General features: G+C 43.7%; 1 protein-coding gene across 1 annotated transcript; it reads left to right on the top strand.

Annotated features, from left to right (window-relative positions):
• The first annotated feature begins 21,342 nt into the window (after positions 1-21,342).
• On the top strand, positions 21,343-49,571 carry IGF2 (insulin like growth factor 2). Its single transcript, XM_038406085.2, has 4 exons — positions 21,343-21,679; positions 35,245-35,407; positions 46,831-46,997; positions 48,924-49,571. Exons 1-4 carry the CDS (start codon positions 21,581-21,583, stop codon positions 49,161-49,163), a joined length of 669 nt encoding a protein of 222 aa, XP_038262013.1. The 5' UTR covers positions 21,343-21,580; the 3' UTR covers positions 49,164-49,571.
• Positions 49,572-72,089: the final 22,518 nt, after the last annotated feature.

Below are 72,089 nucleotides of genomic sequence, written 5' to 3'. Positions count from 1 at the left end.
AAGTGTCTGAATTCTAGTGTCTTGTTCACGGTCCCAAATGCATGCCAGCACCTCCATTCTCTCCCAATCACTTGGGTCCGGAAGCAACACATAATCATGAGTGTCAATTTAAACACGTATGCAGTTTCATCATGGAAGTGGCTGAATGCTTTGGTGGATCGGGACTTTAGAATTTCATTTGTCTTCGTTGCTGCCAGCATTGCTATGTCTGTAAACTGATTAGCACCTACACAGCCTATTCTTTCATACCAGTGACCTTCATCTTGAAGTTCTAGGGATCAGGTGGAATTGTGCTGCTTCTGTACAAGAGAGCTAGGGAACGTGGGGGGTGGGAAGCATGAGATGGAAATTTTTTTTTCAATCGCATGATTTTGAGCTAATCTCATGATTTGTGTGAGTGTCTGACTCCTGAGGTCTGAATGTTTGGGATAGGCAACATTATGGGGGCTCTCCTTTTTCTAACGCAACTGTTCTTATGCTCTTTAAATGAATGGCTGGACTCTCCCCCACCACTCTGCTCAGGTTGGCTTAACAAAATAGCCTTTGATAAAAGATCTTTTTGATTTTCTCTTGGATAAGTGTTAAGAATTAGCCTTTGTGGTTGGGTGAGGGAGGGGGAAAGGGGCCTGTGGAGAAGGAAGGAGTTGGGGGATGGTGTGACAGAGATTGATAAGGGCTCATTCCACATAGGAAGGGGCAATGAACTGCCTTGTGCATGTGTGCATATGGGTGGGGGGGAGTATGACCCTCGTCCTTCGCCGCTGTGTATTATATTTTGCTTGTTCAGCATAAAGATTTTTCTAAATATTTTGGTTAAATGCAGCAGATTCAGGTATGAGAAAGGATTTGGTGTTTACAAAAACACAGGTATAACATTTTAAATGAAAGTGAGCCTGAGATTAATTTTTTTTTTAAGTTAGCAAATCAGCTTCTCATAAGATTTGAACTCAGTACCTTTGAAACATAAGACTGATGCTGTCTGGAGAAAACTCAAGTCTATAGAGAAGAAGCTAGGAATGTGTTATGTTGGCCAGCAGAGGGCACTCACATTGTTCCATCTACAGAACAGAACATACTGGGGACTCAGGAAGAAAATGAATTTTAAAAAAATGATCGTAAGAGTTAGAGACTTGGTACAAAGAACTCGAGCCTGCAACGACCTCTTTGCGGGTAGAGATTGTACCCGCATGGCGTTCCACTGAAATCCACAGGGGTCCATCCATGCAGAAGTCATTGCACAATCAGGGCCAATGTGTATTCCTGGTTCAAACCAGGCTTGATGTGTGTGGAATTCACAATTTAAGAATTCAGATTTAAAGTACTGTTAGGTTTTGTTCAGCTAGAAAGTAAAGGCCTTTTTAAAACTCCATGTGGTTCTACATTCCTCCTGTAAATGAAGCTCCTCTTACAACATCCCTCCATATATGAGGTTCAAGTGAGTTAGGAGTCCAAGCCCCCTCCCAATAAAGCCAAGGCTCCTAATGATTTCAGTGGAGGAGCACTGGGCCCCTAGAATAAAAGAATAAAGGTCCAAAACTTTTTATTGTGGCTGCAACCTAGCATAATTTCTTTGAAATTTGGCCTTGTTATAGGGCCTGATCAAAAATCCATTGAAGTGAATGGAAAGATTCCCATTAACTATAACTTCAGGATTAGGTCCTTATATTTGTTTTCTCAAGTGCCTTCAGGTCACTGTTGCAACTCAGCCATTCAGAGAAAATAACTCCCACATTACTGTTATTATTTCTATTAAAGCACTTCCTCCTAGTTATGTCCCCCATAGCACACAACACTGCCCAGTGAAATGGCCTTTCAAGCAGTATTTTAGTTCTTTTGCTTCTACTCTCAGCAGCAACCAAGAAGAACACTAAGATATTTTGGAATCTACACTAAGTTTAGTTCCAGTTTAAGTTAATTCTTGTCACCAGCCTTACATTTTAACTAGAGCTGTGTTCACGACAGAGAAAAATGAGCAACACAAACTTCTGAGAGTTTTTCTTTGCCCGTTAAGGGCACAACATCCAACATTAGTAATTTGCTCTTAACTTCACTCAGTATAAGGGTCTCATTTATTCTCCACAAAGTCTCGCTAGGTGGGTTGGCTTCTGTTCTCAGATACAATGATATAAGTGTAGAGAATCTTAATGACTTAAATTCTCAATTACTTAATTATCTTAATCATTTGTGGAGAATCTTAATTACTTCAATTCCCCAGGTTTTTAAATGAATGTTTTTCATGAACAAATGGGCAATTTTCAAATGTATTTCTATGCAGATCAGAAACTGGAAAGAGATTTAGGCCATGTCTACACTAGCACTTATGTCAGCAAAACTTTTGTCACTCAGGGGTGTGAAAAAACACACCCCTGAGTGACATAAGTTTTGCCATCATAAGCACTCATGTGCACAGCGCTATGTCGGTGGGAGATGCTCTCCCACCGACATAGCTACCACAGCTCGTTGAGCTGGTTTTATTATGTCGATGGGAGAACTCTCTCCCATTGGCTTAATGTGACTACAGGAGCATTCTTACAGCGTCACAGCTGTATCGGTACAGCTGTGCCACTATAAGCTTGGAAATGCAAACATGGCCCAATGTAACATGCATACATCTACATTGCAAATAAACACCTGAAGCAGCAAGTTTCAGAGCAATAAGTCTCAGAGCCCAAGTGGGAACATCTGTACTGCTATCTTCAGACCCATAGCGTGAGCCCGAGTCAGTTGATCCAGAGTCTGAAATTCCATGCTGTGGGGTTGGTTTTGCAGACAAAGGTATAACAAGATCCAGTGGCTGGAAACTGAAGCTAGATAACTTCAGCTTAGAAATAAGGTGCAAATTTGTAACAGTGAGGGTAACTAACCATTAGACAACCCACCCATCCCTAAATAAAATGTTCTATCACTTGCAGTCTTTAAATCAAGATTCGCAAAAAGAAAAGGAGTACTTGTGGCACCTTAGAGACTAACAAATTTATTTGAGCATAAGCTTTCGTGAGCTACAGAATGCATCCGATGAAGTGAGCTGTAGCTCACGAAAGCTTATGCTCAAATAAATTTGTTAGTCTCTAAGGTGCCACAAGCACTCCTTTTCTTTTTGCGAATACAGACTAACACAGTTGCTACTCTGAAATAAATCAAGATTGGCTCTTTCTGAACATTATGCAGTAGCTCAGCCAGAAATGATGATTTTGAGTCAAGAACCCCTGAGTGAAATTCTCTGACCCCTAAGTTATGCAGGAGGGTCAGACTAGATGTTCATAATGGTCCCTTCTGGCCATAAAATCGATTTAGGTACCAAAATAAGGGGCCAGATTTGCAGAAGAGCTTAACATGCTGGGTCTTGAGATTTTATGAAAATCTGGCTCCAATTCTGGGTGCTGAGCCCATGAAAATCTGGCCCTGAGCTCTTTGGAAATCTTCTTTTTCCATCCAGTTAGTAAATGTTTAACTCCTAAGATAGACTATCCATTCAAAGCATGCAACCTGTTCTCACGCCAAAGCTGGGCTACTGGCCTTTTAAAAATGGGCAAGAGTTAATTATAATCATTAGAATGGAAGCAGATGGAACAGTAAAAAAAAACAAAACAAAACCAAAGGAACTATAAGGTTAAAATATGACCATTAGTCTAATGTTGGGGCTTTTGAAAGTGAAATGCAGATAGCTGTAGTTACAGGTAGCACAACGAAGCTGCCACTGTCTGCTTTCTAGGCCTGGAAGGACCTCCAGGCTCCTGCACAGCTCTGTAAAATTCACTTCACTCTTCACCTATAATCCCCAACCTTGATCTTCTCTTCCACAAAGGGAAGGTTTCCACAAACCTCGCACAGCTGAATCTGAACTCCTTCCGGATGATCAGGCATAGGAAGAGTTCGGTCTGCCTGGTCATGAGATAGAATCATAGAATACCAGGGTTGGAAGGGACCTCAGGAGATCATCTAGTCCAACCCCCTGCTCAAAGCAGGACCAATCCCCAATTTTTGCCCCAGATCCCAAATGGCCCCCTCAAGGATTGAACTCATAACCCTGGGTTTAGCAGGGCAATGCTCAAACCACTAGTCAGAGAGGGCAGAGGTAAGACTTCATATTCCAATAGAGTTGTATGGTTCTATAACGACATACAAGCAAATAATTGTTGTCACCTTTACAGCACCTGCCAGCCAAATATCTCAAAGCGCTTCACACGCATGAGTGAGTTTATCCTCTATATAACTTATGAAGTAGGTATCATTTATTATGCATATGGAGAAATCGAGGCACAGAGCAGTTAGGTGACTTGGCCAAGATCACAGCGGGACTACACCGCGGTGACAGTATTAGCCAGGCTCCGGCTCTTGTGATGTAACTGTAAGACCATTTTTTTTCTCTCCATATACAACACCTAACTTGCCTATTTTGATTTTGCCGCTCAACAAAGTTCGGCAGACTATGGGGATTTGGGCTAGCAGAGCTGAGAAACCGTCCTTGTGAGGAGGCACTATGTGGCCAAATTGGCTTGATTTTAAGGCAAGGAGCAGCACATACTTTTGGATGAGAAAGCTCATTCTCCAGAGCTTCCTCTAGTAATAAACCCAGCCAACAGGCAGGTTAGGAAGCTGTTACCAAACCCAGGCACTCTGGGTAAATGTGTGACTATTACTTGCATTTCAAAGAGAAATCCTTGCATTCTAAACTAGTAGTCTAAAACTAGGGCCTATTGGGCTGAGACCTGGTGAAACAGAAAGAAGTGTTTGGACCCTGTGACCCATTGTGTGACATCTGACTGTGCTTATAGTAGCAATGTGAGATCTTGAAAAGTAGGGCAGTCCTGAGGGAGACATCTAAACGCCCCCGGGGCCTCAATTACCCATATATAAAATGGGAATAATAATCCTCCTTTTCTCCCACCCATTGTCCATCTTGTCTATTTATCCTGTAAATTCACACATAGGCAGGAACTGTCTCTTACCATGTATATGTACAGCACCTAATACAATGACTCAGATGGAGACCTCCAGGCATTACTGTAATACAAAGGATCAGTGTCATCCATGGTAGCAGGGACTACAAGAATAAATGACCCAGGGCCCTAGACTTTGTGTTTTCATCTGTACCTGTGAGTGAATAATATCTTCCATTTATACTACACGTGTCATTATCCACACCGATTCTCAGACACGAAGACAGTCTTCTGAAAGCACAACTTACCAGTGTGATGCCATGGCAACAAATATGGGTGAGTACCACTGAAGTTCATAACAGGTATTGTAAGAGGCATCCCTGTTTGGCTGACAGTCAGAGCGGGGTGGGTGTTAATGATGACAAGAAGGATGGTCCAATAGCTAAGGTGCAAGTCTGGGTCTTGAGAGGCCTGCATTCAATTCCACATTCTGCCACTGACTTCCTGTGTGACCTGGAGCAAGTCACTTGGGGTGGGAATCACAAAGTTTTTTAGGCACCTAACTCCCATTGAAGTCAGTGAGCTCATCTCACCCTTAGCCTCTCTGTGCGTCAGTTCCTTGTCCGTACAAGAGGGATAATAACCCTGTCCCACCTCCCAGAGGTGTTGTGAGGATAACCACATCAAAGTTTGTGAGGTGCTCAGATGCTACCGTGCCAGTGGCCATGTAATTACCTTAGATGAACTCAGGATCATAGAAGATTTAGTCTAACCCCCTGCTCAAAGCAGAACCAACACCAACTAAATCATCCCAGCCAGGGGTTTGTCAAGCCAGGCCTTAAAAACCTCTAAGCATGGAGATTTCACCACCTCCCTAGGTAACCCATTCCAGTGCTTCACCACCCTCCTAGTGAAATAGTGTTTCCTAATATCCAATCTAGACCTCCCCCACTGCAACTGAAGACCATTGCTCCTTGCTCTGTCATCTGCCACCACTGAGAACAGCCGAGCTCCATCCTCTTTGGAACCCCCCTTCAGGTAGTTGAAGGCTGCTATCAAATCCCCTCTCACTCTTCTCTTCTGCAGACTAAACAAGCCCTCAGCCTCTCCTCATAAGTCATGTGCCCCAGCCCCCTGATCATTTTCATTGCCCTCCACTGGACTCTCTCCAGTTTGTCCACCTCCCTTCTGTAGTGGGATGATACACTCTCTACCCATGCCTACTGCATTCACTGTGGGTCATTTCTCACTTTCTCAGTCAGATCACCATGGACTAGCTGCTGCCACTCTTATTCATACTAAAAAGCCCACCATACTCCGTTCAATGTCATGCTGTGTCTACACGGCAGGGATTAGACTGGCATAGCTACATTGATACTGCTATGTCAGCATAACCCCATAGTGTAGAGGCAACCTACAGCAAAGGCAGGGGTGTTTCCGGTGGTGTAGCACCAACAACTATTCTTCCATTGGGGTTGGGGGGGGTTAGGTTGGCATAGCTGTACCACTCTGCGGTGTGGGTTTCTCATACCCCTGAGCACCACAGCTGTGTCAGCCTTACATTTTAAGGCTGGCAGAATCAGCCCAGAAATATGCATTAGATTTACCGTCTTCCCAACATCCCAATCCATTTGTTTTCACTAAACAAAGGTTTTTAAAATCATTCTTCTTCTTCTTATAATAAATTCCACCCTTTTCCCCTTGTGTCCCCCACCCCAAACCCTCGAGGTCGCCTTGTAAACAGACAAAATCCAGGAAACTCAGACTTAACTCTGGTGTTCCTCCCCGTCCTGGTGCTGTGACCAGAATAGCGTCCTGGAAGTGCTGCAGTGAGTCAGCCTTTACCCTGAATTCCCTGACTGGGCTAGTACAGCTTCACTGCCAGTCCCCGTGGTACCAGAAGGGTGGAGGCGGGTGGGAGAAAGTAGGCTGTAAAACACGTATCATTCACTGAAGGGGCTGTGGGCCTCCTGATTATGTTTCTGTTGACAAGGGGAACCTTCCTGGCAAGCCCCTAGTGAGTAATACCCTGATCCTGCAAGCTGCTCCAAAGTCAGTGGGGCCCCATTTGGGGTCTATCAACTTGCTGAAGTGGAGCCTCAGTAGGAATTTAGGGTCCAATGAAAGAAGGTTGGTTGGGGACTTTTAAAGCACTGAAGTGATTTAGGAGCATATCCAATGGGATTTGTGCTCCTATATCACTTAGGCCCAAATCCTCAAAGGATCTGGGCCTTCGTGTCCCAGGGCATTGAGCACTGGACAGGGGCTCAGGAGACCCAGATTGTATTCCCACTATGCCACTCTCCTGCTGAGTGACCTTGAGCAAGTCATTTCCTCTGTCTGTCCCTCGGTTTCCCCATCTGTAAAATGGGAATAATAAGACTAATCTCCTTTGAGTTCCACAGTGGGAAAGCCTTTGAAAATCCCACCCTTTTTGGCTAGAGCTGGTCAAAGTATGGGGGGGAATTGTGAACATTTTCACAAAAACTCTAGCCCTATCTTTTGCTGAGAAATGTCAGACTTTAAAATTTTTCAACTAACTTTAGTGATAAGAGTTCTTTGAGAAGTGAGTGCTGAGATTGTCTACCAGGGGATTTTTAAAAATCCAGTCTCTCTGCCCATGTTTTACCATTTTTTTCCTCTACATATAAACTAATCTAAGTCAGTGTAATAAGGATTAATTTTTTAGAAATCATACCCCTCTTTTGAGTCAGACTTGTGGGAAAAAAATCTGAACTGGTTTGTCTTCAGTTTATTGCACTTGTATTGTTTCAAATGGGTCAGATCAGTAGGAATATATTTTATTTTATTTTAATTTATTTTTCTAATCAAATCAAAACCAACCCTAAATGATTTACTCTCAGGCAAAGATCTTGTGAACCAAAGTTTCACCTGGTAGATTTTTATGGCTGAGTAATAAACCAATTTGGAGGAAAAAAAGGAGTGTGGGGGGGGGCGCAGATTTGACAGACTGATACAATTTCCATTGCTATAATTACATACCTGTTAATCATTAATCACATTCATGTATTTGCATAGCTACAGAGGCTCAATGTGTTAACCTTTCATAGATGGAACTGTTCTACCCTGAAGACTTCACATCATTTAGGGCCTCATTCGGAGTCTACAGAAGTCAAGAGGATTCTTGCCATCGACTTCAATGGGCCTTGGATCAGGCTCTTAAAAGGGAGGAATCAGGAGGAAAATGGGGCAATTGACATCAGCGTAGATCCATGCAGCTTTGCAAAGCCTACAGGAGAATTTACCAGTTTAAGCAGAAAAATTTGCCCTCCCCATGATGATTGATAAATAAATAATGATGTTTTATACTCCAAAAAGAAAAATTCCCATCCAAGAAGGCAAGCCGACATTCGCAAGGTGGGTTAATTTTGCAGCTGAGCGAATACTTTGCAGTGAATACTTTACCAGGTGAACTTAGCTTCTGTTTGAGGAATGTCTGTGAGCAGATTTCAGATTCCCTCTTTCAATCACAGGTGTAAGTTTTTGTGGTTTTAGAGCGATGTAGGGTTTACATAGGCTGGGCTTCTTTGCTGCCCCTCCTGGACCATCTAAGGCCAGGAGAAGGGGAGTTCAAAGACATCGGTAAGCCACTGTTGCACACTCAAGATTCTGGGCTACTCTGCCTATGGGCTACTCTACAATTGGAAACAGCTCAGGATCCCTTCACTATTTTGCATTATGGCCCTGCACATTCCTGTCACTGGCTCTACCCCAGCGCTGCAAACCATGTAGCCGTGACTATGACATCCCAGGTCCTGCCTGCGGGCTGTTTACAACCCCTGCATACCAAAGTGGGGAGCACAAGCCCTCCCCTTGGGTGTTTGATATTCAAATTTCAATTGGCATTGGTTAGCTGTGATTGGTCACTTAAGCCACAAAGTATTGTTTCCTTTCCCTGATTGGATGAGTGTGGCTCTTGTAACAGGAGCAGGGCATGGCAAAGACATGGGCTTTGCTTCTGTAAGGGAGTGAGAGCCGATAAGGATATGTCTACATTGCAAGTAGATACTGTGGCCGGTCTGACTCGGGCTCGGGCTGTTGAGCTGTTCAATTGCGGTGTAGGCATTCCGGCTTGGGCTGAAGCCTGAGTTCTGGGACCCTCCCACCTCACAGAGTCCTAGATTCCGGGCTCCGTCCTGAGCCTGAATGTCTACACCACAATTAAACAGCTGCTTAGCCCACGTCTGAGTCAGCTGGCATGGGCCAGCTGCGGGTTTTTAATTGCAGTATAGACATACCGTCAGTGGGGTTAGGGAATTAAAATCAATCAATCAATAAAATACATCTTTTCGTATGTGGGCTAGGCAGGCCTCACCTACGGATCATTCCTAGGGGGAACAAATTGGCTGCTATCAGATTTATGGTTTCAAAGCACAGTCCAAGTCATGAAGGGTGTAGTCAGAGCCTTACCTGGCTCATGAAATGGCCTTTACACTGGGGTTCTGGCAAACCTTGTCCCTTTGTTGCGTCATGCAGCATCTCATCCCTGACCTGCAGTATGCCAGTTTTGTTCACTGGGCCTTCATTTCCAGCACATACCTTCTGACCTCGTCTTGGCCTTAAGCCAAGATTTTGTTTCTGCATAAATTACATTTTAGAAGGAAATCAGTTCTTCTGATGGGATTGTATTAATTTACACAGGTAAATGAACAAATTTACTACTACTGCTACTATGTTATTACATTAAGTTCATAGGACAACTCAGACCGTAGTCTTGTGAGAGGAAGAATGGTCGAGTTCAAATCACTATTCTGGCAGAGGCTTTCTGTGTGAACCTGAACAAGTCAGTTAGTTTCCTTGTCTCAGATCCGCATCTGTAAAATGGGGATAGCACTTCCTTACCTCAGCAGGGTATTGTGAGAACAAATACAATAAAGAGTGTGAGGTGCTCAGGTAATAGGTTAATGGGTACCACAGGTAGATTCCAAATCTAGAGGAAACTCACTTTCTGATGATATGTGGCATGACCTTCAGCGCTGAATTGTTTAAGTTGGAGATGTTAGACTGCTCATTTTTTTAAATTGCTTGAATTGTAATACTCCATCCATGATTAGCAATGGCCCAACTCATTCAACCAAGGATGGTTACCTTGGTTATTATTTTCCTACATAAAGCACAACAATGCTGTCCAGATTGTTCCCCAAACTATCACCCTCTTGCAATACACCATACTTCCACCAGAGGTGGCATGTTAAAAAGAGGACATAGTATCTTGGGAAATGTTGATTAGTTGACAGTGTAAGGTCAGCTTCAGAGTAATGTCTGAGAAGTACATTAAAGTTATGCAGAGGGGATGGCTTAATTACCTAAGCCTAAGGTATGAAATACTCAGACACTCTGGAGCCAGTGCCAGAGTCAACTCATTTCTTCATCCTTCTCAGTTAGATAAATTGAGTTCCTTGCACTTTACTGTGTGTATTTTTCTGATGAGACAATAAAACCTAGGTCTTGGCTTCTCTACATGGACAGCTAAGATTCCATGGAACATTTTGTAAAAAAAAGAGTAGGGCAAGGGGCACTGGCCAGTTTCCTTGGCCAAACTTTCCCTTCATCCACATGTGTGCTCAGGGGTTGCTGCTCTCCACTTCAGAGGTGACTGCATTTCAGTAGTGTACATGATGCATTCAGTTCTTTGGGATTCTTCTGGATGGAAGATACTGTCATCATTACTGCAACTGAAATGGTATTTTGAGGATGCCTAGTAGCACCCACCTTCATATCCAAAGCATCCTCATCTTGTGCATTGGATATATAAAATTGCACTGTGGATGCATTTGTTTATTTTAAAGCGGTGGTTTTCAACCTATGGTCCGTGGCCCCTCAGGTCTGCAGACGATGTCTAAGATTTCCAAAGGGGTTGGCGCCTCCATTTGAAATTTTTTAGGGGTCCTCAAGTGAAAAAAGGTTGAAAACCACTGTTTTAAAAATCCCCCTTTCATAACGCCAGCCACTCAGTGCAGGGTCTGCCTGTTTTCTTCCATTGTTGTTCTTGTACGGTTCTCAATACACTGAGCCACCTTCTCTGTTGAGAGGCTACACACTTGAATGCCCTAGTAATGGCAACACCTTGCACACCTTTTCCATGAACTCCTCAAGCCACCTGGAAATCTTTCATAGGTTGGAGTGTGTGTGTGTGCGGGGGAGGGGAAGGGGGTGACTCTTCTATGAACTGGATTAATGCCCGGCCCCAAGAAGATAAATTCCTCAGTAATTTACAGTGTTTTGAGACAAGTGTGGCCCAGACTGGGTGGAACACTATCTCTCCTGCTGGTCTGTTTCAACGAGTCTTTATTTCTATTATTATTTGTATTGTGGCAGCGCTTTGGACCCATTCACAGATCAGGATCTCACTGTGCCAGGCAGGCCCTGCCCCAAAGAGATTACAATAAGTAGTTGTTGTTAGCTCCTCTCCATTGTTCCTTCTTTTGTTTTGATGTAACGTTGGGGCTAAACCTCAGCCTTGAGATCCTTGCAGTTTATTTTTCTAGAACCCCATTTTCCCCTCCATGATGCATTGATGCTGTGTCAAATGGAACTCCCCATTCTCTCATGACTCTTAGGATTTTCCAGTATCACAACAATGCAACTTTTGTTTGCTTGTATCACGCTATTACTACTGGGAGTGTTAGTGGATTGCTTCCTAGGACCTGGTCTAAAGCCCATTGGAGTCCACAAGCTTTGGATCACAACCCCAGTGATCGATTGTTCATATCAACAACCACCACTTCCCCTCTGCATGAAACACTACATTGGGCATGTTTGCAGGCTCACCGTAAGCTCGAAGGAGTGAGTGGCCAACCCAGACCATGTCACAGAGGCAGCCACCCAGTCCATGTCAGGGTTGAGGCACAGGGATGGGTAAAGCTGATCAAGGAAAGTAATGAGATGTTGTAAAACATTTCCACCGACTGAAGTGGGTTTCCATTTCATGGGTTTCTAATCACTTTCCAGGGTTCTTTTTAAAAATAATTTTCCCCATAAAATGTTTTTATCAAAAACATTATTAAAATCTTTTGTTTGCCAAAACCTAGCTTTGTTCTAAACACAACTTTTTGATATCCATTGCAACATCGATAGAAAATGTTGTGGAAATCAAAACATTTCTTTAGGAGTTGACAGCTGTTACCAATATTTTTGGGGGGGGTTTTAGAGGGCAATTTTTCAATCCAAAAATGTTTTTCATGCCCCTCACAAAAATTTTCTTGACTGGATCTTCGATGATGTAAAGTGGAAAGGTGAAGCAGCTGCTACCTGTGCTGTACCTGTCCTGTGGCTAGTGAGGACTCCCCATTCCCCACAGGTGTTGATGCAGCAAATTTTACCAACAGAAAAAACACTAAAAATTAGAAAATGAGCATTATGGGAGGTAGATCATAGTGCATGCAGGTTACATATGGAGAGGTTTGTGGGGTTTCTTAATTCAGTCTTCTTTGTACTTTGATTTAGTGGTATCTTTTATATTACATTTCACTTTTATTTAAACTGTTGGGATATTGGATAAGGTGAGGAATTCCACAATTCTTAGCTTTTCAAATAACATGTCTATGATATTACCTTGTCGGCCCCACCACTGCCCCACCTGCCTTGGGAATCCATTTAACCCTCTTATTATCAATGCAACCAATCACAGAGCTTGGAGAGAACTTTATAAAAGCACACATGGGCGTCGCCTGGAATGTTTTAGCCACATATGTGCTTTGTTTGCCATGGCACTTAAAAATGTCTCACCAGTGGCATGTGAGATGAAAGCAACACTTTAAATCCAGGCACAGAAATCTCCCTGTCACTAACATTTAAAGTCGGTGCCTATAAATCAAGGGGCAGGAACTGGGTATGTGGAAACAGGCCATCTGTTTGTAATCCTGGGTCAATGCAGTTATGTTATAAAGGATAAAAACATATAAGGGATAGAAATTCTCAGGCTTTGGGGCATAAGCTTCTCACTCACTGTTGATTTAGGAAGGAACTTCTATGGACAGGTTATTCCATAACAAAATTTTGCTGCTGATGTAGGAGCATGTGATGGGCATTTGGCCAGACCTCCATGTTGCTTGGAAATAATGCCTTCTCCAGGAGCTTTATGGGATACATCGCCAGGGAATCAGGAGATTTTCCCACGGAGTTATGGGTGCTTGATCCCACCTCTCAAAAATTCCTCTGAGAACACACAAAATATTCCACAAAGCCTTGTAGTATCTCCCAGAATACACAGCTGCTAGGAGCTGATGGAAACTCTGGGATATTTACCCAGAAGGCACTGCAGCTGAACTGAGTGGAGCCTTAGTGTGGATGGAGGGCAGAACTTCAAGCAGATTAAGCACCATTAGTCACATCTGGAATCTTCACCCTGAAGATCTGAGTTACTATAGAAAATTCCTTCCTGGGTATCTGGCTGGTGAATCTTGCCCATATGCTCAGGGTTTAGCTGATTGCCATATTTGGGGTTGGGAAGGAATTTTCCTCCAGGGCAGATTGGAGAGGCCCTGGAGGTTTTTCGCCTTCCTCTGTAGCATGGGGCATGGTTGACTTGAGGGAGGCTTCTCTGCTCCTTGAAGTCTTTGAACCATGATTTAAGGACTTCAATAGCTCAGACATGGGTGAGGTTTTTCATAGGAGTGGGTGGGTGAGATTCTGTGGCCTGCGCTGTGCAGGAGGTCGGACTAGATGATCAGAATGGTCCCTTCTGACCTTAGTATCTATGAATCTATGAATCTATGAATCCACTTGTGTAATAAGCAGGGCAAAACGATGTATAGAATTACAAAGAAGGTGGCACTCTAGCCTAGGCCAGACCTTTAGGGTCAGCTGGTATGACACAGCATGGCAATTCCTAAATGCGAAGGGTCAGGTCTTCACCTGATGTATAAGAATGACTTTAATGAAGCCACGACAATATACATCAGTGGCTTCTAATCGGTTAAACTGCTGAGGCAGAAATTAATGAAAAGAAAGTCAAGGCAGTGGAGATATGTGGGGCGGGGAGGGGATAGAAGAGAAGAGATGGGAGGTTGAGCTGCTAAATGAAGTTGAGGGATTAACCACATTAGCAGCCTCTTAAAGGGTGGGTCCCAGTCCTCCCTGCTCCCTCCCCTCTTCCTCCCTTACTGTGCTCCCTGGTCACCATAGGGGAGGGAGCTGGTCCTCTAACAGGCTTGTTAATGATATTGCTGTACATTTTCAAAAGGCTGTTAAATGATGTCATTAAAAAGTGGTTCCTCCCCCCACAGCTCTCCAGTATTTTCCTCTGGCTGGCAGTCGGAGGCTGGGTGGGGGAAGCTATTCTTCATAAGTCTATCAATGGGATGTCTGCTGTCCATTGAAATATAGGTAACAGCTTTCTTCACAAGTCTTTCAACCAAGTAGCACCAACTCCACCCACCCAACCACCAGCCATTGTCCGGTCCTAGCATGATCTGACATTGGTTATTTTTTGACGATGCTCCTTAGGGTCAAAGTGTAATATCTGTTCTGTAGTTCCTAGATTGGGCAGATTCTGTCCTGGCTGGCAGGGGAAAGGACTAGATGACATAACCTGTCTCCTGTGTGTAGCACGGAGATTGCTCATCTGCCATATCCCAAGCAGCATGATAACATTAGTACTCTCTACCTCTATATTATCTTTCCTCTTCGGATCACCAGTGCATTAGCATTATAACATACAACAACCACCCAGTGAAGGTTTGACTGATATGGAAACTAAGGAGGCAGAGAGATTATTTGAGAGGCCTAAAGTTTCACAGCTAATCGATGGAAGAATCGGACATGGCATCTAGATCGCCTGTCCCCTTGCTCTAACCACTAAACAATGCTCGGCCAAGCACAAAAACACATGCTCGCGTGACAATATTCTGAATGTGCGCTCATGGTTTTAAAGGGCTACTGGCATTTTTTGAGGATCCAGAAAAGTGATTTTAGTTTGTTTTCTAGCATGTTAGCAGTTCAGAGGGTCCCAGTCCTCCTGGCATCTCTGCCAGGTGGCCTTCAATTGCAGAGATGCCAGGGAACCTAAGAGATCCATTGCCTCAGCTTCCCCATTTCATTCCTCAGTGTAGGGGCAGTACAAGGACCTTAACATAAAAGTTGTCAGTATCACAATTAAAGAAACCTGATTATTTGCATTATGAAAGTGCTTTGAGGTCCCTGCTGAGATTTGGGGCCGCATTGTGCCGGGGCTGAACATACTCCTAGTAAAAGACAGTCCCTGCCCTTAAGAGTTTATAGTCTATGCAGACAAGACAGACAAAGAGAGTGTTATTATTTCCATTGTACAGATGGGAAACTGAGGCACAGAGCTACTAAAGGCCAGGCTTTCAGGTGTGCACAGTCCCCAGCACCTCCCCATGGAAGCTGTTAGATAGTGGTTCTCAAACTTTTTGTATTGGCAACTCCTTTCACACAGCAAGCCTCTGAGTGCAACCCCCCAACCCCCACTCCCAGGTGGCTGGGGCTGGGGCTGTCAGCCATATGCAGGATTGACAGCCCCAGCCCTGGTACCCGGGGGCTGACAGCTTGCGACTCCCACAAAACCACCTTGCAACTCTCCGAGGGGGCGCAACCCCCAGTTTGAGAACTCCTGTGCTAGATGCTAAGCTCTTCTGGAAACCTAGCCAAGGTCGCACAGGAAGTCTGTGGCAGAGCTGGGAACTGAGCCCAGATCTCCTGAATCCTAGGCTAGCGCATTAATCACACAGTCGTCCTTCCTCTTTCTTATGTACACAGCAGTCCTGCAAGTAATAACCCCTGGCGGTGGTGTGCTGTCAGGGGCTCTCCTCGACAGAGTCATCTCACACCCAACTAAAGAGAGGCATGTTCACTCCCTCCTCCTTGATGCTGCCAAACCATCCCTGCTGCGGCTGCCTCACATAAATCCTGCTGCAGAGCGCATTATGGGCCTTGGGAATGGACCAGGGTGCAGCAAGTGGCAGGTATTTTAGAAATCGTGCTTCTGTCGGGGAGGAGAATGTCCTCAGGGCCCCCTGCAAGGTCCTCACCTCACCCCATTACAAATTACACAAGCGGAGCACCATGCTGTCCTGTCAATGTGCTCAGCGGATTTCTCAGCAGCAGAATATAAACATTTCCAGCAAAGTGCACTTAGTGTACATTCGTTTGCCAAGTGCTGTTGCCTCCCTTCCTTGGTTATGCTTATGAGAACGTGTTTTGTTTAAATGATAAAACAAATCATTCACCTCTCCCCCTCCGTTTGTGAGCGCACACCTCCCTGGTAGAGCGGGCCTATCCCAGGCAGAAGGGGAACATTTTTGTAAGGACCTCCTCATTTCTAACACTGGCAATTCACCACCAATTTCATAGCAGAGCTTCCGGATCGAACCCATCCCAGTGTGCATCAGGAATAGGAATGAAAGCAGAGTATAAGCAATTTCACTGACTCCAAAAACAACATCATCGTTGATAGTACCATAGCATCTAGAGACCTCAATGCAGTTCGGGGCTGTATGTACAGCCACAAGGGGCAGTCTCTGACCTGAAGAGCTTACTTTTTAAATGGACAAGATGAAGATTGAGAGAGAGAGAGAGAAGGTAGGAAAGGTAATATCCTTTATTGGTGGAAGGTACAAGCTTTCCATGCACAGTAGTTGGTCCTTCACCTACCTTGTCTCTCTCCTATCTTGGGACCAGCCCGATTACAATAATACAGCAACCAAAGGTGGAGAAAGGAGGCATTATCACCTCCATTTTACGGATGGGGTACTGAGGCACAGAGAGATTAGATAACTTGACCCAGGTTGCACAGGGAAACCAGAAACTGACCCCAACTCTTTTGAGTTCTAGCCTAGTACCTTCACCCAGGACCATTGTCTTTCTCTTGAAAGAGCCTGACCAAAGAACCACTCTGTTGTGGAAAGCTAAAGAACTAGCAGTCCAAAAAGTGAGTCAGAAGAGGAGGTAGAAACAGACAATAAAATGCCCTGTTTCTTCTCTCCTCAGGTTTTTGCTGCGCTGAGGCTGCAAAATTCAGGTCAGAATTCCCAACACTGTTTGTTGGATCTAAGAGTCCAGCTCATTTTAAATGCTCCTGGAGCTTCAGAGCGGGAGTGGCGGGGCTGAGTAATGAAAGACAGCAAAGGTGAGGTTCTCTGATAAGGTGGGAAGTGGCTTCTGGAGAACACTTAAGAATCACATCCAAAGATCATCCTGAAGACAATGAGGACTAGACACAAGGACCCTCTGACTGAAGTGCAGCAGCAAGAGAAAAAACAGTCAAAGACATGCCTGAAAGATACATAGCTGGGATTCCAGAATTCCTCAGAGGTATTTTGTCTTAGCCAACATACGGTGCTGTTTTAAAGCAATTAATTACTCACCAGACATATCTCCACCATTCCACCCTGCTTAGAATCTCTATGGCAAATCAAGATCTAGTATATAGTTCAGAAAATGTATCATGTGTACATTAATTGTAACAAGATGTATCAGACAAATTTAAAATATTACCCAATTTATGATATTTCCTGCCTAAGGCAGGACCAGGTATACCTATTATACGTGAAGATCTTCTGGATTTTCTATGAAGAGAAAGAGACCCATAGACAGAAATAGAGTCAACCTGAAGGCAACTGTAGAATACATCAGGAGCAGAGGGGATCTTGGACCATGTCCACACATATAAGTTGCACCAATTTAACCAAAATTTATTTGAACCCCTATATGGACCCACTTATATGTCTTTAAAACTGAATATTTTTGATTAGCATGTGCCTGTAAATTTATTGCAGCAAATGAAACTAATATCAAACAGATTAAAACAGATTTCAGCATGTCCACACAGGTTTGCATCAGTTTATCTACAACAGCTTAAAACCATACCTGTAGTCAAACTGTGCAATGTTGTGTTTCAACCAGGCTTTAGATTGTAGGGATTTGCTACTGACAGAAGGCAGGTGTTGTAGCATGAAAAACTGCCTTTGTGTTGCTGCTGTTCCACAAAGCCATCCAGCGGGTGACAGAAGAATATTGCTATTTGTTACTGGGTAAAGCCTACGGGCCCCAGATGAGATCAGAGCCCTATCCTGTTAGGTGCTGCACAGATGCACAGTGAGACACAGTCCCTTCCCCAACGGTCTCTAATCTATAAAGTTTCTCATCTGCCCTCCCACACCATATTTCTCAGGCATCACTGGCAAGCTCTTTTAACATAAAGATTATCCCATAGCCCTACACAGAAAGTCATAATTCTATGTATTTGCACAATGCTATAAAGGCCAACTTTGTCCCTTGTTATTTGGAAGGGCTGATTGTGCCTGTCAGAGTTTCATATTTGTGCTTAAAGGAGTTTGGACTTTCCTCCCCATGACATTCCAGTAAGTATTTCCATGGAAATGCTAGAAAGAAAGAAAGAAAGAAAGAAAGAAAGAAAGAAAGAAAGAAAGAAAGAAAGAAAGAAAGAAAATGGTGATATGGTTAGCTGTCAATACAGCCTCAGAGCTATTTATCTTCCTTCTGCTGCTACATCATACCTTCTTTGGATCAATTCACCTCTCAGGGAATAAACTCAAATGAGGTTAATCCTGGGTTTTGCCCTCTCCCCCATTTCTTCCTACTGATGTAAGGATGATATTTGCCTGAGGCTTAATGTGTTTTTCTTTATTTTGCTTTGATTTCCAACCCCCCCCCCTCAAGTTTCCCCCTCAAATACAGACACACTCCTTTAAAGAAGGGAAAATAACCTGCCTTTTTTCTCTTTCGGTCAACAGCTCTTTCTTTTGTGTCTTTCTTTCTTTCTTATCCTCCCCTCTCTCTCTTTCTTGACACAATGCACTATTTATTTGCACTGAAGGATAACTAAGAAGCAATTAAAAGATCAAAGGCACAAACACAAGTGGATCCAATGGCAACTTGTGGGGTTTATTTTGTTGTCTGTGGTGATGTTGTTGATGATGAAGGCTCACCCAAAATGCTGGCTGTTTTCACTGAGCTGGTGAGACACCTCACATGATGGGGTCATCTTTTCCTTACAATATAGTTTTTGATTATCATTATTGTTCACCCTCTTTGTTTGCTGTTGCAGTTGTTTACTGGAAAATCACTTGTTTTTTCTCAGAGAGATTAGCCCTCTCACCCTCTCTAGGTTTCTTTTGTCTACTCAAAGGAGGTGCTGGTGGCAAGTTGGGGGAAGGGAAGTCAATTCTTCTCTCTTGGCTGCTAACAGCCCCATTTGACCACCTTGGATATGGTTTTGTTTTTAAACAAATGGGGAAGGATCGTTGTGAAAAAGAATACTCCTTTCTTTCCCATCTATTGAAAGTTTTACATTGGATGAGGTGTAAAGGTATATGGCCAAGATTTCCAAACCGGGGTGTCTAAAGTTAGCCTCATAAATCCATATTTAGGCACCTAAAGAAGTGGCCAGGTTTTCAAAAGTGCTCAGCACTTAGCAGCTAATTTCCATTCAGGTATGGAAAACCAAACCACTTATTTAAGTGCCTATATATGGATTTAGGTGCCTAACTTTAGGTTGAAAATCTTTCCTGTATGTATGTTTTATCAGCACCATGCCCTCCTCCCTGTTCTGATGACATCTTTAGTTTAAGGACATTGCACTGGCATTGGATTGTTTGGTGGGTCTGAAATGCAATGACACAATCCAGACACGGAAAGAAAATTAGGGTCGAATGATGTGATCCAAAGAACAACCTGATGAATGAACAGATTCTTGAGAGGGTGACATGTGTCCTTTAGGAGGTCAAAAGCCTATAGAGAAAGTATCAGCCCTTCTCCCTCTTTGGTTTGTCTTTGGGAGAAATCTTCTAAATTCCACTTGTTGGAGAAATCCTTCAGTCAATTCCCAACCTCAGAGAGAGAAAAAATCAATTATAAAAATAAAGCATTATTTTCTATTTTTTAAGTGTGCATTGGCATGTTGTAATCATGCCTTGTACATCCTAGCTGCTGAATTTCATTAACTATTTGGGCACTGACTGGGACTTGGGAGGTCAGGAGAGCTGGGTTCTGTTCCCATCTCTGACACTGACCTGCTGCATGACCTTGGACAAGTCAGTTCACCTCTCTTTCCCCTCCTACTCTTTGTCTTGTCCATTTAGATTGTAAATTCTTTGGGAGAGGGCACTGTTATCTTACTTATATGTATCTGCAGCACCTAGCACAGTGGGGTCCCTATCTTAGTGCAGGTCTCTGGGCACTACACTAATCAATAGCAATAATAATACATTTTACATTTTACGCTGCACAGCTTTACTTGCACAATTAACTATAACTATGGGAGAAGTCCCATTATCTTAAATGGGATTATTCATATGCATAAATCTTTGCAGAATGGGGCCTTAATTAGATTGGTCGGCAACTAAAAGTGAGCATGAGAGCCAGAATACAGCAATAGGTGCAGAACATACTGTATCTGTCTGCCCTAGATAGGCAAAGTCTCCATATTTACTTTGAGATAGCAAGGATGTTAATGAAGTTATGAATGATTAACTGCTTACCAATCACAGTGAACAACCCCCTCCCATGCCTACCCCTTTGCTTCTGAAATCCTTCATGTGTTGAAGTCACTTCAGTTGGTAGGTGACTGTAAATTATGGCCTGCCTCCCATACCAACTTCTTCACTGACTGAAAATCACCTTCACTAATCACTGAAACATGTCGTTCTCCCAGGAGTTATTTTGAAGATAACGCTCAGGACCAATGGTGAAAACGCAGCTGTTGAAAATAAAGATCAAATATTAGAGTAACCATCTAAATTTTGTTTCTTGGAAAGCAAGGAATTTTGACTCAATTAAGGAGCTCAGAGGATGTTGTGTGAAAGGAGGAAAGATCAGATTCAAGATGAAACAGGCACCTTTTAAGAAAAGTACACTGACTTGGATGAAGAGGTTTCAATGTGGAAAATGGGTAGTTCTCCCCATGGAAAAGAACTATGTAGACTCACTGCTTGGTACCCATTGGCTAATGAATCACGACTCAGCGGATATTGGATTGTTTTCCCCATAGGAATACTGGTGAAATTAAACGAAACACCGACGAACTCAAAGGCAACCATTCCTAAACATTTGGTAGCGTTAGTCTGGAATGTGGTAGCCCTAGTAGGGCATTTGGCCGCCCCAGATTGAAAAATAAAAACTGCATTCATCTGTTCACATTCTTATTGCTCATTTTACCTGCATCTGAAAAGCAGCATGCAATGAAAGCAGACACCCTTCTTCTGCCCTCACCCAAAGGACAGAGATTTTTTTCTGCATGGAGCAGTAGCTGCATTCAACCCCCTGAGAGGAACATTCTATGAAACCATGTTATTGAAACTTTTTTCCTAGTGTGAGACTCCGAGGGTTACACGAGAGAGAGAGAGAGAGAGGGAGGGAGGGAGGGAGGGGGAAAGAGGGGTTAGATAACTTCTGCAAGGTTATTGGCTGAGTTGCCTTGATCGTTGTTACAGTAGAAGTTGGAGCATGCCCATTGGATGGTGTATAAAAGAAGGGGCAGTGAGTGCGCTCAGCCTGTCTCCTCAGTTGTGGAGCAGCTAATTGAGACTATAGCTGCAGCTGGGAGAACCAAGCCCCACCAGCTCAGACTCTTGGAAAAGCAAGAACAAGCCAAGAGACAGCAAAGAAAAAACAGCAACATCCTCGTAAAACAGGGACTTGACACACCAAAAACCTCCCCCCCAAATTAAACTAAACAACAAACCAAGCAGGACAGAAGCATGTCAGGAGCAGAGAGATACATGGATGAATGCTCCAGTCACCCAGCCTTACTCCAGGTCTGCACACAAGAAGTTGAAAGTAGCAGTGGAAGTTTAAAGGTAAGGACAACATTAAACAACCCGTGTTGGACTTGTCTCTCGTGCCACAGCAGGCAGAGGGGGCAGCCAGGGGGCTCGCTGAGCTAAGATCAGCAGCATCCCACTTTTTGATGGTCAGCCCAGCAGATCCAGAGACTCCTCTCTCTGACTCTTCCTTCTGCTTAGCGCGCGCGCGCGTGTCCCCAGTTCACAGAAGGACGCGGGTTGGAAAGGAGCTAAAAAAGCTGCCCGGCTCGCCGCGAGAGATCTCTCTCCTGCAGGAGCGGGGGGCCGGGCTTGGCTCTTTCTTTTTTTAAGCAAGGCAGGCGGGTTTGGGTTGTGTAGCTGTGGAGTCATGCAAACAACGTGATTACAACCGGGAGCAGCATTTGGCTGGAACGCTGTATTTCTTGTTGCTGCATCCCGGCGTTTCCTGTGTAAGTGAGTGATGGTGAAGTCCTTGCAAGAGGGTGCAATGGGATATTTGCAAAAGAGACCGGTGTAGGAGGGCGAGAGTATCTATGAGCTGCTTCCCCACCCCTTTCTTCCTTGGTTGCGTGTGGAGCTTGGGTTTTGGAAACAGAAAAGCAAAAGTTCCCCCCCTGGCTGCAGTTCCCCTTTAGAGTCGCTAGAGGGACCTCAAATGACGGCTGAGTCGCTTCACTTTAAATTAGAGGACTGGACTTCTCCCAGTGAGAGCCTAACAGGTTAAAAAAGGGAACGGTGACACAAATTGCTGGCTAAGCTGTAACAGCATTGCACGGTAGGGACTCATCTGGGGACTGGCTGTATATGCACAGCTATAGAGGACTGAGAGGAGAGCTGTGCCCCTGCAAGGGGGTGGCTCACACTTAAAAAACTGGTGTATGTCTGCGCACTGCACCTGGTGGGACACTGCTCTTCACTAAGGGGAGGGGAGTTGAGATCTGTCATTGGGGGAGTGCAGGAAACTCGTATGCTAGCTCTGGACTCCTGAGCCCTTGTATGAATGGAGATACTGGCATCATGCCGGGATTCCCAGATTGGAGTTGGAGTGGAGCAGATTTTTTTTTAATGGATTTTCTGCTGCTTGTGCATGTGTGCATATGTTCATTTAAAGCTTAAAAGTAAATTAGAAGCATTGTCCTTGTATACCAGCACCACAGCCAGTATCGTGAACTGAATAGCAGGTGATCATGGGAGGCTGTGCGTGGAGAATGATGTATGGAACTCACTAGGAATGTTTATTTCATAGGCAAATACTAAGATCACCTTAAGTGTGTGTGTGCGTTTATATTAGAGCGCTCAAGTCACAACATTCTGATCTGCACTCAAATTATGGGTGTTTAGATCTCATTTCTAGTACACGAGGTCATGCAAGGTCACCTGTGGGCTATTGGACAGAACTTTAAATAAACCTCTTCTAACAAAGTATTGCATGCTTTTCTTAAGTCATTTGGCAGGGGGGAATATTAAGATTGTGCATTGTGTGGAAGGGACAGACAGTTCTTTAGCTTCAGAGCCTTAAGAGATTATTAAACGCTATTCTGAGAAACACTGCAGCATGTTCGGTCTCAGAGGAATGAAAATTTGGAGAGGAAAAACAAGAAAATGAAGCCAAAATGGAGTGAGAGTTAATGGTTGGCATGGAGCCTTCTACTTTGTGTGGAGTCTTTTTTTTTTTTTCCCTTCCTTCCTTCCCAATTGCTTTTCCCTACAGTAATTGTTTTAAGAGAGCAACTTGGAAAGGTTTTAGCACTCTGTTCAGCAGTAGGGAATTGGGGCACATGAGGAAACTTTGATTTAACATAACTGTACCAGCAGATGTGGCTGCCTTGCTTTCAACCAGTGCTACGTTAACAGGGTTTCTGATACACTAGGTTTTGCTCAGGCAACATTGAGCAATCAAGTGTAAAAATAAGACTTGTGTGGGTGGTTTTAAATAGACACTTTGCCTCTGTTTTAAACCCTTAGGTTGGAACTTCCCTATGCAAAGTATATAGTTTTCTTCCTAACACCAGGACAGGCTGTAGAGCCCAAGGTTTGCAGAAGTAGGTTTTGTTTTTTTGACATAACAGGTTGTTAGGCTTTTATTTTTTCCCCTGGGTTTGTTTGGGTCAAGGTAGGAGAGTTTAGGAGTCTGGGTCCAAGGTTTTGTGAGCATGACTCCGGTTGCATATTAAGGAAACAATGAAACCCCATAATCTGGGGCAGTAAAACCAGATGACATTTCTGGTTTGGGCTTCTCTGGACCAAAACTGACAAGTTTGGTGGTGGGGAGAATGGGTCACAGTTGCAAAACCCACTCTGATTTGTTGACAGGCACATGTTCACTTAACCTTTCAAAGGGGTTTTCTGTGAAAATTCATAAAGGGATAAACAAATCCACTTTTCCTGCCCCCCCCCCAAAGTTGTTGAGCTTTTCCCCCTTCCCAGCAAAATCTCAAAGCCAAAATCTGTGTGTGTGTGCATGCGCGCGCTTTCTACTGATGATCCTTTACTATAACTTGTGTGGGAGGATCACTGGCTGGACCATATTACTACACAGAGTCTTCATCCAAAGCCCAGTGAAGTCATTGTAAGTCTTTCCGTCGATGACAATGAGTTTTGGATCAGGCCCCAACTGCATAACAGAGCATTATAAGAAGGAATTGCTCTAGTTTTTAAAATAAAGCAAACACAGGTCTTATTTTTAGCAAGACAGGGAATCTGGTGCTTTTCCAGGATGTCACGTAGGAGCACTGCAGTTGGCCCACCCTCTCCTGTCCACTACCAGTGAATATCCTGGGACTGAGCTTTCAAATCCTACTTTGGTTTGTCTTTGCTTTAAAAGCTTCTATATTTAGAGACGAGCTGGGGCGGTGTGTGTGTGTGTGTGGTTTACAGGCTTCAGTGGGAGACGGATAAAATACACACACTGATCACTTGTATGAAATAGAATGGAAAGGGTTAACCGTGCTCTGCCAAGACCTAAAGCCAGTTCAATGTGTTGTGGGAATATCACTTGCCAGAAAACTCCAATCACCACAATTTCTGATTAAATGGCTTAACTCTTCTCTCTTTATCGTTCCACTTGCTTTGCTGTATTTGCTTCCAAAACCTGGAGTAAATCAGAAAAAAGTTAAATGAGACTATTAACACTTACTTTGAAATCCCTTCTCCAGATTCTGCCAGCTCTCTTTAGAAGAGTTAAGCAAGATTGCATTTCCCTTTTTAATGCAATAAATCAAATATTTCTGGGCTGCATACCAAAGTTTGTGCAATACACTCCCGAGTAAATAATACTGAGTACCCATTTCACCTTTTTCTAGTTTGATTTCCCCCTGGCCCCCCACATAGTTTCCCCAGCAAAGACTATTGTAGCTAACACCTACTGTACAGAGAGAGATCCCCTCAATCTCCCAGAGTGGGACAGTAAGCTGCAGGGTATGGAGGGAATCCCCCTCCCAGAGTGGGGCACGGAGGGAGCACATTTCCCATTTAAGACACAAGAAAGTAAGAGCTAACATAGTGTTGCCAGCCTCAGGCATATAACAATCAAGAGTCAGGTGCCAACAAATCATGAGATTTGCTTAAATCATGTGATTTTTAAAACTAGTAAACTTGGGGTTCATGTTATCTGCCTTCTGGTGTTTGAGAGCTGTCCTTTCATCTCAACCATGAGGGCTAGAAACTTCAGTTTTTTACAATAAAAGCTGAGAGTTTCATACAATCAGATGATTCCAGTACTTAGAGCTTTAAGGAAACACTGAATATCATGAGAACTGGCAGCTCTGGGGCTCACTAAGCATGTTCCTAGGAGACACACTGGCACGTTGTACAAAGATTAGTCCTCAGAAAACTATTGATGTTACCCTGAAGCCACTCCCTAGCAACTCACTGCCAGAGTAATGCATAGCATAGGCCTCCTTCATAATACCACTGTGCCATCCGACATGGCACTGGGCTCTAAGTTCTCCCCCCCCCCTTCCTATACAGGGAAGGCTTCTCTCTCCTGACTGTTAGAATGGCAAAGAAATCACAGTAACATCCAATGCAGGTCTTGCGCAACAGACCCACACTTGTGACATTCTAAATATTAAGATGAAACACCTTCCCCTGCACTCTTATAACTTCCAGACACTCCCAGGTCTCTGGAGTGGTAACAGCACCTCTGTCCTGAGTGTGCATTAAGTCAAGGCTTGACTTTCAACGGTGCTGAGTGTCTGCATTCTCCCATTGACTTCAGCTGGAGTTCTGGATACTCAGCACTTCTGAAAATCAGGGTCCGGATTCTAGTTTATGCTCCCATAGTGGTAGCAAGGGGCCTTTAGAGAGGAAGCATTTCCCAATGGTTTGGGCATCAGCCTGGGATCTGGGAGACTGGCTTCGCCACAGACATCCAGTGCGACTTTGGGCAGATCACTCACTCTCACTGAGCTTCGGTTCCCCATGTTTAACTGCCCTATCTCTGAGGGCTGCATTGGGGATAAAGTCATTAAAGATTGTGAGGCACCCCAGCAGGATGGTAATAGGGGAGGCACATAAGTACCTGAGATAATGTAACTGAGATTCAGGAAGTCCCTGTGTAACTGCCAGGCAATCTTCTGCCTAATATCGTTGAATACATCACTCATTATGCCTATTAACCTAGGCTTAATTCTCCCTTGCCCTGTTACATGCGTAATTACTTACACCAGTGCAAAGTGGGTGTGAAATGCAATCAAATGGGAATTGCAGCTTTACAAACCCATTCTGTAGTCTAAGCGATTTCCTCAGGGGAAGAATTGGACCTACTATCTCTGACTCAAATCTTGCAGATTGGGCCATCTCTCTAATTTGATCCTTCTGGTAGAATGAAAAGGAGTACTTGTGGCACCTTAGAGACTAACAAATTTATTAGAGCATAAGCTATTTGTTAGTCTCTAAGGTGCCACAAGTACTCCTTTTCTTTTTGCAAATACAGACTAACACGGCTGCTACTCTGAATTCTGGTAGAATGAAACTCTAAAGTGGGCCAGGCCAAATGAGGAACCTGATCAGTCAGAAAGTTTGGTAACTTGCCTGGCCGGGAGCTCACACAGGAGAGAGGCATCACAGGGGTCTAGTAGCCTAAGCGCAGACCCGCACACAAGGCACTTCTGCATTCTCAGCTCAGCTCTGGTACAGTGCCTTCGGTTGGCCTCTTATTCTCCAGCACTTGAATGGAGCTAACATAGCCAGCTGACTGTGCTGTACGTAGTTAAAAAAAAATCTGTAACAGCAATAAGGGAGGCTGTGCCACAAGCTTCAACTCATGACACAGCAGAGTGCAGGTATCCTGCATAATCTCACATGGCCACTCACCTATTGTTGGCATACCACAACACAGGTGTGACTGCTATTTCAGCATATCTGAGTACAGCTCAGGGCTTGTCTAATTATTATTAGGGCTGTCAAATGATTAAAACAATTAATTGCGATTAATCACAGTTTTAATTGCACTGTTAAACAATAATAGAATATCATTTATTTAAATAGTTTTGGATGTTTTCTATATTTTCAAATACATTGATTTCAGTTAGTACACAACACAAAGGACACAGTGCTTATTTTGTTATTATTCCTGATTACAGATATTTGCACTGTTAAAAAGATAAACCAATGAAATAGTATTTTTCAATTCGCCTCATGCAAGTACTGTCATGCGATCTCTTTATCATGAAAGTGCATTACAGGGTGGGGAATTACAGGTAGGACCCTGTAGATATAAACAAACTTGTCTTAGCGATTGACTGAACAAGAAGTAGGACTGAGTGGACTTGTAGGCTCTAAAGTTTTACCTTGTTTTATTTTTGAATGCAGTTAAGTAACAAATATACATTTGTGTTTTGCACTTTCACGATAAGGAGATCACACTTCAGTACTTGTATGAGGTGAATTGAAAAATACTATTTCTTTATCTTTATTACAGTGAAAATATTTGCAATCAAATTAATAACAGTAAGCACTGTGCACTTCACATTGTGTAGTAATTGAAATCAATATATTTAAAAATGTAGAAAAACATTCAAAAATATTTATAAAAAATTGAAATTGGAATTGTTTAACAGTGAAATTAAAACTGCAATTAATCACAAATAATTTTTTAAATCAAGGTAATTTGATTTGAGTTAACTGTGATTAATTGACAGCCCTAATTATTATTTTTTTTGTACTGGAATAGCTGTACCAATGTAGCTATAATAGAGAAGAAAACCCTGTATGGATGAGCTTCACCGGGACAACTTTAGTGGCACTTAGAGGCCCCAAATCAGGGATCAGGGCCCCACTGTGCAAGCCATTGTGAAAACAGCCTCTTTCTCTGAAGAGATTACTATATAAACTTGCCCCAGTTTCAGCCCCATTTTGCCCCAGTGCAAATGCATCTGCACTGGGGCTTTACATGAGTGTAGCTTATATCAGTGCAAAAATCCCTGAAACAGACAAGCTGTTTTAGATCGCCACTCTGAAATGTGGTGGAGGGTAAATAGACACACCTGAGTAGGGTGACCAGATGTCCCGATTTTATAGGGACAGTCCCAATATTTGGGGCTTTTTCATAAGCATCTATTACCCCCAACCTCTGTCCTGATTTTTCACACTTGCTATTTGGTCACCCTATACCTGAGTCAGTGTGGGGCGGATGGCATGATGCAGGTGAATAGGATTCATGCTCTTGTCTTGTTTCAGCTCCTCGCTTGTTCACTGACAGTGCTGGGGAAGCAGATGGTAGAAGCCTGTTATCATCTAAGGGAATCCTTAGTTTGATTTACTTGACCAGTGAGGGACCAATCAGCCTGGGTAACTGAGAGGAATAACTTGCATCCTCCCACTTGCAGCGGGCCTGGAAGAGGCAGCTTTTGTGTGGGTTCAGTACAGAGGCTTCTCCCCACACTGCTTCTCCAGTAGACCCTGACCTAGAGGGACGACTTTCTCTGGAGGGGAGAGAGATATTCAGTCTCTCTCTCTCTCTCTCTCTCTCTCCCCGTCACAGGCAATTTCATTTGGGGCCCTGTAGACTGATGCACACAAGTAGAGGAACAGCTCCTCTGCTGAACAGTGTGGAAACATTGTGCAGGAGCCGGTGTCGCTGAATGAGCAGAGAAATTGCAATGAGCTGAGGAGAGAGCGAGGAGCCAAAGACAAATGTTACAGTAAAACTAACCACTCTAGGGACACTACGCTACAAAAAAATAACCATGTTTAAACTCGTATAAAACATGCTTGTGGCCCAACGAGCTTTCTAAACCTGGTGGATTTTTACTTGTCTCTGTGTAGAGAAAATCATATTATAATGACGTTATTGGATAATTTAACCCTAGTAAGGACTATTTGACTTCGTGTCCGTGCCGGCAAGAAGAAACAGCATTATACACACAGCTGAGCCAACCTGATTTCACAAGAGTGCAACGGGTTGATTTTTTTTTTCCTAGTGAAGACACCCCTCTCCCCCCTGCCATGGTGCTGTGCACCTTACATCTTAGCCAGAAAAACTTCCTGAGTAGGTTGAATATTGCCAGCCATTTTCAGCCCTAATTTATTTGTATTATATTAGTGCCTAAGACCTCATTGTGCTAGATCCTATACACACAGTAAGAGACTGTCCCAGCCCTGAAAAACGTACAGTCAAAATAGATAAGACAGCCAAAGGGTGGAAGAAAGGCAGTATCATCCCTATCTTACCAGTGGGGAACTAAGGCAAGGGCAGATTAAGAGACTCGCCCAAGGTCACACAGCAAGGTCGTGGCAGAGTTGGGAACTGAACCTAAATCTCTCCGACAACAGGCAGCATACCCCAACTGGAATTTAGGAGTCTTCCTCCTGCAAAGTGATTTTGTAACCAGAAAAAAATAGGCTTTGTACATTTGTGGAAGTGACCTCGAAACACCTTTCCCCTTCCAGATTGGGGTGGGATGTAACTGGAGAGGAAAGAGAGCAGATTGAATGACCTCCAGGCACTCTCTGCAAGTGACAATGTCACAGAGGTCAGAAGACCCATACAGAACTTGTCATGCAGTCAAGCCTGCTGGGTATTCCAGAGAATAAACATGGCAAATGAATAAATAAAGGTCTATGGGATTGTGTGGGGTTGCAGCTGCTTTAACCAGGGAGAAAGTGCAGCACTAGGTAGTAAATATGCTTTTTGCTTGCTTGCTTGCCTGTCTGGTTTCTCATTACATTGTTCTGTGGAAGGGAAGGGAAAAAAATACACGCAAGGTAAAAATCACCCTGAGACCTGTCTGTCTGGAAAGAGCCAGCATTCAGAGTAAGAGGAGGGGTTATAGACTAGGCAGTTCATTAGATCACACATGACCATATCGGTATTGGGTTAGATTACAGCATCAGTACCATCTCTGGCCTCACAGCCTTTAATACAGGGCATTTAAAAGGGGCTCTGTACCTAAGTCAGTGGGTCATTTTTAGGGTGGAGAGTAAACTGATGGCACGTGTTTACTCTGTATGGGTAGAAAGGCTGGGGGCCCAGCTTAAATGGTAATTAAGTCTGGAGGTGCTGGCATTTTCCAAAGGAACTGAAGTTTTTTCCCACAGAACTGGAGTGTATCAGGTTGCACTGCTGACAAAAACTCTCCCTCCTGGTATGTGTTTATTCTCTCATGGTACATGGTAGGGATGGAGAGACTAAGGGAAAAAACAGTTGTGGGCATCTCTGCTTGGGACTAGTCTATAGCTGCTTCTTTGGTTAAGGTGAAAGCTCTGGCAGGGAGGGGAAGAGCTGAATACAGGTCACCTGGGGCTTAATGCATCACTGGAGTAACTCCATGGAAGCATTTGGCCTCAGGTGTTTCGTCCACGGGGGTCTGTAGCTACTTGCTGCTCTGGTTTCTCTGCTAGTGCACACAGGTGGGTAGAAAAGAAGCTCTCTTCTCTGTTCTCTGTCAAGCCGCCTGTCTGGGGTAGAGGGTGTCACTGCCAGGACAGGGGACTTGTAATGAGTTTAGACTAGAGGTACCAGAGAGGAACCGATGTGTCTAGCTCTACTCCCTTCAGAATATCCCATCAATTCCCTTGTGTGATTAGGATGGGGATGGAAATAGGTAGCTGGATACTAGCTTGCTTGGAGAGGGGTGGGTCAGAGGAAGTGACCTTTGTTCCAGAGCGGCTACCCCTTGTGTTTTGGACATGACTTATTTCTGGGTTTTGAAACAGGCAGGCTCTCTGTGCATGGCAGCTTCCAGAGCAGACCCACAGTGCTGACTCGCAGCAGGGGGGTCGCTTGCTTGCATGACAGATGTTCTTAAAGTGTGACGTTAGTAGCTAATGTTGCAGATACAAGTATACAGGCTTGTGGTCTGGGAGAGGATTTTATCGGGGCTCTTTCAAGATTCAGAGACAGACAAAGCCCGATATCTTAGTCCTTCTATGGAGGATTGTTTTTTTGCCCAGATTAGTCAAACATAAAATTAAGCAATCCCCTTCTGAGGAACTGACTGTGGTGGGATAGGGATGGGGGTGGGGATGGGAAGGGGGAACTGATGACAAGTTTCTTGGTTAACCATGGTGCTCATGTGAGCAGGAGGTTAATTGGAAGTGGGGGATGATTTGGTTGTCCTTAAGCCCTATATCAGCTACTTGTGCAATGACACTGCCTATACACCACCTGCTACCCTAGTGATGAGCTGCAAGCTTAGCTTAAGCCCCAGGGGACATTAAGCAATCAGAAGCCTCATAAAAATGGGATAATTGTGCTAATTAGAGATCACAACCATGATGTTGCTACATCTGAAATATGACTGAAGTGCACAGGAAGTACTGAGGTAATGTCAGGGAGCACTGGTCACAACTCCCAGCCCAGGCCATTAGATCAGGTTAAAGCCTTCTCATAGGAAACACTCTAGCTTGGAAGGGTGTATGAAAATGAAATCATGGCTCAGTGATATTCCTGGTGTTTCTCAATGGAGGTGCAGTGCAAGGCAAAACCTCAGTAAGTGACTAAGAACTTGATCCCATTGAAGTCCTCACTGACCTCAGTAGTGCAGGGTCAGATTCGAAATGTCATAAGAACATAAGAACAGCCATACTAGGTTAGACCAATGGTCCATCTAACTCAGTATCCTGTCTTTGACAATGACCAGCCTTGGATGCTTCAGAGGAAATTAACAGAACAGGGCAATTATTGAGCGATCCATCCCCTGTCGTCCAATCCCAGCTTCTGGCAGGCAGATGTTTAGGGACACCCAGAGCGGGGGTTGCATCCCTGACCCTCACTATTAGCCATCGATGGACCTATCCTCCATGAACTTTTCTAATTCTTTATTGAAGCCAGTTATACTTTTGGCCTTCATAACACCCCCTGGCAATGAATTCCACAGGTTGACTGTGTTGTATGAAGAAGGACTTCCTTATATTTGTTTTAAACCTGCTGCCTATTAATTACATTGGGTGGCCTCTGGTACTTGTGTTATGTGAAGGCTTGCTAGAGCTTATGCACTTTTCTGTTTTTCTCAGTAAGATTTGACTTCTAATTTTTAAAAGCCTCTTTTACTCTGTTTAGCCATGGTGGAAATTTTTTGGTCCGCTTACTTTTTAAAATATATTTGTGGCATACATATAGTTTGAGCCTCTATTATGGAGGTGTGTGTGGGTGGGGGTTTAAATCCATGCAGCTTACAACTATTTCATTCTTGTGATTGTTCCTTTTAATTTCTGTTTAACTGGCCTTCTCATTTCTGTGTAGTTCCCCTATTTTGAAGTTAAATGCTACTGTGGCAGGTTTCTTTGGTATTTTCCCCTTTATAAGGATGTTAACTTTAATTTAATTAATGTGCTATTACCAAGCACTTCAATTGTATTCACGTCTTAGACCAGATCCTATGTACTATTTAGGATTAAACCAAGAATTGCCTTGCCTTGTAAGTTCCAGGACTAGCTGCTCCAAGAAGCAGTCATTAATGGTGTCTAGAAATTTTATCTCTGGATCGCACCTGAGGTGACATGTTCCCAGTCAATATGGGGATAGTTGAAATCCCCCATTATTATTGGGTTTTCTGTTTTTGTAGCCTCTCTAATCTCCCTGACCATTCACAATTACTGTCGCCATCATGGTCAGGTGGTTGGTAGTATATTCCTATTGCTATACTCTTATAACTCAAGCATGGAATTTCTATCCAGAGAGATTCTGTGGTACAGTTTGATTCATTTAAGATTTTTACTATATTCAGCTCTATGCTTTCTTTCACATATGGTGCCACTCCCCCAACAGTGCAATGTACTGTGTCAGTCCTATATATTTTGTACCCTGGTATAACTCTGTCATATTGATTATCATTGTTTCACCACGTTTCTGTGATGCCTGTTATCAATATCCTCATTTAATACCAGGCACTCAAGCTCACCCTGTCTTAGTATTTAGATTTCTTGCATTTGTATACAAGTACTTATAAAATTTGTCAATATTTAGTTGTCTGCCTTCCTATGATGTAACTGAATAGAACTCTTTTGATTGACTGTTTCTCTTCAGTTCCTACCTGTACTTTATCAACTTCTATCCTCTCCTCCTTACTAGGATATAAAGTATCCCCTTTAATAAATCCTCCCTTAAGAGATGTGTCTGACTGAACCTTGTGCTCCTCCGCACCTGTCAGTTGTCCCCCAGCCCTTAGTTTAAAAACTCCTCTACAACCTTTTTAATTGTACATGCCAGCCTGGATATCTGGTCTGAACTGCAGCATCTTCCAATCGGAGGATTTTAGGAGTGTTGCCAGGTTAGGAAGACTAACAAGTACCCAATGTACTGGCTTGTGGGAACACAAGCCAGGACTACAAGGGACAGTGGCAGATCGTATCAGTTTATGCCTCCTGTTTGGACCAGCAAGTGAGGATATGATGTGCATCTTTCTCTTTGCTGCTTCTTCAGAACATGTCTTCATACAAGCTAGTTGAAATCATGTGTTGGGCATGGATATGAGGCCTGAATTACAGAACTAGGTCGGGGTGTTCTGAGTGGAGGCTCTGGCTCAGATCCATCTCTAAAAAAAAAAAAATCAAACATTAAAATTGTAACAGGGAAAAAGATGACACTTACTGGAGGAGTCCTTGGCTCCCCTTCATATGTCCCTGCCATTCTTGGCCCATGTGGCCTTTTATTTTTCGTGATCTAAAGGGACTAGTAACCATTGTAAAGTCAGGTTATTTCTGTCACTGGTGGGTTGAGCTGTACTCTACTATGAAAATTGGTAGGAAGGATGGCTTTGTGGATAGGGCATTGGGTTGGAAAGAAGACTTGAATTCAATTCTTGGCTCAGTCACAGACTTCCTCTGTGACCCTGGGCAAGTCTCCTTTATCTACCCTATGCCTCTCTTCCCCATCTGTAAAACAGGGATCAAACCATGAAATTTGGATAAAATCCAGATTCTGTGGTGATGAGAGCCAAATAAGTACATAGATAATACGGCATTTTTTCCTCACTAACTGTGGACCTCAAATTTGCCTTATTCTAGTTGCCATCTTGCCATTCTCTCCCCCTGCAGTTCTGACTGGATTTCAGCAACCACATTCACTATGCTGCTTTATTTCAGGGTTTTCTCTGGAGGGGCTTATCACTGAGGTATCCCTGTCTCCAGTCATGCATGGTTTTAGCCTCTTCGCTCCTGAGAGGTATTAGCCCCATTTTAAAGAGGCTGAAAGTGGGACACTGAGGTAAAGGGACTTGCCTGAGGCCACCCAAAGGTGTGTGATAGCACTTAATGGAGTTACATACACACCCAAGAGGAATCAATTATTGATTGATATCATGCTAGGGAGGGGAACCTGAGGTACAGATTTTGTGATGGAGGGCATTAGGCATTGGCCTTTAAACCTACTGGAGATCTGGGTTCAAATCTTGATTTAGGCCACAAATAAAGTAAGATAAGTTGGTGCTTTAACCCTAGACTATTGGTCTGCATGACCACCACAACCAACTTTCTCACTCCCCCTTTCCAGACACACATTTGGCAGTCAGTGCTCAGAGGCCTGGAACTGGAATAGAAGGGGATGAAGCACGTCAGTACTGAGGTTCATGGCTGGTGTTGAATAGAGAAATGATAGCACATAACAGTCCCACAGAATCACAGTTTAAATTATTGCTATAGAAAACAGCCCTACCTACGATGCCTTAGTCCTAACGTTTGGTGTCTGAAAGAATAATGTTGTGTTTCCATAAGAAAAAGAATGACAGTTCTAAGGGATCTCTTTGGAACCCCACCTTTAGTCTCCCAAAGATTGTTTTCAAAGCTCAGCTCCTGAGATTGACTGAGCAAAAAGGAGAAGATGCGTCTGATGGCAGCAACCTGTCCTTGGCTGTGACAAAACTGGGAACTTCTCTCAGAGGCAGAATCTTCTCTGGGTGACTGAGAGGAGGTGTTGTTTTGTGGGAGCCAGCTGTATGCAAGTGACAAGATGAATGTTGTCTGGCAGTTGCTTGTTTTTAACCACTGACAGAAGAGTCTGAATGCTTCGCAAATAAGCTAAAGAGCACGTGCTTCTCCTTACACAAACAGTCACAAGCCCTCCTATGCACGCACACAGGCATGTTGTGCTTGGTGCCTAGAGAACACTCAAGTGGGGTTCTGCATCATAGTTAACATTTTGAATTTGTGTCTCTCAGGTGCAGAGGATGTGCGCTTCTAGGCGGATACTGCTGCTCGCACTCACCTTCCTGGCATACACGGTGGACTCCACGTCGGCATATGGCACTGCTGAAACACTCTGTGGTGGGGAACTAGTAGACACACTGCAGTTTGTCTGTGGGGACAGGGGCTTCTACTTCAGTAAGTAGCTCTGGCATTTTTTTTGTGTTGAATTGACTGGCTACTTGTGCATCAGGGAAGCCAGAGGGGCATGCAGCAGGAAATGTTCTCCTCCAAAGACACATTAGCGCAGACACAATCACACGTGCTTCTTCATCCCTGTGGATGAACAGGTGACTTCTAAGAGCACTGGTCCCACATCCCTGATGGGTAGCTCACACTAGAATGAGCTTTGTCTCCCGGGAAATGAGCTGAATGCTAGTAAAGATCTCTCTGACTGAAGGTGCCATAGTGCATGTTCTGGTATCAATACCCCCATGTGCCCAGCATTAGATCTAACATAACTTACCCTGGCTCAATGCACCACCCACAAAGTGAAGGCTATGGGAAATACTCTAGCCATTGTGATAAGACATGTGCAAGAGAGTAGAGAATCTGTGCCCTCTTTTGTGTCACCTTACTCCCATTTTGCACCGATATAAGTGACTACCCAAGGAGCAAGACAGGGGGGTCAGGCCCCAAGTGTGATGAAGACTCTACCATATTGGCGGAAGCCCTTGTTTTTCATGCATGTGGCTGTGCCAGAAGTGTCAAAAGGAAGCTGCCCGTTAAGCTAGGAGTATTCGCTGGGCAGAAAACTCCCATATCCGAGGTGGAGCAGGGAGATTGCTGGGAAGTTGATCACACTGGTGCAAGAATGCAATTGCCATAACGATTTTCCCAAGCCATTTTCTTATTATTGCATGCTCAATCTGTGCCCTGCATGTTCAATTTGTGCCCTGCATGTGTGAAAGCTTGTACATACACCCAGACATACGCATCCAATTAGGCATTCCGCTTACAGTTTTACCTGAGGCTTACGGACAAAAGCTGCCAATAACAATATAAATTGATTTAAGAGGAAATACTCATTTTTCCATTTTTATCTGTGCAGCTCTGGTAGTCTGCATTTGTCTATTTCAGGCCACTCCCAGTGAATTTCAAAGGCCCCAAGCATGGATAATGACCCGCTGCTGACAATAGTAGTTGACAGTCCTTTCCCAAACTGTTGCTCTGTAACTGGTGTAAAAAAAAAAAATTGGTTAGCTGCTGGCATACAGGGCAAAAATGTCTTCGGCTGAGTTACTGGAACTATGGTAGAGACCCAATCACATCACGCTTTCCGTCACAATATCACATTGTTTTGTTCCATTTATACTAGCAGCTAAAAGATTCAACAACTGTGAGGTATAAGAGAGGAAGGATGAACATACTGTGGATAGTACCAGGCCATTTTCCTCATGTAGACAGGGTCACACTTCATCCCTTCAGCCTTATGTTGGGCAAATTCATTTCTGCAGTGAGGATGCAGCTCTGCTGGTTTCAGTAGGTTGAACATTAGGAAATTTGAATTTGTCGCAAGAGTCTTGTTGAGATATTTCAGTCAAAGGACACTATTTCTCCCTCCCCCAATTAAAGAATTCTTCTATCTTGCTATTCGTTTGCTGACTGAACTGCTTTAATCTAATTGCAGGAGTAACACTGAAAGACAAGTATAATTTGTAGGAAGATGGCCAGGAGAGGTAAAGATAGCTAGCAAATGCACTCCCTGTTATAAATTCTCCCCTCCCTTACCTCCCATTTGACTTAGGCTAATTAGTGGCAATTCTCAATCTAAATTGGTAATCAACTGTATAAGATTTATTTTGAGATACAGGGGAAATTTGCTTTCTGAAATATTGATATCTAGATTTCAGTTTTCAGGGGGAAGAGGAATGGCTACATTTAGAAAAGAACCCAAATCTCAGCTTTGAATCTCCACCCCCAAAGTGGTTTGATCTGAACTTTGAGGTTTGGTTCAGCTCAACTGATGTCGCATCAGCTCTGTTTTGCCTCATCTCGCAGGAGCAGAAGGAGGTTCCAAAACTTTCATAGTGCAGACCACATTGAGATTGTCTCCTGGACCCATCACTTACAATTCGTGATGGTATAGAATCATAGTGTCATAGAACTGGAAGGGACCTCGAGAGGTCATCTACTCCAGTCCTCTGCACTCAAGGCAGGGCTAAGTATTCTCTAGAGACCATCCCTGAAAGGTGTTTGTTCTAATCTGCTCTTAAAAATCTCCACTGAGGGAGATTCTACAACCTCCCTAGGCAATTTATTCTGGTGTTTAACCACCCTGACAGGTAGTTTTTCCTAATGTCCAACCTAAACCTCCCTTTTTGCAATCCATTGCTTCCTGTCCTATCCTCAAGACGTTGAGAAGAACAATTCTTCTCCCTCTTCCTTGTAACCACCTTTTATGTACTTGAAAATTATCATGTCCCCTCTCAGTCTTTTCTTTTCCAGACTAAACAAACCCAATTTTTTCAATCTTCCCTCATAGGTCATGTTTTCTAGACCTTTAATCATTTTTGTTGCTCTTCTCTGGACTTTCTCCAATTTGTCCATATCTTTCCTGAAATGTGGTGCCCAGAACTGGACACAGTATGGTGCACTGTCCCTCGATTGGCCGTCCCAGTGGCACAGCAGTGAAATATTAAGAATGCTACTAAGAATTTTTAGCTGCACTGGTGTGATTGAGCAGCTGATCATAAACTGTCACCATGTCACCAGCTACTTTTCTGCAGACCACTAGCAAGTGCTCCAGGGGCTACAGTTCTGGAAGCTGGTTTGGAGCACTTCCTTTCTGTTGGTTAGCTTAGCTGCAAGAGTTTGCAGTTCTAGCTACTCTTTCTGTTCTCATCTTCTGCCTTCCACGTTTCCTTCTATCAACAGACCACATACCAAAGTTCTGCTGAGACTATAGGACCAGAGACTTGCTTTACTAGCCAATTGTGAAGAGGATAGCTCTGTCTGGGTCTAACACCTCTTCCTCTCTGTCTATATATAGTTGAGTGTCTGTCTCTCTCTCCTTTTGTGCGTTTTTCTCCCCTCCCCCTCTCTGGGGAGGAAAGGGAATGGGGCTTTTGTTTTGCTGACATACGGACCTCCTTTCACCTCAAGTAACCCTTTCTTCCAGTCCAAAATAAAAACACTTTTGAAGGCAGATAAGCAGCTTCATGCCAAGCGGCAAATACTCTTTTCTTCTCTCGATTTTTCTGAAGTGTCCCTGTGCCCAGGGAGAGGAAATAAAACCAGCCCAAGCCGATGTTAATCCTTTACCACCTAACAAGGGGTGCTTCATAGGACTTGCAATGTAAATCAAATTACACCTTGCAAGTCATGGGAACATGTCACTATACTGAGACTCTGGGCATAGAGGAGCATAGCATAGAAAAAATGCTTATTAGCTCTGAAAAAGCCCTCAGTGGTATCTGAATTAGAATGCACCCTAATGATCTAAGGAACTTTCTCTTTAGTTTATCTCCTGCTCATTGTGCTGAACTGAGTATTCGGAAAATTCTGGCTTTACTTTTCAAAACTGGGGCCAGATTTTTCATAACTGCTTAGCACCGGGCAGCTCTCATTGAGAACGCTGGCTGCTCAGCATGCCATTTAAACAGTGCTTAATTTGTAGTGAAAGAGGTACCGGGGCTCAAGCAATTAGGTGCTGGGGTTCAAGCAATTTTTTTTACTTCCATAACTGATGCGGCAAGCCCAGAAGTGCCGGGGCTATAAACTGCCAAGCCTAGAGTTACTGGGGCTTAGCTCTGGCAAGCCCTGGCACAAATTAAGCACAGCATTTGCATGCATACAGGGGAGGTGAACCTGTTGGATAATCTGGCCCCACACGCACTGATGAGCTCCTCCTGCATCTATCAGAGAAAGGTCTAAACACTAAAATGTTTTGATTTATTTCATGCATCGCTTCTCTTCCAGCACTGGGATTTTCACAGGAACCCACTGCTATACATCAGTATGAAAGGAAATAATTTTAAAAAGTCAATTAAAACTAAAGCACTAGGCAGGCATCGCTGGGAGGCATAGCACTGTTGCATTTAGGTGCCTTCATTAGCCCTGGTTGCTGTAGAGTCAGAGCACCTCTCAAACATCCTGGGCTTGATTCTCCATTGCTCTGCACTGTGGTGTTGCCATTTGCACCAGTGCCTGGTGGATGCAAGATCCCATCAGATCAGAATGGCAACACTTTATACCCGCTTTAGACTGGTGTCACTGACAATACAGGGGTGCAAAGCAATGGAGAGCTTGGTCAATGCATTTATCTGGTGAAGCAGGGAAGTACACCGGAAGTACACAGTGTATGGGACTAAAAATTAAATTCACTTGGGAGAATCAGAATCGCCAACCTCAGGTGTTCATAAATAATGAGATTATCTTAAAAATATGCATTGGATTCTTTTTTATATGCCCTCTGGATTCGGAGCCTTTAGGACTCACATTTTCAAGCTCTTCTGTACAAGATCAAGAAATTTATGAATGACATGAAAGGGGAGATTACTTAGATTGCAGGGTCTTTGGGGCAGGGTCCATCTCTTTGTTGTGTATTTGCACAGCGCCTAGCACAGTGGGTCTTGGTCCACGCCTGGGGGCTCCTAGCTACCATCGCATTACAAATAATAAATATTAATCGTGACTCCCAAGAGCCGCGGCTCTAAAAGAAATACAAACGATCATGGAGATTATCGGTATTGAAACTAACTTTAATGGTGGTGCCTAGTTAATTACCAGAGGACCATTTCTGCTGGGCTGTTAGGACAAAAGGATGACACACTGAGTCAGTGCTGGTGCTGGTGTTGCTCGACTGAGGGGATGGGATAGATGAGAGAAATCATCTCTTTTTATATAAACCATAAAAAAGTTTTGCACTTTTAAAAATACTTTTTTGCTTTGTCTTGTAAGCTCTGTGGGATAGGGATTGGCATTGTCTGTGTAGCACCCAGTACCACGGGGCCCGGATGCTACTGTCGCCCAACAGCGATAAATGGAAATGGAGAGAATGTACTTGCTGCTCTCCAGGGTCCCAATCCTGTAACCGTTACTCCTGAAGAAAACTCTGAGAGAGCCCACTGATGTTTAAATGGAATTCACAAATGAATGAGATCTGCAGGAATAGTCCAAAGGCAACAGTTCTTCTGGGTGCACTCCTAACTCCAGGCCTTGTATCTAAAGAGTGTGGGGGTTTTTCTTTGGTTTAAGCCAGTAGTTTTCAACCTGTGGTCTGAGGACTCTGCCAAATATGTGTAAGATTTCCAAGGGGCCTGCACCTCCATTTGAAATTTTCTAGGGGTCCACAAATGAAAAAAGGTTGAAAACCACTGGTTTAAGGGGGTGAGCCAGTGGAGATATTGTTTCTCTCTGTTCTGCATGGAAATGAGCTAAAACTGTAATATTTAAATCTAGATCTCGTGCACCCCCAGGGGATAAGGGTTGGAGGAATATTTTGATCTGGGATTCTGCTTCACCTCCTCTCCATTTCTGTATTTAGTGAGAGAGGATGCAAAAGTGTTTTGCGGTAGCGGAGAAAAGTGGGGAAACAACAGTTCTGAGACATGTGAAGAATCCACATCCTCCTTCAGCTGGTACCAAATATGTGATTTTCCCTTCCATCAAATCATTTTAGGAGGAAATTTGGGGAGAGACACGCTGAAAACAGTTTGCAATGAAAACTCCTATGACCCTCTCACAATGTAGTATAAACCTCTCCCCTTTGTAGCCAGGTCCTCCGCTGGTGTAAATCAGTGGAGCTTTTGCCAATTTATACCAGCTGAGGATCCGGCCCTAGAGGTTAAGTGATCTTGCAGGAGTTTTGGACTGTTCTTGTATTTGAACAAAGCACTTGTGAAGATTTTCCTCTGAGGCTGATGAGAGGAGAGAGTGGCAGAAAACCAGCTCTCTAAAATGAGTTGGATGTCAAAACACCAAACCTTGTGTGAAAGTTTCCGAGAGATGCTCCCGACTCGCTGCTACCCAGACTCTTCTACAGTCCAACACAGTGATGCAAAGGTAGCATTGAAGGCTATTGTTCTGACCAGGAAGCTTTTTGCACCAATGAGAGTGACTGCACTATGAGCAGGATGATGGTGCTTTAGGCTCAGAGGCATTAGAATGAGGGGTGTAGGGCCAAGAGTCTGACACCAGGGTTAGGGCCTCAGCAGGAGCAAGGGACTCCTGCTATGAGCAAAAAAAACAGAACCAGGGAGAGGGGTGGGTAGAAAGGAAGACCTGGATCTGGAATTGTTGGAATAGGGGCAGTGGAGGAGGGCAGAATGGGGGGGTGTCTGACTTTTCTGTAAACAGCAGCTCCTGTTTCCTCCTTTCCAACAGCTGATAAGAATTTAGCTCTTTCCAACAGCCACTTATGCTGACAGGGCACATTCTTTCTCTCTGCCATTCCTCACAATAACACTTGGAAAAAGAAGGGGGGGGGGGGAGGAGTTGCTGCTGGGTGGGGGGGGAGGGGCAGGCGGGGGGGACTGAGACAATGGCTGTGACTGCCCAGCCATCTGACAAAGGCTTTCTTGTTAGTCTCTACATTCCTCTGACAGGGGAGAGGGGATTGTTTACACCCAAAGTCTCATTCCATTTGGCTTGGTGCTTGACTGATTGGAGAAACTGGGGGGACCGGAGAATCCTAAAATTTCTCCTGTGTGTGGCACGCAAACACATAGTGCATACACGCTGCTTCCTCCCCACGCAGCCGTGAACAAATACATGCATTTCCCCCACCCCGTGCACAGACATGCATGTGTGCATCCCACCCTACCCCACACACATACAGCTATGCACATAGAATCATAGAACTGGAAGGGACCTCGAGAGTCATCTGGTCCAGTCCCCTGCACTCATGGCAGGACTAAGTATTATCTAGAGTATCCCTGACAGGTGTCTGTCTCAAACACAATCTCCCTTATGCATACATACCTATACATGCACTCAAATGTAAGTGCTAGTAGCAATTTTGAAGCTGATAGAGGGGTGGGGAAGCCAGAGAAATTCAGGGATGACCAGTCTAGCAAACCTTTCCACACTTTGTGGCTGGTGTCCTGGAGCTGTTTGAATTAAAGGAACAGGTCAGCCAGGACCTCTCCTCCTCTGTGAGCTCTCAAACAAGCTCTGAACATTAGGTACTATTCTGGTCAATCTGCTTTCTCCAGATACTGGCTCTCCAGCAATAGGCTCCCAGACCAGCAGCATGACCCAGTGTCACTTGTTGCTATGTCGCACTCCTATGAAAAGCAGAAAGGTGGTCACCTGACATCTGCCCAGCCACGCCTGCCACACTCACTTTGATTTGGCAGATCTGAATGAAGGTGACATGAGCAGGACTGGATCTTCTTCCTCCAGCTTCTTGCTAGGTCACCTAGGATATGCATGTGCATACACCCACGTGCCTCCTGCAGTAGCACTTGTTTCACATCCTACTAAGGGAGAGGGAAAAAGTGCTATCAAAAATCTTGTTTGCTACTTACATGCCCGACAAAGCTGAGGCCTGCAGTTACTCTGCAGATATTTGCTCTGCGGCGTAAGTATTAGTGATAGTAGAACCTACATAACTATAATAATATTACCCAGCTCTCTTTTCATCAGTAGATCTCAAAGTGCTTTACAAAGGAGGGCAATTTTAGCTGCATTTTACAGGTGGGGAAACTGAGGCACGGCAAGGGGAAGTGATTTGCCTGCAGTTACCCAGAAGCCCAGTAGCCAGGTGACTGAGCGCAATCGCTTTTTCTTGCTGCAATCACAAGGGCCAAAAGTTATTCAAAATCATGGGTGCAGAAATTAGGCACCTAAGTAGCACTGGCCTGATTTTCCTACAGATGCTCCATAGCTCACACTGAAGTCACAGAGAGATGCAGGTGCTCATCACCTCTGCAAACATTGGCCAGAGACAATGCATAATACTTTGCTATGAAATGCACTTGCACTGCCCCAGCAGCGTTCATGTGAGCTAATGTTACTGCTAACTCTGTTAGTTCTATAACATACTTCAAACCAACCCCCTTCCCAGAGGGGCTTCCCAACTCGGGTGTGGGCTGATCGAGGAAGGGTCCTGTTTTTAAGTGATAATAAAAGTGCTAGGGATTCTGGGTAACCTGGTACATATCAGCAGTACGGGGGGGGTTGATTTCAGAGGAGCATGCCTAGTAAGCATAGGGCTTTAACGGAATGATTGATTTATGGAGCAGGAAAGGAAGCAGGTCTGCTTGTGAAAATACAGTCATTAGTTAAATAGAGAACACAAGGGGAAAGGTAAACATTTAACTCTTGCACTAATCTGGGAGTGAATGGCTGCTGATCCCTCTTCCATCACCTCTGCCAAAGAATAGATTCCCTACAGTAGTGCGGTAATACAGCAACCTAACCTCCTCCCATGTTTCAGTGACATTAAGGCAAGAGGCCACAGATGGGCCAAAAGCCAGGAAATTCACCCTTCAGTCCATGAATAAATCACATTAGGGAACTAACACTCACCCCAACCTAGTCCAGCAGTGTTATCACCCTTAACTAGACATTTCCTGGCTTCTGTTGCCTTTGGGTCATTATCTAGAAGTAGTTTCTGGTACTGAATATCCTTGTTTGTTTGTTTTTAAAAGCACTACATCTTTCATGAAAGGTTGTATTGGCTTCTGGTGCGATTCAAATCCCCGGCCATCATACAATTATGTAATTGGAAATGTGTCCTATCATAGGAAAATAGTTGGCAGCAAAGTGAGCAAGGAAAACAGCAGGCAGACAGTTACACAGCACTTCTCAGGGTTTTCAAGTGTTTTTGTTTGTTTCCTTTTTGGTGGGAAAGGAATGGTGAAGTTGGGGAAAAGGATTGAAGAATGGAAGGTGGAAATAGCAAAAGCAAAAACACAAGGCCATATTGACTACTCACCTGCCAAACTAAAGGTGGGAATTTCAAGAGTGTTTGGTGCTGCTTTGACTTCAATGGGAGCAGAGTTAGACCAATGAGGCATATTTCTGAGAATCCCACACGTAACTGTGTGCAGTAGATATTGGTTAAAATTGTCAAAAGTGCCTAAGTCCCATTGTCAAAAGTGACGTAGGCTGGAATCTGCCAAGAGATTTAGGCACCAAGTCCTCATTGAAATCAGTAGGAGTTAGGTGCCCAAATACCTTTTTGAATCCCACCTTTAGGCTTCTAAGTTACACTGAAAGTTAATGGAATTTAGGCTCCTAAGTCACTTAGGTGCTTTGGAAAATATACACAACTGATAGCTAACTTCTCTCTTTGAAAGAAATATTAAGTCTTTAAAACATAATCCCTTCCCCAAACCTATACACTTCAGCACCTTAGGACAGAAATGCTGACACAACCTTCCACTAGTGTGAATGTGAATGGAGTACTATCAAAAAGGGTCACTTTGCTTTTTCTTGATTTTCACTTTACACTCCCTTTCCTCTTCCTGGAATCATAAATATGCTAAATATTCAAGCTTTCCTAGCTTTTCAGACAGCAGGGACAGTGCAATACTTAGATTCTCCTAGTTTTCAGTTATTTATAGGAACGGATCCCGTGTCTGTAATAGAAAAGGGAACATTTGTCTTGTAAGCTCTCCTGCATCTGAGTATGATCAGTTATCCAGATAAACAATTGGACAGCTGTGGATCCCTTCTTAGTATGAACTCAGTCAGGGGGCGAGTATTCCCTCCCTTTCTGCATAGGCCTGCATTTCCCATAGACCGGGGTGGCCAAACTTACTGATCTTCTGAGCCACATATGATAATCGAGAGCCGGGCATGCTTGCTGGGGCTTTAGGGCTTCAGCCCTGCGGTGGGGTTAGGGTCTTCTGTGCTGTGGGGAAGGTGGTCTCAGCAGTGGCGTAGCCAGGTGGAGAAAACGGGGGAGTGGAGATAAAAAAGGCACCACCCGCCTGACCCGCTGCTGAAAACCCAGAGCGCCGCTGGTTGAGTAAAGCTTAAAAAGGCACCAAAAAATTTAAAAGGTGCCACTTGTGCTGGGTGGGGGAGCGGCCGTTGCCCCGTTCCTCCCCAGCTACGCTACTGGGTCTCGGGGCTTCAGCCCCACGGGAAGCACCTGCTGGGGCTTGGGGCTCCAGCTCCACTTCTGCTGAAGCCCCCAGCCCCAGGAGGTATGCCCTGTGGGGCTGAAGCCCTGCCTGAGAGACCCCGTCCTTGCTAGCCCCACCACAGAGCAGAGGCCCTGAGCTTCTCCTGTGCCCGCCCCCCTCTACCGCCCTCCCCCAAGTCTGGTAGGGGAAGAATGCGGGGGGGGGGGATGAATTCTTCCATGAGCCGCATTTTAACTGTAAAAGAGCTGCATGTGGCTCACGAGCCATAGTTTGGCCACCCCCGCCATAGACATTGATGGGAGTTAAGCGCACACAGAGAAGAGTACATCCACTGTATGTGTAAGTGAGGCATCTGCCTCTCTCCCTCCCAGCTGCCTTTACTGTTTACCTGCTGATTAGTGGGTATTACAAACTGGAATACATGCACAGACTCACCAAAGGGCCAGATAGCTCATAAGGACACACCCACAGCAGTCATGGGGTCTTTCCCTAGAGATAACAAGGCACTAAAATGCACCCTTTTATTTCCAGCAACTGGCAGCCAGTCACAGGGAACTGGCCACTGCTGCTGACTTCTGATGCCAGGGGACTGGTTCAACCAATCAGGGTAGGGCTGGGGTTGAAAATTAGAATTAAATGGGGAGCCACAGTCCTAAGCATGGGGCTGGAGGAGAGGGCTGTGCCTTTAAATACAATCCAAATGCAGGGAGTTCACATGCCACCAACATTTTAATGAGAGAAATAAACTCCCAACAATGCTTGTCTTTTTCCCTTCACTGAACTTTTCTAGGAAGAAAACCATCCTTCTAACCTTCACGGCTCACTGATTAAAGATCATGCCTGAAATGTTTTCAGAAAAGAAAAAAAAGAAAATAGTTCTAGCCCAGCTTCTGGAATCATTTAAAAAGATGTTATGAGTCAGCAAAGTCCCCTATAGCAGCTCAGATTCACTCTGGTGCCTTACTTGTTCTGGTGACCTTAAAATGTGGCTGTATGGAGAAGGCAGAAAATGGGGATGTTCGATGAAATAGGACAGAGGTTGTGTTTTTTCGTTTTGTTTTAAAAGCAATTAAACTAGTGGTAGGTCTCTGGCGGCTTCCTTTCATAGTACATATTTACTATACTTCAGCAACATGAGAGAGTATACGTCTCTGCAGAGTTGGTAGGTTAGTCTGAAGAATGTTCTGTGTAAGCCTGATGAAAAATGTACTAAAGTTATATGGGTCTAAAGGGGCTTTATACCTATATTGCTGTTCCAATACGGGAAGGGGAATGAGATCTGCTGCTATAAGGTGCTTTCATACCAGTCTAACTGTGTCCACGCTAGGAGTTGTACGTATAACTACATCAGTAAAAAATGGCACCCCTAACTGAAATATCTACATGGGTACAAAAATTGTGTGCTGTTTACATTGCAGTAGTACCTAAAATGTGCTAGATTCTGTGCAGACCTAGGAAGAAGAGAGGACAATCTAATTCAAAACCACTGATACCTAACTGCTAGGTCTGCCATTTCAGGTAGACCCGTGGGACGAAATAACAGAAGATTCAACCGTGGCATAGTGGAGGAGTGCTGTTTTCGGAGCTGCGACCTTGCTCTTTTGGAAACGTACTGCGCAAAGTCTGTTAAGTCTGAGCGGGACCTCTCGTCCTCTTCTCTTGTGGTCCTGCCAGCACTAAGCAAGGTAAGTGAAGATTGTATCTAGAAATCAGCCGCTCTTTTAAAAAAAAAAAATCACACGGGAGAGGAAAGTTCTTATCTCTAAGATCTGCTGCTTCTGCAGTAACAACAGTACCTAGAGACCTTCATGGAACATAGAGTGAATATCTTGAGTGGGGAAATAATGTAAAATAACCTGTCCAAAACAAACATATAATAAAGTGAGAGACCAGATGACTAGATGAAGTAAATAAAGAGAGTAGGGTAAATAAAGATTAAAACTGAAAGGCAAGGGAGGACTCAAATGAGTTTAATAAGAACAGAAAGGACCACCAGATCATGTAGACAACTTGTGCTGGCTGCTACAAAGTGAAAGTAGCTCAGTCACGAAAAGTAGTAATGGCTACTGGAGCAATCGGAAAGCAGTGTAATCTGGTGGAGAAAGCGGGGGATTGGGCATATGACTCCAGAGTTCTATTGCTGGCTCATGTGTTCTAAGGCCTGGGCTACACTGGGGGAGTGGTTCGAACTAAGATACGCAACTTCAGCTACGCTATTCGCGTAGCTGAAGTCGAAGTATCTTAGTTCACCTTACCTGGCCGTCCTCATGGTGGCGAGTCGACAGCGGTGGCTCCCCCGTCGACTCTGTTTACTCCTCCTGCCAAGGTGGAGTACAGGTGTCAATTTGGGGATCGATTTATCGCATCTAGACAAGATGCGATAAATTGATCCCCAATAGATCAATCACTACCCACCGATCCGGCGGGTAGTGAAGACATAGCCTTATTGAACTAACTCACCTCTAGCACTGATCTGCTGATGAAAGGCACCAAGGGCCTGATTTTGCCCGAGGGACTGAGCACCCTCAGCTCCAAATGACTCCATTTGAAATTGTGGATGTTCATTAAAATTCAAAATTGAACCCTGTAAATGCAAATTACAAGATTAGGGAAATGATTGATTCTCCTTTATGGTTCAGTAAAACCATCACACCAAGAAACAAATTGAGGCCACTTGCTTCCTCCTGTCTCATTTAGTCTTTCCTATCCTCCTATAGCTAAAGAAAAAATCATGCTGTTCATAATAGTAATACTTAAAGTTTATGTAGATCTCAAAGCACTTTATAAAAGAGGACAAGTGTCATCCTCATTGGGGAAACTGAGGCCCAGAGCACTGAAGTGACTAGTCTGAGGTTACAGCCATAGAACCAAACCAATATCCCATCCACTGTGCTATGCTTTCTCTCAACAGCAGCAATAACTGACAACGTCTGAGGGAGATGGAACCAAGGACTAAATCCTTCATTTTAGAGACACCCGCCTTTTTTTTGTGGGGAAAAAATTAACATTTAAAAAACCCTCATCCCACTTGATATTTGCAGAAGGGCTGTGGGAATAAAGTTGCTAGCATCTCCTAGTGGACAAATACATCGGCCCCACATACAGTCAGGAAGATGAATACATTTGGGCTAAATTGGATTGCAGAGATACCTAAATATCTAACTAAAAACTAGGTTTTGCATCTGAGCAGAGTCCTCGAGTGAAAGCAAATATAGAAGAAAATGAATTGCCATCCATAATTACCTTTAGTGGCTTCATAAATACTTCTGCTACAGCAAATCCTTTAAATGAATCCCCCTTTCTCCAAAAGCAGTAACACACTGTCAGGGAAGAGAAGAAAAGCAATGAGAGAGTGCCCATCACAGGTAACTTCATACCCACCAACGCACAAGAGCTGTTAAATATCTCAAAGCCAGGAGTGAGAAGTCACCCTTTCCCTCCTAATGCAGATTTTTTGCTTTCAGAGCCTCAGATTGGGCAGGTCTGCCTGGCTGGGTTTCACTGAGGCAACAACAGCCCACAGTGTCATGGGGTTTTCAGCCAATGGTCTATTCAGAGTGATCCTCATTTTGTTTTTCCTTTTCCACCTCACCCCCTTTCTCCTCTTTCAGGATAGCTTTCAAAAACCCTCACATGCCAAGTACTCCAAATATGATGTGTGGCAGAAAAAGAGCTCACAGCGCCTACAACGGGGAGTTCCCAGCATCCTCCGCGCTCGCAGGTACCGGTGGCAAGCCGAAGGGTTGCAAGCATCTGATGAAACCAAGGTGCATCGTCCCCTCATCTCCCTGCCCAGCCAGAAGCCCCTGGTAGTGCAAGTTTCCTCAGAAACATCAGGGAACCGGAAATGAACTGTGAAATGGATTCTATATATTTTTTTTAAATCTCCTGGGGGGGGACTTTTGAGGCCTAACTTCCCTTGCCCTTAGCCCTCTTGGCTGCGAAGCAAGAGGGATATTGCCTTTCTACCCAGAAGCAATAAAAAGGAGGCACTGTAACACCATTTTAAAGAGAACCAAACAACTGACATAGTGAGAATGGGATTACAGCATTGTCAGCAACAACATAATTTCTGTGGCATTGTCCTTTAAGCATTAAAATGGTTTTTTTTTAAACTTCTGTTTTGTTTTGTTCCCCTATCTACCCAGTATTTTCAAGCCCATACTTAAAAGGGACCGTTTGGCACTTGAACTGTTTTAATATTGGGCAGGGCATGACATCCCACGTGCCAGCAGCAGAAGGCAAAAGAAAAAGCAAGAGCAAGAAAAAAAGAATACAAAATTGAAAAACAGAAGAGTCCATTCCATGTCTGTCTTGACAAGAAAGTGAAAAAAATGGGGCAACATTTATTTGGAGGGGTTAAATTTTTTCTCATTCCCACCCCACTTTTTTGTTTGGTATTTTTCTTATTTTTGTAAAGAGCAATTTTTTTTGTTTTTTTGCACCTTTACTTAAAAACAAACAAAAAAAGTAACTGAGAAGAAATTCCAAGAAGACCCATCTGAATTTATTTGTGTGTGTATGTGCTTAATTACAAGATTCCAAATCGACTTGCACCTTTTTAAAATCACGGATGAAGTGTGAGAAAGAGGTAAAGGAAAGGGGGAAAAATAAAAAAGAGGAAGTGAACTGATGTTCACTTTAAATAGAGGAGGCGTCTGCATTGCACATTTACCACGGATTTAGTTGATTTATATATATAATATATATAACTTTTTTTGGCAAAAAGCACTATTTTTATGGGACAATTTTTGTGTAGTATCTGAAGAGGGATTGTAATGTTTAAAATGTGTTATGGTGCTAAAGTAAGTTGGAAGGGGGGAAAACCCAGAAATAGCAGGGGGTGGGGTGGGGTGGGGAGGGAAGGACAAGATATTCAATATTGAACTTGAAATTGTAGCTTTTCGTTTTAGGAAAAGTGTGATAAATGTGTTTCTTTTCTCTTCTGAAATATAGCTTGGTCATGACCATATGAGCTAGTTGGCTGTCACTCACATACACAGATGCACGCACATGCAGAAATACGTCTATACGCATTTGTTTAGATCAAAAGGGAATTTTTTGAAAAAGATAAACTATTCTGATGTTGTTAAGGTATCCGAGTTACAACTCTCAGCCCCTATTCTGCAAGAACTTAGGCATGTGCTTAACTTCTCACCCTGAGTGTAGTTCCATCAACTTCAATGGGACTACTAATAGCGTGGAAAGGTAGGCATAAGCTTTTGCAAGATTGGGGCCCTAACATTGACATCAAGGTTTGTGTGTCATTCATGGAGTCCTGTTTTGGTCTCCCTCTACCACTTTCTCTCTGAAGGCTCATTGAGGCCCCAGAGGCATCCAATGGGACTATTCCCATGTTTGAAGTTGGGCACAGTGTCTTGCTGAATCAAGGCCTGCATGAGTTTCCTCAGAAGCAATAGCTCCATGACTGATCATCTCCTTATCCCACTCCTTCCCTTGCCTCCTCCCTTTTCAAAGGGGTAGGCGCAGACTCTACTCCACTGTGATCCTCTTACACCATTCCAGGACGGTGGGCAGAATGGTCCCTCAGGGAATATCTCCAGCCTAAGGGGTAGAGCTGGCAAAATGATTCTGTACCATCCTTCCTAACAAGCCTGGTCTAGGGAGGATGGCATAGAGAGGCTGCAGTCAAAGCTCGCTGCATTCTGCTTATTTTCTTTTTAGGGGACCATGGAAAGTCTGAGTGTAACTTAGAGCACTAGAGATGGGGCAGACCCCTGAGACAGCCACATAATTCCAGAGGTGCAAAGGTTTTTTTTTTTTTTTTTTTTTTTTTTTTTTTTTTTTTTTGCTCCTACTGCAAAATCAAAGCTGATGCCTAGGTGGGAGAGGAAAGCCAATTAGCTTGCCGAGGCTCAACACCGGGTGAGCAAACAGGTGTGTGAGGTGGGTAGAGAGCTGTAAAATAGGTTGGTTTAATATATATAAAATCTGTCTAGGAACCATAAAAAGGGGGAAATCAACTAAATTTCTCTCTGATATACTCTCATTTGCTAATAAGATGGGGACACTCTGTTAACCAGTCCTGTACTTGCTTTGCCTTATATAGCCAGACATTTAAAACATTTTTTTTTAAAAAAGAGACTACTTGAATTGTATTCTATTTTGTGGTTTTGGAGAGCGAGTGGGAGGGGCTGAGAAGGTGGAGGATATTAATGTATAATCCTTTTGTTTATTAATATTACCTTGCAACATTGAGCCATGAAGCCTTTGTTTTTAAAAAAATGGCACTGCAATATACAACAAAAAGCAAATCCTTTATTTATTTTATTATTACATATATATGAAAGAAAACTAAAATTGATCCAAATTTAAATGGTGTTGTGGGAGTGGGTGGGGCAGGCACAGAGCAACTGCAAAGAACTGATTTTTCTTTTTGTGTGTCTTTTTAAAAACATAGTTTTTATTTTTAAAAAGAGGGGGGAAATAGGGGGGGGGAGTGGGGAAAAAGCTTTCCTGGATGCTTTGTACCAAAAATAAATATTTTTTTTAAAAGTGGAAAATACCTATTAAGCAAATAAATATCCATCTGGAATATGAAGCATGCCTTTTTTTCTTTTTACTTTTATTTATTTTTGCTATTGGGGAAGGGGTGGGGAGAAAGTTGTGCCAAGGGACAATATTCATAAAGGCACAGAGGAAAATTCTTTAAATATCCTCTCTTTTGGCTCAATCCTGCAAGATACTACATATACTCTGGCCCTGTAGCAAAACACTTATAAGCAGATGAGCAATCCAATTGAAGTCAATTGAACTCACGCATATTGTTATTATATGCTTACGTGATTTGCTAGATCCCTTTGATGGGTTTTGCTAGGGCTCAGCGCTTCACAAGTTTTGGCCCTTTCTAAGGACTCGGTAATAGCTGGAGTTCTGGCTTACAAGAAAAGATAGGCCTAAGGCACAAAAGTTCAGACTAAGATTTGAACTTCCAGGTGGTTTGGGGTCTTGAATATTGTGGGCCTCTCTGCAGTTGTGTGGGCCGAGTTCACAGTTGCCGCTTTGCACCTTGTGTAGTCATTTGCACCAGTGCAAAGTGGAGGTAAAATCCTACCACTCTCATTTGGTTAGTTTCCACCCATGCATAAAGTGTATGCAGATGATAAGAGCCAATGGTGCATCAGGTCCTTGGGTCCCAGTTCAGCAAGATACTCACACACATGCCTAAGTGAGTGTGTGCACAGTCCCTTTGACTTTAGTGGCACTATTTGCATGCTTAACACTAAGCCACTTGCTTAGGAGTCTTGGTGAATCCGACCCTCAGTCTCCAAGTAGAAAGGCTCATGAACTTCAAAACTGAAGCCAGCAGTTGAAGCACCAGAAAAGGCTTTTATTTGATTTTTTTTTAATATGCTGTAAGAGTGGATTTTCTGGGAGGTAGTATTCCTCTTGAGCTTTATGAATATTCAACCGGGTTTTCATTAACATTCACCCAAGAGCATTCTGAGTAATTGCCTCTGAACACTTATTTTGCTATCTGCACAGGGAAAGGGGGTATTTTTCAGACATTTGGTTTAACTGTACCAAAAGATATTTCTAAAGACTACAGCGACTCCTTACTTGGTTCCTGTTCCTTGTGTGAGCTGCCACAGGCTCAGTCCCTCCATGTTAGAGGGACTTTTTTAAGGCTTCAGTGCTGAAACTCAGTAACACTATAGAAATAGCTTAGCGCACACACCTCCTCTCCTGCACGGTATGGGCTGTTTACTCCGTGGTAGCTCTAGGGAATAAGGGAAAGTTTTAATACTTTCCTTGCTTCAGAAAGAAGGCTAAGGCATCTAGAGATGATACAGATAGAACCTAAAACTTCAACCAAACTTTTCCTATCTGCGGTCCCTGGTTCCCACTGGAAGCATAAACAGAAGTGCTGGAAATACCAAAAGAAAACCCTCTTATGATGTTTCCAGCTCTGTATTGAAGATGTGAGAGGTTTGGTTCAGGTTTTGAGTAAGCATTCAAACTCAACCTTTGAAGTTTGGCCCATCGCTAATTGCATGTAGCAGGTGGAGCTGTGATGTAACACAGGAACTAAAAGGGAATCCTGCAGCCCTAATTTGATCAAAGTTATTGAGTTAAACAAAGTATCAGTAGGCGTTTCTCCTTTTGGCTGGTTCACTTCACTTGGCCAAAAAGACTGAACGGGTTAAGCTCCATATGGAACTGGGCAATGCCTGGTATCTTTAAGGAGTGAATGACTTACCCTTTTTGAACACATTATGTTGCCGGGGGCTTCTGTTTAGGGCACTGGACCAAATGGGCTAAGCTACAGAAATATTTTCTCATTGATAGTGTGGATGGGGTTGGAGTCAAGATCCTGCAAGTGAGAATGAGAGGGATTTCAAACCCTATTTAGTATCTTAGCAAGTAGAAGTTCTCTTGTTAGTGCCACTATCTGATTCACCTTATCCCTATGCCTTGCAGAGCACTGAGGTCTGCTCCGGGTTACATTGGTGTAAACGAAGTCAATGGATTTATACAAGTAGAACCGATCAGAATTTGTCCTTGTGCTTGTCTGTTAACTAACTACAACAGCTATAGATCTGGTAAGGGGCCACATTTGCTTGTGTGGAAAGAACTAACCTAGTTAGATGACTAAGAGACTTGAACACCCAATTCCCATTAATCGTTTGAAAATCTCTGACCAGAAGCTTAACCCAGTTGGTCCAAGTCTGTCCCACTGATGACATGTCTCACACAGACTTTCCATGTGGAACCGTGCTAGTTCAGACAGTGCTTCAGAGAGCAGAGGCAGGGGAAGGACAATTTCACAGCTTTTTGTTTCAGCAGAGCATCTGAAACTGCCAGCACCCTATGGGCTTCATGGAATTCCTCTGGTGCCACAGAAATAACCACAAAAATCATTTCTCTCCTCCCATCCCATTGCCATTCTGGATGATTATATTAGGTATTGCTTCTCAGTAGGTTTGCAGGGGGAAGCAGGGCCAGCTGTTTTCACACTAAACACCCTTTGTTGGGGTTCATTTTCAGCATGATACACTGGGATTTTGGGGGTGCAACTCATTTATGGAAGTGGCACAACTAATTCTTTGGCTGCAGTGTTTAAAGCGTATAAGTTAGTGTCTCTGCATTTGGGGAAAATCACTTTTTCTTCGTATACATTATTTTATGGCTTGTTTGCTGGTAAACACCAGAGCTGTTCTTCCAACCTTCTGTGCATAGCAATAGCACTTTAGGGATGGAGCAGGGCCCCCAACTGGTTCCATTGTCTTAGTATCGCACAATAGCTTCATCCACTTCATCCTGCCTGATCTCAAAGGCTCAGTCTTTTGGTGATGGACCTAGCTGCCTCTGCACTAAATGAAGGGAAGAATTGTATTTGTTGTTTAAAAAACTGGTTTTGTCATTGTATGTATTACTGTCCGCTCATGTTTTATATGGTGGGGGGTGGGTGGGCCGGGAAGGGTATTAATGTATCTTGAATCATTTCACTTGTGTGCACTCAGCCTAATATGCAAGACTCAAACTGCCCGGATTCTGCACCTATTGTACTTTTCATTTGTATCAATAAAGCAATCAGTTATAATGTCCCTATGGCCTCTGGTGTCTGTTTCATTTTTAATGAAGAGATACAAAATATCACTCCCAATTCTGCAATGACATTCGTGCAGAGAGATCTCTGCACTAGTATAGAGACCCCAGTGACTTCAAGAGTGCTCAATGCAAGCACAGGGGTGAGCTTGCAGTGGCATCAGCATAATTCAGCCTGCCATTAGGTACGATGCAACAAGCCAACACTTATTATGCTTACATAAAAGACGCTAGTGCATCAACTTAGTTCCAGGACCACTCTATATAATGACTTCCTCACTTTACCCTGGTCCCCAGTGAAGAAAGGGTTAAACCTGGCTCAGTTTCTCTCTGCCTTTTGCAGAGGATGAGCAGAAAAAGGGTTGTAAGCATGGCTTCAGGTGGTAGCAGAAGGAATGTAATGGGTGGCAAGGCTCTTCCCCCAGGTCTGGGTTGAACCTCCAAGCTGGGCCACCCCCCGCTCCCAACTTCACATTCTGCTGGTTCACTTATTTTTCTTTGTTTGAAGCATCCCTCAAAAGACGACCTTGCGGACTGCAGCTGTAATTTTCTTCTGAGTCCATTTCACTTGCTTTACAAACCCCTGCTGCCCCATGCTTGTGTGTGTGTGCGTCTGATTCCCAGCCCATGAGAGTTCTCTCAGCTTGCAGATTCAGAGATTTGGCCCTTCAGCTCAAGCTGTACCAGCTCATGTGTTTACCCATGGAGGCCTCCGGTTCATTCTCTGGTGTGTTGGCCAAGATGGTGGCTGTCACTGAAGTCAGAGATCCTGCAGAGAAGGAGGGAAAATGGGAGCCCTCAGAGCCAGTGGAGGTGTTGAGGAAATCTGCTGGGGTGCAGTGACTATTATATGATGGATGTGCAGTAGTGCCAGCTTGGGAGACCCCCGGGACAGGGCACATTCCTGGTAGGGTTAGTGGTGGGAGGGAGGCTGGCTAAAGGGAGGGAGGGAGGGAGAAGACTGGAAATGGGAGGACCATTCAGGGTGGATCTGTGTCCTGGCACTTCTGTGCCCTTGCCATGGCCCATACAGGCAATATGAAGTGAGCGCTACTCTAGCCTGAATAGAGGAGGTACGACCTACCTCCGCTCTGTCCCCGCACCAGTGACAGGAATGCCTCTGGCCCCCTCTGCCTGTGTTTTTATTTTTCTGCTGTGAAATCGGGATCATTAGAATAATTTCCACTTTACAGGAATTTAATGTGGAGGTGCTTGTGAAAAGTCTTCTAATTGAAAGCATTAGAGAATTGCCAATATTGTTTATGCAGGAAATACAGCAGCACCTCAGAGTTACGAACACCTCGGGAATGGAGGTTGTCCGTAACTCTGAAATGCTCTGGAACTCTGAAGAAGAGGTTACAGACTTCTGCTACACAGGGGATTGGGTCTGCAGCTGCACGGAGGGGGGTCAAGGCTCTGGGTGTGTGTGTGGGGGGGAGTTGGGGCGTCTGACCCTCAGGGCCCCAGGGCTCCAGGTGGGGGGCTTGGGGCTTCTGCAGGAGCACTGGGGTTCAGCACTTTAGACTTGAGAGGAGCGCTGGGGCTCGGCGTTTCAGTCCCACAGCTCCATTCCTGGCTTCAGCCCTGTGGGGAGTGCTAGGGTTTGGGGCTCCCCCCCGGCTCCTGTCCCAGCTTCATAGTGGGAGGGGGCACACCAGGGCTCAGGGCTTTAGCTATGGGGGAGTGCTGGGCTGAAATAAGTGCTCTCCTCGTGCCTAAAGTCCCAAGCCCCAGCACCCCCCGTGAGGCTGAAGCCAGGAACAGAGTTGGGGGGCTGAAGCCCTGAGTCCCTCTCCCACACACAGAGCCCTGGTGCACACCCCCTGACCGCTGCATCCCCAATCTCCCATGGCTAAAGCCCCGAGGCAGTACAGTATTTGTTTGTTCTGGGGGCTTTTTGGTCTTTGCTGCTGCCTGATTGAGGCCTTCTGGTTCCACAGGGTGTCCAGTTGAGCAATAAGTCCATAACTCTGGTGTTCATATCTTTGAGGTTCTTCTGTATACACCACTATTCACAAGTGCTCCACAATTTAACAGAGGAGACTCCAAACATATTTGTTGCATGTGCAATTCAAAAAATGACTCCCAATTAGTTCCAAGAGAGACTTGGTGTTTTGAGGATTCAGGCTGGCGGCTGCTCTTTTTGCTGTCTCAGGGATTCTCTGACTGGGTGTCAGTGGGGAGTACTCTACAGCAGACATGACTTCAACCTGCCGGAAACGCATTGGCCATTTAGGAATCTTGGCCTGGTTCTCTGTTGTGCTACCCGCTGTGCATATACTTAGAAATGTACTTGCTCATTAAATTCATGCCAGCATTTGCAAGGAGCCCCTCAAGAGCTTCCTCTATCCCACTGCCCCTCCCTTCTGTTTCTTTTCGTTTTGGCCAACAGCGAATGGCAAGCTGAAAGTTCCAACTTGCTATGCTCTTTCTCGACCACATGATGTAAGCTTGATACAGGAATTCAGGAGATCAGACCAGATGACCATAATGGTCCCCTTCTGACCTTAAAATCTATGCAGTTTGCCCAGCTGCAGCTCTCACTGCATCTTTCCAGAGCATACATTCCACAGTTTAGTGCTCTAGGATGAATAGCATGAGATACGGGTCAGATGTGTCTAATGAAGAATGTTACGTGGCAAGTTGAGCTGGTTGGACAATGTTGAATGTATCTCAATTTTGAAAAAGTCCAGGAGGAAAGAATCATGAAACATGTCCTGGGTTTTGGCCAGCTCTAATGGCAGGGTAATTGACACATACCAGTACAGAAGGAGTAGCGAGATTGAGTTCTATCCGTCATGCCAATAAGAGAGTCCCAGCACCTGTCTGGGATTTTTTAATAGAGGTGGTCAACATTAACAAAGTGTCCGTGACAATTTCATGCAAATTTTTTAACACATTTCAACTCATGTTAATAAAATGTCTAGTCACAAAATTGTACATAAGAATTGCGGGCATGCAACACATACCCACTTTCCCCAGGCAGAAGTAATGGGCTGCTACCTCTCTTTAGTACCTCCCTAGCATCATGTCCTTGCCCATCATCATTTACTTCACATAGTACATGACATCCTTGCCCTGCAGTTCTACACAGCATCCTTCAGTTTTCTCATAGATATTCCTAGGAGCAGAGGTCTCGCATGTCAACATACCAGACCTTCTGAGTTGGGGGCCAGGCATTTTTCCACCTGTTGTGGATCAATCTCTTTGCACAAGCAAGTTCTCTTGCAGGCCATTAGCTCATGTATGGATGAAAAAAGAGTCTCATGTCAATGAAGTCCTGACTTGGCAATGATTGTCTCAGACAAGAAGTTCTGCTATGATCATTCTTTGGGGGAAGAGATTTCATGCTGATGCAATAAATCCCCTCCATAGTCACCCAGCAGGAATATTCCTTTGTATTATGTTGTTTAACCCCCTTCTCCCCATAGAGTAAGGCTGAAATTTTATAAACAGACTAAGGGAGCTGTCTAAGCATTTGACTTCCTTAGGTTCATGTGAAACTCCCAGCCCAAACTCTGTAAGACCACTCTCCATAAAGGACTCCATGTTGGTAATTGATATTATTGTTAATTATCACTCCCCAGTATAATTTTTTTTTTGCAAATGGGAAGGCGGCTTCTCCAAGATGGCACCTCTAAAACCATGAGCAACATTTCACAAAGCACCTGTGAAATGTGGATAATGTAGAACTGGTCAAACAGAAATTGTTAATCAAAAATAGCCTTTTATAAAAAGGAAATTCATGAAAAATTAAGAGGGTTTTTTTTTAAAGTTTCACTGGGGAAAAAAAAGCCCTAGGAAATTAGAAAGTGAAACATTTGCAGTTTTTTTTCCTTCCTCCTCCTTTTACAGGGGCAAAAAAAAGAAAAAGAAAAAGTGGGTCAAAACCAAACAACAAATATTTTTTCCACAAAATTTTCAAATAAATCAAAATTCATTCCTGATAGAAGTCCATTGAACAAAAAAAAAAATCTTTAAAATTTTCCGCACAAAATATCGGCCATTTTTGGACCAGCTCCAGGATAACAGTACTCTCTCACCTTTTTGAAAGACTTGAGGTGTATTAAGAGCACTAGGTAGGGGTCAGTTTTTATAACTGTGACTTTACTAATTGCTGCAAGTAGATAGCATAAGGCAGCATGGGCCCTGTGACACTCCTGAGGGGTAGCCCAGGTTGTGAGGCACTTCACCATCACCTGCCTGTAGCATAAGGTAGTCTTGTCTGAACCTGCTGTGGATTAGCCCCTGAAACCACCAGCCTCAGGCACCACAAGCCCTGCCTTCCAGGCCTTTGCAGGCCTCGCTCTCTCTGTGCAAGTTAGCAATAGACACACACCAGTCCCTGAGTCTTTGGAGCATGCTGTGAAGTGTCCAGCGCCTTGTCCACTGAACACTCACATAAATACCAGGCTGAGGATGAGAACACACCAGCTTGTAAGGTTCCACGCAGGATCACCACTTTGCTTAAAACCACAGCAGTTAGACATATTTCTAGTGAGAGTAGGAATAAGTTTATTACCAAAGAACAGAGATCCAAGTGATAGTGAGTAAGAATATTGGAAACATATGGTTACATACAAAAAATCATAACATGTTTTCTGGAAACTAAACTTTGCTAACAAGTTACCCTCCTATCTATAGAAGTTTATCTCACCCAAAGTTCTCTCCTGCATTTTCAGCCAGGCCTGGCTGAGACCCCATTTTCATGCAGCACACTTATTGTCTGTTTACTTCCTCAGCGAAGGATGCCAGGGTGTCTTCTTTGTCCCTCAGATATACTCAAGCAAAGTTGTGCACCTCAAGACAGGGTTCACCCCGCCTCCACCCCCTACTGATTTTCTCTTCTGTCTTTGAAGTTTTTACAATCTTTCATTAGCAATAAGTTCAGACTGGTGAGAGGAGACCCCTTGTGAACCATATAATACGTAACTGACATATGAACAGCCAGATAGATAACATTTCTTGGCTGGCAGAAAACCTGTTTTTCACCTTTGCTGGTGACCAATCCCTAAACACAGACCTTAAGAACATAATTTTCAGTGTATATACGTAACTTCTTACATAACATGCATACACATGTTGCACACCAATATTAGTGACTAGTGAGACACCGGCTTTTATTTGAGACCTTTCATGACACTCTTTGGTGAATTAGAATGTACTTGCCAGACCCAGGAGATCCCTATGGCTGCTCTGTGCCCCCTTGCCAGAAGGCATTAAGAGCTTCTTGGGTCAGAGTGTCCAACCTCCCTTGTGATTGTCAGCCTTCATAAAAATGAATTGTGAGCAATGTATATGGCACAGCAAATAGCAGTAGCTAGATGAAAAGTTCAGGGTTATATAGGCATTCTCCAAAATTATACCTGTTTCTGTCCATGGATGAAGCAGTGTACCATGGGATGTAAATATAAGAGATCTTGGGAATGGCAAAGGAGCCACTCACTGGAACTGGGAGATCTCAGTCTCCATAAACCGAGCTGTCCAAATCCCTGTCATGACCTGGCAAGGAATGAGAAAAGCTACTATTTTCCACAGTAGGGGAGAAGGTCCATTACAGAATGGGGTAATGGGAATCTAGGACTGAATGACAGTTGGGGAATTACTAACACAAGAACAAAGTAACTCCAGTTCCAAGTAGAGAGTTCATTGTTAAAACAGGCTAGAACATGTCACGATAGAACTTAACCAAACTCCATTGTTCACATGGTCCCTCCAAGTTAGAATTGGGTTGCATTAGAAAGAAACCCACAGAAGAGTATAGCTGGATTGAGGCAAATTTGGGTACGAAGCTAGGGCAAACTGGTTCACAGTGCCTGGAAAGCTGAAAGCACCCAATATGTGCTGTGACACACAATATTTTGCTAAGGAAAAACAACAACAAAACACAGGTGGAGAAACGAGCATGGGGGAATCAGAACTGGGGAGAAGGTATGGGCAGAATGGCCTGTGTTTGATTCATCATATGCATATGACCCAGCCAACCAGCCTCTGGTAATGACTGAGGGGAGCAGTCTTCATAAAGAGGGACAGTTAGAAGCAGGAGCATTGGAACACTTTTTATAGCGGGGGTGCTGAGAGCTATTGACCAAACTGTAAGCCCTTTGTATGATGGAAACCACTTCAAGCCAGGGTGTGCGGCAGCACCCCCAGCATCCCTAGTTCCAGCATCTATAGTTACAAGCATGACCCTGTTCTTCAAATGGACATGAACAAATGACCCTGAAGTGCTCTGTGGATTTACCAATCAGTAATTGGAAATCAATTAGATTTACTATCAATGATTCTGCACAACTTTCGTGTTAGAGTGTGTGTGTGCGCACATACACGCAGAGTCCTAAGAGTAGCCAGGGTTACAAGTACGTATTGCTAGGGCAGAGTTCCTCCCCACATCCCCCTCAGTAACAAATGTGACCATGGGCAGGAATTTTTGATACTTGATTCGTCAAATCAGAAGGGATACACTGGCAAAGGTAATCTTTGTTTTCTTCACAGCTGGTGCCTAGCTGCTAAGGGAGTGAGGTGATTAATACAATAATATACTAATACTTCATAATGCTGTTGCTTCTTTTCTGCCTCCCTTTCCCCTTTGCTATCTGTGCTTAGTGAAGAGGCAGGGATGTAATTTCTCAAGGCCTAGACGTCAATATGCAGGGTATTTATGTATGAAATTGAATCTAACAGCGTGGGAGGTTAGACTGGAGGAAGAGGGATGAACAGAACTTGCCACTGCCAAGTTATAATATGGCAATAGTTTCCCAACATTCTTCTACTCTCTTTCTATGATTGGGATACGGTGCCCAGAGATTGTTGGGTGCAATGAGGCAGAGAAGGGATGCTTGCCATTGGTAGACTGCAATCAGAAGCACCAAAGAAAAAGTGCAGTAAGATTACTTTGTAGCTAGTGACCTAAACTGATAAGCAACAAACCTGTGTTTCTGGCTCTGGGAAAGTCAGCTTCATTGCTACCTTCCTAAGGGCCTGATCCAAAGCCCACAGAAGTCAATGGCCATTGATTCAATGGGCTTTGGAACAGACTTTAAGAGTGCTTTTATCTTAGTCAATTCTGTCTTCACCCAGAAAAATGACAGGTCATAAGAAATTCTACATTAATCGCTGTTTTTTCCTTCTGATCTCCCTTATTCTCCATCTGGCTTTAGGGTTCAAGGGCAGCTGTACAAGAAGCCCAGAAGTTAATTAAGATGGAGACTGACGTCTCCTTTCATCTCAGTGGAGAGATTCCTCCAGGCCAGAGATTTGGACCATCGATGTCACAGTGTGTGGAAGCTCAAAAGGTTAAAACCAACTAATTAGACTAATATCCTCTCTTATCCGTGGGAGACGTGTCCTCCCTGGGTTAGGATACCCACTAATGCTTGAATATGGGGAAGCGTGGTGTTAAATTAAGAATGGATAGTCATTTCAGCTCCTTCCACAAGACTGAATATGGACATAAGTTTCTTCTTGCTGGAACTCCTCTTGCTCAGATGAGGTATTGGACGAGAGTCCCAATTTTCATTACCATTGTCCCTACATGAAACAAAAGGCCTGTCTTCCAGAACTCATTTTTGAAGGGTCAGATTGAATGAATATGATAAATATATAAAATCTTCTCACCCAGAAACAGGCAGTCCCTTTACATTCTGGAGTAGTACTGGGAATCCCAGGAATACATGAAAATAAAGGCCAATTGCCTTTGTTTTTTCCCCAAAGAGGCTGATTACTTCAGATTCGTGTTGAAGTCTAACACCTGCAGGGGGATGAGGGGAGGAGAAAAGCAGACTAATATGAACATGGTAGCCAAATTCCTCCTCTCACTGCAGCACTCTAGGCCTTTCCAGTCAAGGTAGAGCTTCTATTGTTGGAAAAGTGTAAAGGGTGATTCACTGCTCAATGATCACAGAAACTGAGTTCCTCTGCCATCCCAGATGAAAGCCTTCTGATTATGTCTGAGGCATAACTAAGGAATCCAGCACTGCATACTTTACAGTTATTTATAAGAACACATTTCCAGGAATTCCAGTCCTGATTTCTGCCTTTCTATCACAAAGAAAAGATGATGCCATAAATTATCATTTGTTGCCAAGACTTTGTTTGTGCCCCTGAATGTGTTTCTTGCTCTTATAAACAGCATGAAGGTGATGGCCAGACCCAACTTGCTGTTTACCCAAAATAAGGGAAGACAGACACGTTCCAGAGATCTGTTTACGAGTCAGGCCATCTATAGTTATGTAATTATACAAGCCTCCCTGCCAACAAATTGTTGTTTGGTGGAAGACAATTAAATCACGTCTCAGGGCTGCGAAGTTGCACAATACAGGCTTTGTGCCACTGTGCCATAATCCTGGAATGTGGCATTCGTGGCATGTGCGAGTGAGCCTATTTTATCAACCATCTTGGGAGGAAGAGGCAGCAGCAAAGGGGAATGAGGGCACAACACCAGAATGCCAACTCCTCAGACCTGGGGTTGAGTATTAGACCAAAGTCAGCCAGCCCCTAAAGGCGCATACTAATAATGGAATTACCATGAAAGGATACGGAGTGGTTTGGGTTCTGGATCTTATATTGGAACGTTTCCTGTGCTAGAAGCAAAAGAGTGGTGGTAAATGGATGCTCATGCCCCAGGACAAGGACAGTTTTGACCCCTCCATGAAAATATGATGGGAAGTTTAAATGTTTCACTTCCTGCATTTCCTGGCATGCTGACAGAGTTAGGATTTGCTGGAACTTCTGGGGGAAAAAATATCCAAAGTCTGGAAATATCACGCCACCTTGGAAATGCATTCATTTGGAGGGGAAAGGTGATTTCCTGAAAACAAATGAAGGAGCTGGATGAAAGTTAAAGATAGAAGCAGATTCTTGAAAATGAGGACTACACCCTGTTTCTGAATGTCATATCTCATGTATGGAATGAACTTTAGCACTGTCCATTTCACAAATGTACCTTGGCCACTATATAACAGATTATCTTTGGTGGTCTGCAATCTAAACCAGTAGAATTTCATGCCAACACAAAGGGGAACAACCATCAACCTTAGGATTTCTCCTTCACTAAACTGATGCAAGCAGAGGTGTTCAGGGAAGGTGGAGCTATACCTGAAAAGCATTCTACAGGAGGCAGGGCTACATAAAGCGGAACTGGGTCCCTGGTTTCAGATGAGAATGAAGCACAGAAAGTAAAAGTAATAATAAACAAAGTACCTGATCTCCTCAATTGAGACAGGTTAACTCAGTGATGAGGAAACTGCTCAAGGCCACAAGATATTAGTGAAGCAAGGAAATCCAGAAAAGGATTAGACATGTATATGATTGTAATGGGGTTCCCAGGGTGCAACATGTACTGTGTGACCACTGAGCCTTCTGTCCCACTAATGTGGGCTCTCTCTCACATTGTGATGCTGTTGGCAAGCTACAAACCTCTGGCAGTTACACAGACATCTACAGGCAGGGACATACCCAACTGAGTTACATGAATGCTTCTCCCAGCCACTCATGAACCAACAATAGAGGGGCTCCAGACATAGGCGCTGATTCCATGAGTACTCCGGGGCTGGAGCACCCACGGGGAAAAATTAGTGGGTGCTCTGCACCCACCAACAGCAAAGTTCCCCTGTTTGGCAGCATTAGCATGCTCTGGGAAGTGGGGAGGAGCAGGAACGTGACACGCTCAGGGGAGGAGGCGGGGCCGGGGTGGGGATTTGGGGAAGAAGTTGGAATATTGTTAGGGCAGGGGTGGAGTTGGGGTGGGAACTTTGGGGAAAGGGTTGGAATGGGAGCAGGGAAGGGATGGGAAGAGGCAGGGCAGGGGTGGGGCCTCATGGAAGGGGTGGAGTGGAGGGCAGGGCCAGAGGTGGCAGGGGAGGGGGAGTCGAACACCCACAGGAAAGAGGGGAAGTCAGCACCTATGGCTCGACAATTCCCCCCCAGCTCCCCAGTCTTGCACCCCAGAACTGTATCATCTTGCCCAAGTCGGAAGCCTGACCAGTGTAAGTTCATCATCCAGTCCGCACCTCCCTTGATGTGGAGAGGACACACGCTAGCCTTTGTAAATGGAACTGAGATTTCCCAAGCACCTCAACCGAAAAACACTGTTTTAGGTAAAATATAAACAGATTTGTTAACTAGAGAAAGATATATTTTAAATGATTATAAGTAGTAAGTGTAGTGATCAAAGTTGATTACCTAAGAAATAAAAGTAAATTCACAATCTGAGTTCTATAAACTAAATAAGCTTTGAATCAAATAGTATCTCACCCTGATAGACCCACAAACAGGTCACAGATCTTCAATACACAGGCTGGAACTCTCCTCCAGCCCGGGATCACCCTCTCCAGTGCAAAGTCTTTCTCCTCCTGATGTGTTCCCAGGTGTTGAATTGTAAGGGAAGTGAGGCCAAGTCATGATGTCACTTCCCCTCTTTTATAGTTTCTTCCAGCTTGCTGGAAAGATCTATGCTAATGATGTGGGGGGTCTTCTCCCATTGGTCAAGCATTCTCCGTTGTCTATGTGCTCTCTCTCTGAGATGGTAATTGGGAGACTGGATTCCATCCAATAGGCCATCAGTGCATTAACGGGAAAACAGGTGTCTCTAGTACTAGAATAACAATTTGATACAGTTCCACATGATACATTATTAGCTAAATTGGAGAAGATGGGGATTAATATGAAAATTCAAAGGTAGATAAGGAACTGGTTAAAGGGGATACTACTGTGGGTCATACTGAAAGGTGAACTATGAGGCTGGAAGGAGGTTACTAGTGGAGTTCCTCAGGGATTGGTCCTAGGGCCAATCTTATTTAATATTTTTATTACTGACCTTGGCACAAAAAGTGGGTGTGTGTTAATAAAATTTGTAGGTGACACAAAGTCGGGAGGTATTGCCAATCTGGAGGAGGACTGGAATATCATACAAAAAGATCTGGATGACCTTGAAAACTGGAGTAATAGAAATGGGATGAAATTTAATAGTGAAAAGTGCAAGGTCATGCACTTAGGGACCAACAACAAGAATTTTTGCTATAAGCTGGGGACTTATCAGTTAGAAGTGACAGAGGAGGAGAAAGACCTGGGTGTATTGGTTGATCACAGGCTAACTAGGTGCTGCCAAAGTGGTGCATCTGTGAAAAAGGCTAATTCAGTCCTAGGATGCATCAGGCAAGATATTTCCAGTACAAACAGGGAAGTGTTAGTATTCCAGATGAGGTCTCACCAGTGCCTTGTATAATGGTACTGTGTGCAATTCTGGTCTCCCATGTTTAAGAAAGATGAATTCAAACTGGAATGGGTGCAAAGAAGAGTTACTAGGATGATCAGAGGAATGAAAAACCTACCTTATAAGAGGAGACAAAGAGTTTGGCTTGTTTAGCCTAACCAAAAGAAGGCTGAGGGGAGATATGATTGCTTTCTCTAAATAAATCAGAGGGATAATTACCAGGGAGGGAAAGGAGTTATTTAAGTTAAGCACCAATGTGGACACAAGAACAAATGGATATAAACTGGCCTTCAATAAGTTTAGGCTTGAAATTAGAAGGTTTTTAATCATCAGAGGACTGAAGTTATGGAACAGCCTTCCACAGGGAGTAGTGGGGGCAAAAAATCTAACTGGCTTCAAGACTGAACTTGAAAAGTTTAAGGAGGGGATGGTATGATGCAACTGCTAGCAGCAAATATCTTCAATGGCTGGTGATGGGACACTAACTGGGGAGGGCTCTGAGTTACTACAGACAATTCTTTCCCAGATGTCTGGCTGGTGGGTCTTGACCATATGCACAGGGACCAACTGATTGCCATATTTGGGGTCAGGAAGGAATTTTCTCTCAGGTCAGATTGGTAGAGACCCTGGGGGATTTTCACCTTCCTCTGCAGCATGGGGCACAGGTCAAGTGCAGGTTTAAAGTAGTAGAAATGGCAGATTCTCTGTAACTTGAAGTCTTAAAATCATGATTTGAGAATTTTAATAACTCAGACAGAGGTTATGGGTCTATTACAGGAGTGGATGGGTGAGGTTCTGTGACCTGCAATGTGCAGGAGGGTCAAACTAGATGATCATGATGGTTCCTTCTGACCTTAGAGACTAATCATGAAGCTTACTGGAACTCAAAAAGAGAGCAGCCGCAGTGCAGATTAATTCCTTCACAAAAACACTACATTCATGTTGACCAATGGAACCAGGGATGGGATAGCTTTCTTCTGATTACATATATGTTTTCCTCTCAAAATATCCCAACCACGCCTCCAGTTAGTGTGATCAGTGCATCTCAGCCAATAATTCATTAAAAAAAATTAAGCCTCTTTTTCTGATTGAAATTGTCCGAGCAGTTTAAGGTTTTGAATGTAGTATACAATATTTGCCATATAATTTATATCAACAATTCCTGGCCTATACACTGTTCCCAAATAGTTCATTGCAAGTACTTACTAGTTCACAGTTGGAACTGTTTTAGTTAGTTTTGACTGGACAAACAGCTCACATCATGTTTTGGTTCCCTGATTGGATGCGTTTTAACTCAGAATAATATTTACAGTGCTTTGAAGAGCAGTGAAGTAGTTAATAAAGATGCATTTAAAGTATCACCTTTAGCATCTAAATTAGTTCCCTCTGAAACTAATGGAGCAGTTCACACCTTGGATGTATTGTTTCAGGCTCTCTGCAAACTCAAGCAGACATTACTTCATCATTTATACTTGGGACATGTTTTGAAGGTTTTCTTTGCAATCATAAGAGCTAGAGACTTACTTTTCAGAAAAATGAATGCTAAGACTCTGCTGAACAATTGAGAGGTCTGTCAGTGCTCCATTCACACACCGTCCTAGCAGTCCTTTGAGCCTCCCCCTCCTGGGGGCTCATACCTTACACTTAGGAAAACATTGCATTGAGCCATCAGGTTCCAGAAGAGTATGGATATCTGAAGAGTACATTAACAAAACTGAGATGAAAAATGTACATATGGAGTTAATTTACACTGTTTCCAGTTCACAAGAGGGTAGAGGGCATCCATGAAAATAACTATTTCCAATCAGTTATGAATTTCAAGCAGCTCCCTATATATTTCTGGGAGCTATGTACAAACTACTCGGTGTTGAAACAAGCCCAATCAATTGGCATGAATTCAAGTGCTCTGTTTTCAGTTGTGCATGATTATTAGAAGGTTCACGGCAACACAGAATTTGCTGGATCAGAACTGACCATCTTACTTTGCTATCCCATTTCTCACACTGATCATGCATTCTTTAGAATATGGTTAAAAAAGAATATCCATGCTGCACCCAGAAAGTTTTGGAAATGTATTGCTGGGGCGATGGGTGGAGTTGGATTCTTGCCGTATACGACAATCAGCTTGTTGACAGTCTTTGTCATTTTTGTTACTGTTAGCGTAACTGCAGATGCTATTCTTAGCAATAAGGAGTCTAATCTTTGGGGAAAAAATCTTATTGTGTTATTACTACAACAATAACTTATAGCAGGGAGGAAAAAGTGCAGGCCAAAAACATGCAGTCCTGTTAGCCAAATAAGGACCCTTCCAAAAACAGCTCTAAATGTTGGAGGGCTTAGGAAGTGCTTGGGGGTGGAAGGGTGAATCAGCACTCACATGTCACACCCACATGAATAATACCCTCTCACTTTCCTTCAATTGTACATTGTGATAAAGACTAAGCTGCCCTTTTCAGTATTTCAGTGCCTGCCCAAAAAAATCAGAGACGTGAAGTTATATTTCCTGAACCTTCATACATTAATTTAATTCAAACTAAACATGCGAATGTGGATTGGCAGGAGTCAAGAGGTTTGCTTTGATGGGTTTAGTTTTTTACTTTGTTTGTTCAAATACTCAGAATACAGACTAATTTTGTTTGCTCTATATTTATTATTGTTTCCTCGACCTCTGAGTGCTTTGATAAATGGATCGAGGAATTGTCTAGTATTACTGCATCACCTGGAAGTCCCTGATCCAGCAAAATCTTAAAACATGCTTCAACTCCACTACCATGAGCAATCCCATTGATTTCACATGCAGAGGTAGAGTTAAGTATAGGTCCATAAGTGTATGCAAAACCAGGGCCTAAATTTGTAACTTGTGAGTCTCAAATTGTGCTCTTCTGGGTGGTCCAAGAAAGTGTTTCTGTAACACTGCATCAGCATCTGCTCATATACATGTGGTGACACCCTCATTGTTGTATCTTGTCCAGAATTTGCAAGATTTTTGGAGGCCTTTTTGACTTTCTGAATTATAATCACCTGCTTTCAGGCACTACTTGGCACAGCTGGCTCACAGCAGGACAGAAGCAAACTGAATAAGTGACAAAGGGATATTGGAGCAGTGGGGACTGTTGGCAATAAGAGATGATTAGTTACACAGAGAGAGAGAAAGAGAGAATTATATGCAAAGTAGAGGAAATAGGTGGATCACCAAAATGGGGAGATGTAACCAAGCAGCAAACACTCATCGTATGAAAGTAAATTTATTTTTCATCTGAGACGCTTAATACTTTTTTGACTCCATATAAGCCAAGCATCATAGCTACCTAGACTGTGTGGAATCAGGTTTGAACACCTGGAAAAGGAGACCATTAGTATATTAAGGAGTGACCCACCAAGTATGAAATGTTTAAAGACCTACTGAAGTCTGCTAAGTATCTTTGACAGTCCTGACTGAACTTTCTCACTTAGCTGAATCCGGTGCAGATAGTTTAGATAACCTAAAACTAGAACAATCTGGAACACTAGCATTAACCTTAGGTCATGGGGATGATGGAACATTGATGCCATTCACATATTGACCACATTTTTCCTTTTTGACATTGGATTAGGATTGCACTATGAATGTTACTGATATAGGCTTCAGTTCAGGAAGGCAAGGTGTTTTGCTTAAGTGCTTTCGTGAATGGGGATGAGAATAAGTGAGACATTGCTGTTTTCTAAGAATTCATCTGCATCAGGGGAATTGTTCTAAGGCATGTTACCTGAGGTTTAGAAACTTATTTAGCTAAATGGGTTTCTGGGTTTGAACACTCTTATTTTAGTTTATGAGTGCCTTTTGTAGGCATGTCCACACAAAGCAAATTGTACTGGATTATTTAAATCCATTTCTCAACCCATTTATTTAAATCAGTAGCTTTTTCTCAAGTAGATAAGGCCAAAATCCAGCCATAGATTATCTGGAGTTTCACACATACCTTCTTTCTGTTGTTGCAGTCTGCTTGGCTGCAGGTTCATTGGGAGCAAGTGAAAAAAACTTTAATTAGCAAAGTTTGGACTAGTGTCAGACAGAGGAGGACTCCCTTGGTCTTTATATTCATTGGAAAGTAGAGCAAGAAAGGCCACTATTAGATTTTGTTTTGTCTTCTTTAGAGGGACTCTTGAAGAGACACAGACCACTGGGCTGCTGTTAACACAATAGTTCTGTCTTTTTAAACTCCTAATGTATGAATTAGTTTTAGAGCCCATACAAGTGAAGAAGCAATGTATCAGTTACCAGAGTGGTGGAGCTGAACCACATGAGGTATATGTGCCCACTTAAAATTAAATACATTCAGGAGTCAATTCACACAGAAGAGTAGGGGTACTAACCTGGGTTTTAATACAATCCCTCAGAAGGCGGGGGGAACCCTGCATTTCTATGCCTAGTTAGAATGGGCTGTAGGAACATTCTGGGGACAGAGAAGAGAAACATGCCACCATGCCCATTATGACGTAGGGTGACCAGATAGCAAGTGTGAAAAATTGGGGATGGGATGGTAATAAGTGCCTATATAAGAAAAAGCCCCAAATATCGGGACTGTCCCTATAAAATCAGGACATCTGGTCATCCTATTGTGACTAGATGCCACATTGTCTTTCTATTTTAAAGCAGCCAGTTCTACAATTTTTGTTAACACAAAACTGGTACCTAGATTTAGTTTACAGACTCAAGAGTGGTTTACTGTCACACTTCAGAGATCCTAGTATGTGATGAGAGTCTTTCAAATCCCGGATGGAGTCTTAAGGGTCACCACCAACTTTCTTCTTTTTCCCTTTATTGTTCTCCAAACCGTTAATCTCCTGGAGGGATAGCTCAGTGGTTTGAGCATTAACCTGCTAAACGCAGGGTTGTGAGTTCAATCCTTGAGGGGGCCATTTAGGGATCTGGGGCAAAAATTGGGGATTAGTCCTGCTTTGAGCTGGGCGTTAGACTAGATTGACCTCCTGAGGTCCCTTTCAAGCCTGATATTCTATTCTATAATTGCCAGAACAATGAGATCTGAGCAAAGATTTCTTCATATTTAAATGATATATTTGAGGAAGGGTGGAACATTAAAAACCTTGTTTGACCTCTGATTTAAAATTCAAAACCTTTAAATCTCTCCCCACGCACACTTCTCCAGCCTCCATTTCATTTTGATGTTGTGCCACTTGGCTAATCAAGAAGCCAAATGGCTTATATTTTCAACGCTGGGTTGTCAGCCAGTTTAAGGCCTCCAAGTGGCAATTCAAGAGCCAATGCCACCACAAAAGGAGACCCTGAGGGTAGGTCTACACTGAACCTGGGAATGAGGCTTTGAGCCCTGGTAGACAGACTTATGCTACCAGGGCTTGAGCTAGCACACTAAAAATAGCACATTTACCTATGGCAGTGGGGAGTTCAAGGTATGTCTACACTGCAGCTGGGAGAGAGCTTCCCAGCCCAGGCTTGCACTAGTGAGACTTGAGTTAGCCTGTTGAAAAATAGCAGTGTTGACGTTGCAGCTTGGGCTGCAGCTCAGGCTCTCAAGCCTAGGGAGTCAAGTGGACTGCCTACCTAGGCTGAGAAGCTCTATCCTAGCTACACTGGAGACATACCTTGAATTCCCACTTCTATAGGGAAATATTGTTTAAGTATTGACATGGGCCCTGAATGAAACAACAAGGCAGGACATCCACTAAAGATGCATCTGATGACATATGTCAACTCAGCTGTGATAGAAATAGAGATTACAATTAGATTGTAAGCTCTTTGAGGCAGGAAACAATCTCTTTGTTCTGTGTGTGTACAGCGCCTAGCACAATGGGGCCCTGATGAATGACTGGGGCCCCAACATACCTCAGTAATATGGGCTATTCATAATTCGCAAGTGATTCTCCTCAACTAATTGGAAGAAGATGGTGTGGTTCATACACCTCTTAGACCCCTCCCATTCCCCGCACTTTGTTCTTCTCAAGATTGTATGTTAAAAAAAATCTCAGTTATGGAGAA

Source organism: Dermochelys coriacea, chromosome 6 (assembly GCF_009764565.3).
Source record: "Dermochelys coriacea isolate rDerCor1 chromosome 6, rDerCor1.pri.v4, whole genome shotgun sequence".
Classification (NCBI taxonomy): Eukaryota; Metazoa; Chordata; order Testudines; family Dermochelyidae; genus Dermochelys; species Dermochelys coriacea.
This window is presented reverse-complemented; position numbering and strand designations above follow the sequence as displayed.

Bases quoted from the DNA above. Each gene is read 5' to 3' on its own strand.
- IGF2 (XM_038406085.2), top strand. From the start codon at position 21,581: ATGTCAGGAGCAGAGAGATACATGGATGAATGCTCCAGTCACCCAGCC. The intron at 35,408-46,830 runs GTAAGTAGCTCT...CTGCCATTTCAG, and splicing joins GGACAGGGGCTTCTACTTCA to GTAGACCCGTGGGACGAAAT. The intron at 46,998-48,923 runs GTAAGTGAAGAT...CTCCTCTTTCAG, and splicing joins TCCTGCCAGCACTAAGCAAG to GATAGCTTTCAAAAACCCTC.